The following is a 72,089-nucleotide window of genomic DNA, read 5'->3' as shown; positions in this document are numbered from 1 at the left end:
TCCTGGCATAGTGGTAGGTTGTCCTTCTATTGACGGTCATTGTAACACCTTGATTCATGTCTTCTTAGTTTAAAAGAATTCGAATGAGAGACACACAAGAAAGGAGATGCAACATAATTTATTGCAAAAGAGAAAGAATACTTTGAAAGTTAAGTGCAGAATAGATAGCGCACCCTTAGAAAGAGGATTCAGGGTGGGCTTAAGTACGAGACAGCCAAGACTGGCACTAGGGAGACTCCCTTTATGGGAGTCTTAAATAATTATTCATTAGGGGGCGGGAAGAGGCATTCCTCGTAAGCATGTTCTGGGTGGTCTTCTGGGTGCACCTGCACAGTAACTGCACATGCTTGTTCATATGTCATATGTCTCATTTGCATCTTAAATCTCCACCTGTGACAGACTTGTACAATTACTACTTGAGACCCTCACTATGACAGTTACTACTGTTACTACTTGAGACCATCATCATGAGACTGAAAGAAGGGATGAATGCAGAAATGAAAACTTAAGACAAAAGAAACTCTTTTAAAGGAAGGGGAACCGGGGAAGAAGAGAGCTCCCTGCTTCTAGTGAGCAAAGGCAGCCACTGAGCTTCCACAGCCCTTCCTATTTATTGGGTAACAACAGCAGGGGGGAGGAGGTAATGACTGGTCAGCTGCTTAATTAATCACAGGTTCATATTATTACTAACAGGCTTCAGATTTACCTGATCACAAGCAACACTGAACTTGGGGCATGAATGCCCTCAGCATTCCTTCTGGGTGGCAGATGCAGTTTGTCTGTCTGCCAACATTCTGCTTTTATGAGAACAGTTTGCTGTTTGCTCATATAGCCTCCAGTGGTATACTGACTTGATCATGACTCTCACTCTTTCGGCCTGTAACATCCACCCAGGAGCGTGTTTTTTACTATTAAAATGAGCAAAGGGTCAGTTTGAGGACAGGTGAAAGGAAAGTGTGCATGCTGTTTATGGGGGAAATTCCCTACTGAAGATAGCTTTGTTTGAATGAACTTAACAACACTGCAAATGCTGAGGCTTATTGAGTTGATTGTATGGTCAGCACTGTTGCTGTGTCCCAAGGATGTCGTCGCTTCCTTGACAACCTATGCTGCCTCACTTCTATACTTCTTACTTTTTGAGACTCAGTATCCTCAATGGTGTAATGAGGATATTATACCTCAGAGATAGCTAGTTATGAGGACCAAACCTACACAAGCAATGAAAGGTATTTAGCAAATTTTCAAGAATTTTTATCACCAGAAAAAAACATTAGCTTTACCACAATCCAAATCGATCAACTCTTTACCTTGTATCAGTGTTTCTGGGCTGTTTTCGCTGATACCACTCAACTCTCCAATTCTCAAACACCAACTAGGTGTTCAATATTCAATTCAATTCTGAGACTGTCTCCCTGAAGTAACCAATTCCACAAATTAAACAGCTCCATTCCACAAGCCTGTCCCCACTTTGGACACTAGTCACAAGTCCCAGGCCACCTGTATTGCTGACCAGCCAGATATAAATCAGAAGTTTCCACAAACCCCTCTTCAGTTTCCATATTTGCTAGAGGGCTCACATAACTTAGTGTAACACTTTACTTACAAGTACTGGTTTATGATAAAGGATACAACTCAGCAGTAGCCAAATGAAAGGGATGCATGGGGTGAGCTATGGGTGTGAGGGGCTGCACAATTTCCATGCCATCCCTGGGTGCACCACCCTCCCAGTACTCTATGTGTTCACCAACCTGAATGCTCTCCAAACATCTTTGGTCAGGGGTTTATACAACCCTATCTCCAGACCCATTCTGCTCCCAGAAGTAAGGGTGCAGGGCTAAAACTTCCTACCTTCTAATCATATCCTTAGTCTTTTAAGTGCCCAGCCCCCATCCTGAGACTATTTAGGTGCCCCACCCTAAGTCACCTCATTAGCATAATCCCAGGAGTGATTAAAAAGAGGCTCTTTATGAATAACAACAATACACTCCTATCAGGAAATTCCAAGGATTTTAACCTCTCAGTGCCAGGACCTGAGAAGAAAGACCAAATATAGTTCTTATGATACCACAGTGTTTACTCTATTATAGGGCTTCAAGAATGGAACATGTGGCAGATAAATTCTGAAGCTGGTAAAAGATGTGGAAATGCAGTTTTGATGCAAGGAAAATGATGTAAGCTTTCTACCAAAAGTTTTTTTTTTTTTTTTTTTAATTATCTTTATGGAGCAGTCTGAGTGCTACCTTTAGCACTCAGTGGGGATGTGTTGCTACCTTTAGAAGTGCAAGGGCAACTGTAGTTTCCATTTCTAGCAAATTGTTAAATTTGCAGACTATTCTGCAGAGTGAGCCATCAAAGGGTTGGGGTTCCAGGATTCTGAAACAGGCATTTTGAGCAACATGAATGCTTGAATGAGCTTCTCCTCTGGGTCTTCCGCTACCATTCTCCCACTTCCAAGTAGAGACCCTCTTGCTGGCCTAGCTAAGGTCAGGCATATACCCCAGAATCAATCAGCTAAGGCCAGGAATGCAGAAACAAATTCTTAGCAAGTTATCATTCCTATACACTAAGAGTCTAATAATTCTGGAGAATGGGACAATATTTAGGCCCAACAGGTACTATATGTGGTGGTTACTATGGCTTCTAAAAAAATTAAATAATTGAATAAATTAATTTTATTAGAATAAATTAATATTACTTGGGAAGTTGATGATAAAATAAGAATTGAAGTTGCGTATGCTTTATAAATATTCATGTGTGGGGTGTGAGTGTGTGTGCTCACATGTGTGTGTAAGTGTGTTTCAATCACTGTAAAGTGATAGTACCTATTAGAATTTTAGGTTACAGGTAAATGCACACTATGATTGACTTGATTCATGTCAGTGTAATTTCCTTGCAGATAGCTTCCATTTGTCAGAAATTAATGGGAACAGAATGTGCTATTGTGGATGATGAGTTTCCAAAGATAGCTTTTATGCCACTTGTCCAACTGGACACCCCACCTTGGCCCTGTTGGGTTTATTACTGTTCATTCAGACGTTTGAAAATCTCTTGAAAATTCTCCTTCATACCAAATGGAACCAGCACTTTCAAATGGATTTTATTTGACTTCTTATTAAACCACTATACACTAGAAAGAGTTTTCTTCCCAGAAGGGTTTCTGCATTAGAACTTATCAAGCCTCTATATAGTTCAATTCCTGATTAGCAATTTGTCCCCCTAAGAGCTTTAAAGATACACCTTTATATATCTGTAATTTCATCCCTTTCCCATTTTTCTTTTATCAGCACATTCAAATGTATTTTACTCTTATCTTAGATCTGTCACTCAGCATATGTCAACTTCGAGAGTGCTGGACTATAGCAGTAACTGTCAGTAATGTTTCAGACAAAAGAAAGAGAAAAAAAAAGTCAGAATGCATGCATCAGATCTCAAAAAGCTGTCTGCTCTGATAAATAGCATATCCTAGTATGTTCTTCTAAATTATTTCCATCAGACAATCAAATGACAATCTATATTCTTGCCTGGGAGGAGAAAAGACATTTTCTTTGACTATATGTTATCAAATACCATGTCTAATCTATCCATATCATCTATCCATATCATATTTTCCTTTTAACGTTTCTAAAGCTTTTATTTAAGGCTTTTTTCTTTCCAGTTTATGCTCCCTAAACCTCATAACCTCAGCCCCACATTTCCTCTGTGAATTCTTTCTTACAATCCCTGCTTTCTGTCTGATATAGCCACCCCTCCACCCCACTTTATTTCACTCTCTGGTCAAACCTCAATTACTGTCCTTGTCACATTTCTTTGAAGGTTCTGATCATGCAAATGCCTCCAAAAGTCAACTGCAAGCCCTCCATGGCAGACTACAACTTGTCATGTGCACTAGGGGCCTGCTGCATATAAAAATATTACTATCAGTGACTAGTCACAGATACTTGCCTGCTAAATTGATAGCTCGTGGGCAAATAGATGGGTAGATGAATGGATACATGAATAATTGGGTTGCTGTCTGTAAGCATATGGGTGCTTTGTAAAAGTTTGTTGAATTGAATTGATCTCTACAGAATAAGTTAGAGGAAAATAAAACTTTTTAGAAAGATTACCTGTTAGTGGATTTGAAAAAGTAAAATAGGGGAGCTAAAAATAATAATGTACAAATTTAGCAGCTAAAACATAAATGAGAGAGTTCAGAGATATCTACATCTGTTTTAGCAGAATAGAAATTGAATTTTTGCTCATGTAGAGTAACCAAAAGAATAAAATTTTCCTCTTTCAATGATCACTTTTAAAGGAAAGCCTGAGAAATGTGGGCTCAAATCATATTTGATATATTCATTGATAGGTTTTTTGTTTTGTTTTGTGTTTTAATTTTTGTTTTATAACTTTCTTGTAGTAGATTTGGAGTCACAAAAACCTTGGGTAGAAGTCCTGACTCAACTACTAACTAAAGGTGTGACTAAAATTGTGTTGTATACAAGCATTGGACAATCCAATGCTTATTTAGTGCCTTCCACATGGCAGAAAACAGACTAAATCATCGACTCTCACAGCCATCTGATGAAGCATGCATTTTTCCACCTTACAGATGATAAAATTAAAACAGAATAGTTAGAAAAATTGCCCAAGGTTACAAAGCTACTGTATTAGTTTTCTATTGCTGCTATAATGAATTACCATAAACTCAGTGGCTTAAAACAATGAAAATGTATTATCTTAGTTCTGGACACAAAAAGGCTGCAGTCAGTTTCCATGGGCTTAAGTCAAGATGCTGGCACGGCTGGTTCCTTCTGGAGACTCAACCAGAGAGCTAGTCTCCTTGCCTCTTCCAGCTCTGGGGGCTGCTGCAGGCCTTTGCTCCTTCTTTGCGTCTCTCCAGCCTCTTGCTTCTATCGCACATCTCCTACTTTCTCTTCTGTGTCAAATCTCCCCATTTCCTTCTTATAATGATCATATTTCAGGCCACCTTGATAATCCAGAATAAACTCCCTACCTCGAAATTTTTAATTTAATAACATCGAATTACATTTCCTTACATTTTTGTCATGTAAGGAAACATTCACATGTTCCTGTAGTTAGGATCTGGATATATTTGGAGGGCACTATTCAGCGACCCAGCTACTAAGTGCTGGAGCTGGGATTCAATTCTAGGCATTTTGGTGCATAGCTGGTCATAATTCTAGTATGCCATGCTGCCTCTCAGTAGTGGGGTATATACAGCAATAATTGCAAGAAAGAAGATGCTACTCAATCTAGCCTAATACAAGCAGGATAAAGTGAACCCCAAGGACAACGATGCAAGAGAACCTCAGGAAGGGTCTAAGCCCATTTATGGGAAAGCTTTAGGAGATATACTTCTGGGTTTCTCTGAATGTTTTAACTATCCTTTTTCTCTCTGTACTCACCTTTCTCTTATCTTTGCAGTCTACTTTGTGGGAAAGTATCACAATGCAGTTTTATGTGCTTCATTTCTAGCCACACATAAAACGCAATTTTGCCCTCTTTCCCCTGTTTTGTAAGTGACCACTTAGTCTACTCAAGTATGGCAGAGGCCTGGATGTTATAGTATAAATATGGTTTCTGGGTGAAGTAGGATGGTAGCTTAATCCAATTATCAAAAAAAAAAAATTTGTTTAAGGGTTGAGGCTTTGAAAGCTGAGCAGCATTCCAAAGTAAAAAAAAATATGTGAAAGTTCCCTGAAGGTAGGGATTGTATACTTAACTTTGTTTTGAAATTCAGGAGAAATGTGACAGTATCTATTTAATTTAGCTCTACAAGTAATAGCAGTAAAATTATGAAACAGCAGTTATCAAAAAGTAAAAGAGAGTCCCCAGGAGATTTTGGATGGTAACTCCCAAAATATGTGTGTTAGGTTCCTCCCTCCCTCCCTCCCTCCCTCCTTCTTTCTCTTTTCATTTCTTTCATTCTTTTATTTTCCTTCCTTTCTTCATTTATTCTTTATTTCTTTGTTCATTTGCTTTTTTATTTGTTCATTTGTTACCTCACTGAGGAAAAATAAAATGTCATGAAACTGCAAAAGGAGTCCTGAGGCTCTGTCCAGCAACTTTCATGATGGTTTCAGTTGCTCCGTCTGGGAGCTGTGGGGTCAGCTGAGTATACAGCTGAGGATGTGTGTCATCCAAGAAAAGGCAGCTCTGATTACATAAAAAGTTAGAATCAGGGCATGTATTCATGTCTTGAGATAGGTTAGAGAATTATCATGCGAAGCATTGGTAGAATAAGATCAAATGCTTTGGGATGGAGGGCTTGAATAAGACTCTTAACCTATGCATTCATGGTGAATGAGACTGCAAGCATTTAAAAGCATAGGATTGTGTAGGACAGTTTCTAAATGATATCTATTAAAATGTTGATAATAATAATAATAAAGCAAAGCAGAACAAAACAACTATCACTGTCATGAATGGTAGTCACTGAGTGCTACTTATTTAGTTCAAAGATATTCCTAAGAATTCTGTGTATTAAACAAACCAAGATGTTCATAGAACTCACAACATGGATGCTTCATGGCAAGAAGAATTAGAGTGCAAATTACCTAGGACTGTATTATTCAAAAAAGGGCAGTAGAGTCTGGTAAAAATGTACAAATTCTGGAGTCATACTTTGAATCTTTTTTCTCTTACTGCCTAGCTATATGGCTTTGGGAAAGATATTTTGCTTTTTTGAACATCCACTTTGAAGTCAGTAGGCACTCAACCAAAATGCCTTTATTTCTCCTTTATCCTCTGTCATAATCACTTTTTACATGGACTCCAAACTCATACCACTCTGAACAATGGCCCACGTCAACTACCTGCCCTCTATGGGCTGATCTAAAGTTGTCCTTAATACATATGGCTCAAAAAAGCAAGTTGAGTAAATATCAAATGCTTAATGCAAATCTCTGCATTATCCACATATTCTGAAAGACATTGACCCACGTATTAGTCTGTTCTTACACTGCTAATAAAGACACATCTGAGACTGGGTAATATATAAAGGAAAGAAATTTAGTTGACTCACAGTTCAGCATGGCTGGGGAGGCCTCAGGAAACTTATAATCATGGTAGAAGGTGAAGCAAGCACGTCCTTCTTCACATGGTGGCAGCAAGGAGGAGTGCCAAGAAAAAGGGGGAAAGGCACCCTATAAAACCATCAGATCTCATGAGAACTCACTCACTGTCATGAGAACAGCAGCATGGAGGTAACTGCCCCCATGATTCAATTACCTCCCACCAGGTCCCTCTCATGGCATGTAGGGATTACAGAAACTACAATTCAAGATGAGATTTAGGTGGGGACACAGCAAAACCATATCAATCCAATTATTCAAACTATCTTCAGGAAGTATGGCTCTTTAACAAATCTAAATTTTAGATAGAGTTTCTGCGTCATAGAAGAAAAGGAAAGGTAACTCATTGGCTGAGACTTAATACAAGCCTTCACAGGCAGCTCAGGCCATGACCATAAAGAAATTACGGTACTTGGAGTTACCCAGGAGGTGACTTGGAGGTACCCCAAAATGAGACAGAAGAATTATTAGAGGGAATCTGTTTTCAATGAGTTTATTGGTTAGGAACAAGGGAGTTTGAAATCACAGGAGACTCAGTGTGGACACAAGCAGGTGTGAGTAGAAGGAATAGCCACTGGCATGGATGAAACAAAGGAAATATATAAATAATGTCTTTCAACAACCCCTGCAGGATTGCAGAAACACAGACACTTAGCAGGTTTCGATTGTATTATAAAAAGCATAGAGTATTTTCCATAGTTAATGAGCTGGGTTCAAATTTTTAATAAGATTGCTGGGATATCTAAAACCAGTATATAGTAAATAATATTTTATTGGGTAAATGTATTTACATAATAATAATGCATTCCATTTACCTATTATATATTATTTACCCTTGTTACTTTATAAAGATAAATTTGTATACATTAGAAAATAAAAAAAGATAGGCAGAGAAAATATATTAAAAAACAGAGAGACAATAGCATTGACAAGTAAATCTCGAATATAAAATTGACAAGAGAAGCAAGGAAATCATTAAAAATTCCAGAAGCTCTAGTTAACCTGATACATATAAAGGGAGAAAATGCAAACATACACCATTTGAAATGGAAAGGGCAGGGAGAGTGGGTATCGAAGATACTGGGGAAATAAAAGTATTATTTTTTAAAAGAACTTCACAGGACTAACATATTTGAACATCTAGATGAATGAATACTTTTCTAAGAAAATAGTATTCTAATGAATACTAAAATAGACACCATAGGAGATAGAAAACCTAAGCAATTGACAAAATTGAGAGGTTGTCAAAGATCTATAACCATCTGTGTGCTAGATCTGGTTGGCGTTGGTTTGTTAAGCAGATCGTGCACATCTCTTTCCACCTCTAAGTTCCATGGCATCCTCTTAGTAAGCCTGGTATCAGCCAAGGTGGAAATCTTTACACTGTAGAAGTCAGTACATGCAACAAATCAGGGATTCCCCACTCCTGCTGACAGCCAGTTATTAAACATTTACCGGCCTATCACTAATTGTAGCTCTGAAAAATGCCAGAGACAGATGAATTCATTCAAATTTTTAAAGACAAGTCATTCTGTAATTTGAAAAATGTTCCATAGGGGAGAAAAATAGTTTCAGAAGCACTGCCCTGTTAACAAAACAAATCAAATGCAGAAAGCTTTAGACCGATCTTTCTCTTGCATATTTATGCAAAAGAAAAAAAAAAACACAAGTAAAATAAAAGCAAAGGCAGTTCCCCAGTTTAGTATACACTGATGCTACAGCCTCCTAGAAGGCAAGGGTGGTTCTGTAGTAGGAACTCCATTAATTCAATATATAATATTAAAAGGTCAGTTGAGGAAATATGAGCTCTGTCCTCAGGTAGCTTAAGTGAACAGATAATCAATTAAAAAGTAGCATAATTAAAGAGAAAAAAATATATGCTAACCGATTAGGATAAACATGAAAGATATTCTGAACTCCACTTGCTATTGATTCAGCTGCATATATATATTATATATATATAATATATATATGAATATACATGAATAATAAGCATAGCATATATAACAAACATAAACGTAAGTGTAGAAGCCTCCCTTTGTTTCAGTGTGAGGCAATATTTAATCCATATCTTAGAATATTTTCATTAACTTAAGCTTTAAGCAATTATAATGAAGGAAGAACAAAAAGACAAAGAAATAGCAGGAAAGTGGAGATGAAGAACAAGTAGGAAAAATAAAAAAGGAAGGAGGGAGAAAAAACAAAGGTAGAGAGAGAAAGTGGAAAAGAAAAAGAGAAGGAAGGAAAAACAAGACAGGTGGAAGGAAGGAAAGGAGGAAGGAAGGAAGAAAAGGAGGAAGAGAGAGAGGAAGAAAGGGAGGAGGGAAGGAAGGAAAGGCAGGAGGGAGGGAGGAAGAAAGGGAGAGAATGGGAGGGAAGGAGGGAGGGAGAACAGTGTTGAGGCTTTTTTTTTTCCTACTTCCTAGTTAAAAAGCTCCTTAAGGAACAGAATCAGTTTTGATTCCTTGGAAAGCATCATCTCCTTCCAATCCAGATAGATCCATTAAAACACAAAAATTCTGACTCAGCCCAGGTTCCACCAGTAAGGAGACAGTTAATGAAAAAGGAGAATGGAGGCAGCAGCAGCACTGAGGTTTGTGGTGGAGGCTGCTGGTGGGGCGGCTAACTCCTTGCCAAGTCAATCAAGGCCACCAGGGTCACAAGTGCCTGAGCTCACTAGCCAGTGGAATGTGCCCCTGTTCTTCTGAATGCAGCTAGTAATTGTCCTGGAGAGGTCTGGAGAAGGAAAAGGGGCAGGGCTCTTGAAAATAGCTTAGCATCTCTGGACTGGACAAAGCCTCCCACGGGCCTAGAAACCAAAGTATAATAAATAACCTTTTTCTTAAGCCAAAGAAGTCCAAACCAAAAGAGGAATAAGAAAAGAGAGGGAGATAATTGTCTCCAGATTTTTGTTTATTTCACTCATTTTACAGGAAATGCACTAGCAATTTTGGCTACCATATCCAGATAATACTAGATGTTTTACATGTATGAGTCTGACATCTCTAGGATATATTATCATTATAGGAGGAGAGAGGGGAGAAGGAGAAGCAGAAGCGGGGGTGGTAGTAATAGTTATAGTAGTGGCAGTATAGCAATAGTACTGGTGATGGTAATAGGTCAAATTATGGTTGCGGTTATTAGAAATCGTTCATTCAAACCTATTTAGAGTAAATATCCCCAGGCACTAGGTAATAAAAACAAGTGTGATAAATCTGTAGTTTGTGTATAAGGCAGAGAAGAAAGACTAAAAAGTTACTTGGGAAGATCTTAAATGATCAAAAGATTCTGAGAGGAAGAAACTCCTGGAAAATTGGCGAGAGAAGAAAAACAGAGAAGCAACAAGAAAGAAAAGTATATGACCTTTTAAATTGTGGACGTTGTCTAGGTGTTTGTTATGCACGGAATTGTGTCCTTCCAGAATTCATATGTTGAAGCTGTAACCCCTAGTATGTTAGAACCTGACTGTATTTGGGAAGATGATTAAGTTAAAATGAGGCTTCAAGGTGAGCCCTAATCCAGTAAAACTAGTATCCTTATAAAAAGAGGAGATTAGGGCATCCAAAGATGCCAGGGATGCATGCTCAAAGAAAGAAAGACCGTGTGAGGATGCAGCGTGACAGCAGCCATCCGCCCACTCTTTCTCTAAAACAGAGAGGTCTCAAAAGCAACCAAACCTGCCAGCACCTCCATCTTGAACTTCTAGCCTTCAAAACTGTAAGAAAATAAGTTTCTGCTATTTAAGCCATTCAGTCAGTGGTATTTTGTTATAGCAGCCCTAAACTAATATAGTGCTCAAAATTAAATTTTTTAGATAAAGAGGGAAAGAGCCAGGGAGAGATGGAAGGAAAGAAAATGAAAAGGAAGGAAAAAACAAGGAAAAAAAAAGTGGAGGGAGAAAATCTGGTGTAACCTTACCTTATTAAGATAGCAAATTATAATTTACTTTCAGCTACGTTATATCATTTCAAAAGCAGATATTTCAGAATGTGGCCATGGCCAAGTTTTAAAATTTGGAGAGGAAGAAGCACATTCTTTCTAGTAAGTGCTTATTTTAGAGGTTAAAGCAATTTTTCATTCTTACATTCCTGTCTTCTTACATAAAGGATTATTTAAACACTGCAGAACTTATAAGAAGTCAAGGCCTACCTTGTTGATGCACATGTATTCACTTCCTTCTACATTTATCTAAATGTTCATACACAGTCTCACGCACAGAGGATGTTGCTAAATACATGAATAATCCTCGGGATTAGGATGCTGACTGCTTAATAAAACCTGAATGATTTAGCAACTTTCCCATTTACCTTCCTATCTATTTCAGCTCAGTTTTCAGAGGGGGAAAATACTTACGATTGTAATATTAGTTGTTAGTTTAAAAAGTTACCACTTGCAAAATCTTTAAAGAGTTTTAAAAATCATTAAAGCATGAACGCATTGGTTACTCATTTGCTGAGCATTTGGAGGGCAGATCAGGAAACATAAAGATGCCACGATGATGAAGGTTGAATAATAGTTTGCTAAGTGCAAAGCATCATCCAAACCATGTCTTTAAGGGTCCTTCACTCCCCAGCTCATTGCTCTGGAGAACTATGCAATAAGAATGGAGTCAAAGAGACAGAAATAGAGGCAGGAAAAGTAAATAGGTGCTACATCAAAATGGAGTTGCAAGGGGACATTTCTGCCTGCCAGAACCCAACCCATCTTTCAAGATCCAAATAAAGGGAAGAAGCACGGCTCTACCAATTACCAGTCTTGTCAGCTTTTCTTGGACCCTCTGCCTCTGGGGCAAGTTTCTTTTCTGCTGTTGCCAATGGGAATTCAGGCCATGCTGATTTCAAACTTTTTTTTTTTCCTCTGCTGCTTTCTGAAACACTTTCTTCTTCAGGTATTCGTGACATCCTCAGTTCCCAGACCACAACAGTGAATGGTTTTGGAATCAGTGACTCCCATTATCTCTATCCCAAAGCAGAGAAATGAAACCCTGGATCCTCATGCCAAGGCAGTTTTATATATCGGAGCCACTGTGACTTCTCAGTGTTCATGGCCCTCTATATTGCCAATATTCAAAGGAAACCAGAAAAGAGGGAAGCCAGAGCCCCGAGTCTATGCTTGGGCCTTGCTCTGGATGTTGAGGAAAGGAGTTAGGCACAGACGACCAGTCCAGGATGGACCCTTGGGAACACACGTTTTTGTGATGAAATGAAACTTGTATGGTATGACTTCAATTTAGGGATCAAAATATAGGAGAGAGAGAGCAACAGGGACAAACTGCTTCTGATGCTAGAGGAGGGACAGAGATCTTCCTGCTGTGATTAGGGACCTCTTGGAAGAGAGGAGTCATTGAAGCTGATCCTTGATCTCATTTAGACTTAAGTGAGGGCTGGTGAAGAATGATTTATCAGTTGGGATGAAAATCTTGGACACCAACAGTAGGTCATACCTATACTGGAATTAAAGGAACTAGAGGCCATATTACTAAACTTTTTTTTTAAACCATCATCAGTCATTTTAAGCATTTACTGTGTATTTACTCTAGTCCTCACAATAACCCTAGGAAATAGACAGTATTATCTCAATATTTTTAAAATTTATATAAATTTAAGGGAGTACAAGTGCAATTTCGCTACATGGATGTATGGAGTACTGGTGATGTCTGGGCTTTTAGTGTAACCGTCTTCCAAATAGTGTACATTGTATCTGTTGAGTAACTTTTCATACCTCATTCCCCTCCCACCCTTCTAAGTTTCCAGGGTCTATTATTCCACACTTTATGTCCATGCATACAAACTATTTATCTTCTGCTTATAAGTGTGAACATGCAGTATTTGACTTTCTGTTTCTGAATTGTTTTACTTAAGTATTATCTAATTTAAGAGACAAATGAAGGTTACACAGCTATTCGGTCTCTATTTCTGCCCTTTGAACTAATACGTGCGTGTACTGAGATACAGCACAATTAATGTCATGATGAAGTGATATATAAGATTCTGAGGGAACACAGAGGAAGTCCTCCCTATCTCTACATAAGAGAGCAGTCACAAAGGAGACAGGCCTTCACCAAAAAGTAATAATGAAGCACTGAGGGAAGAAGGCATATTCTAATCAGGGAGACATGCCAATGTTGGCATGAACACAGAATGTAAGGTGAAGAGCAGGAATGTGAGGACAGCAACTGTGAGCATAAGCAGTGCATGGCAAGATATTAGACCAAACTGTGGAGACATACAAGGTCCGTCACAAAGGGATTTCTATGCCAGGTTACAATTTGTCCTTAATTCTGAAGGCAATAGGAGTCAACAAGTTAACAGAGAATGGCCCTGGTTATGTTTTTCCTTCCTAAAAATCACTTTGACTACAGTGTACAAACTGGATGAGAGGAGTTGAGACAAGCAGCAGGAGATACTTAGGAAGCTCTTACAGGACTTCATGCAAGGGGTGCACAAGGTCAATGGGATGGAGATAACGGGAGAGACTTCAGAGACATTTAAGAAGTTAAAGGGGCTAAGCACAGTGGCTCACTCCTATAATCTCAGAGCTTTGAAGGGGCTGAGGTGGTAGCATCACTTGAGTCCGGGAATTTGAGATCAGCCTGGGCAACATAGTGAGACTCCATCTCTACAAAAGATAATAAAATTAGCCAGGTGTGGCAGTGCACACACCTGTGGTCCCAACTACTCAGGAGGTTGAGGTGGGAGGATAGCTTGATCCTGGGATGTTGAGGCTGCAGTGAACTATGGTCACGCCACAGTATTCCAACTTCGGTGAGTGAGAGTCTGTCTCAAAATAAGAAAAAAAAGAAGTTAAATGGTCAGGACTCAATAAATACCTAGATGGTTGGAGTAGAAAAAGGGATTAAGTTTATGATGACTCATGACACTAAGGCATCTAGCTGTGAAGACCAGTTAGATAAAAGAGTCATCAACCATATTAGGAAATTCCACTGATAATGGTGATAATTATAGACTCTTAATGAGTCTCATTGTCTGTAGTCTTTTTCTGCTTCAGTTCATTCTTCATAATATTTAATTTAGCACATTATTTTTGGTAACGCTACAATCGTCAAAACAATCAGAGTCTACTCTTTTCTTTAAAACTTGGCATAGAGAGAGGGAGAAAGGATAAAATGAAGTAATGAGGGAAGGAAAGGAAGGGAGGGAGGAAAGGAAGGAAGGAAAGAGGGAGGGAAGGAAGGAAAGAAGGAATAAAGGAAGAGAGGGAGGGAGAGAGAAGAGAAAAAAGAAATGTTCAACTCCAATTTAAAGCAAGAGATTGAGGCTTCTTCCTTCAGTCTAGGTTTTACTGATACTTGAGGTTTAATAGTAAAAATAATATCAATCTCTAGTTATTGGGTCCTTACTGTGAACCAAGAATAATATTTGGCATTTTTTAATTAGTATTTAATAATATTAATAAATTAATAATAGTCCTCTTAAGAATCAGTTTATTATGTAATCATCCCATTTTTCAGATGAGGAATCATTTTTCGGATGAGGAAACTAAGAGTAAAAGGGGTTAAGTGATTTGGTTAAGAATATATATTGAGTAAGTGGCAATTCTAGAATTTGCATGCGGTGCTCTTGCTCCAAGGCCATCCTACTTCCGCTGTATTATGACAAATGTATTTACAGTCACGTTCAAAGGAGAAAAAGTTTATGTATATATCTTAGTCCATTTTGTGTTGCTATAACCAAATATCATAGACTGGGTAACTTATAGAGAAAACGAATTTATTTTTTACAGTTCTGGAGACTGAGAAATCCAGGGTTAAGGGTCCCACATCTGCTGAAAGCCCTCTTGCTGAGTCATTGCATGCTGGAAGGTGGAAGGGCAAGAAAGGGTGAGCCCAAGAGGGGAAGGAAGCTGAACTCATCCTTTTACCGGGAACACACTCTGGCGCTCAGTAACCCAGTGCAGTGAACAGGGTATTAATCCACTTATAAGGCCAGAGCCTTCATGACCTAAGCACCTCTTAAAAGTCCTGCCTCAACACTGCTGCATTGGGGATTAAGGATCCAACACATCAGCTTTGCATGACACATTCAAACCACAGCAATGTCTAAGTGTGGAACTGATTTACAGAGGAACTCGGGAGAAAATGTGTCCCAGTATTCCCTTCATAACTCATAGCCCAACTCTGACAAGGTACAAAGACTGATTGATTTTTCACATGTTAACTGCATGCTCACTACCTGTATAAATACAATTTCTGGAACCCTAAGAGTGGCCCAAAACAGGTTCCATTTTTCATTTTGTAAAACAAGAACTTGGTGACTGCTAAATAGTACATGTTGACAGCTGGGCAGCAGAGTCTTGGAGCAGCAGCACAGGAAAGCATAACTGGTATGCTCAAAATGTCACTGAACTAGAGAGAATCCATCAAGACTGAGCTGACTGCATCTGGACAGTGGGATCATTTGGGGGATGGTTTCCAAAATGTCTACTCTTATTACTTTGTCCTTTCTCTTCAAACACCAATGCAAAAATCCCTGTTTTCAAATTGGTCTTGATAGTGTCTCTTCTCCACCTACTTTGTGGCAGCTTCCGGCAACAGCCCTGAACATACCCTCCTCTTGGATTTTTGACAGAGTCCAATATTCAGTTGCTTTTTTTCTGGCACTGACTTCTGAAGTATGCTTCTCGTTCAATCTTGCACTACCCCAGGGCAGCAGAATACATTTTTTTTGTTGCAGGTATACGGAGGGAGAAAATGTGATGGAACAAACCTTCACTGAATTTGCATACAAAGCTACAAATGACTGCTTTAAATTTTTTTTTCCAACAGCAACTCTTACATGAACCAACTGACATTCAAGGTAACTTACTTGGTAACCATCTCTTGTTCATCAAGACTCAGGATGGAGGGAGGGCAAGATGGCCAACTAGATGTAGCCAGGTGGAACAGTTCTCACTGAGGGAGTGAGATAACTGGCATGCTCCTAAAAGATCTTGAGAGGAAAGGCACCGAGAGTGGATGAAGGAGAGGCACAGAAGCTGGGCTGAAGAGGAAATCAGGGAACCCTGCATGGGGCTACTGCACACTCGGACTCATACCCAGCACCCCATGGCTTTGGGGGAATGGGTGAGTTGAACTGGCAAGTAGCAGTCAGCTCTAGCTACAGACCTCTGGAACTCTGGCAGAAGGAGACACCTTAACCATCATGAGCAATGGAGTTGAGAAGGAGAGCTACTCAGAGAAGTGGTAGGGGGCAGCGAGCCCGCTGATGTGGAGCCCACAGGGTTTGGTTCAGGACCATCTATAGTGGGGCACAGCCAGGGACAGCCATACCCCTAGGCTTGACTTGTTCCCATAGGATATTTTAGCCCTAGAGAACTGTCAGTCCTGAACCCTGCAGGGCAGTCTTGCCTATCATATGAGGCCAGTCCCACCTGAGTACCCCTTAGTTTGCAGGCCTCTCCTGTGGCCCCAGTCTGGCCATACCAGCTTACAGGGCAGTCTTGGGTGCCCTGGGGGCCTGCACCATAGCTTCTGTACTGGCAGAGCATGCCTGACCAGTGGAAAACTCCAGCAGGGCAGCCCCCGTGGCCACGCACCAGGCTGCCCACTCCCTCCCCATACTGCAGCTTCCCCCAGTCCCACAGCAACTCTCCACATCACTTTGCTGGTACATGTCTATGTAGGCAGGTTTTGCTTTCCTTACCCCACCAGCATGTGAGAGTGCGGTCCGCACCCCTCCCCTGCTGACAACCATTGCAGATAGAGCCTTGGTGGGTACAGAGCCAGCCAGTGCTGCCTCCACTAGCACCCTGCCCTTGCACTAACACTGCAAAGAGAACAGCAGATTATCCTCCATCCTGAAAAATCACTCCTGCTTGCAGGGCACAGAGAAGGCACCTAGACCTGGTCCCACCAGTACTTCGCCCAAGAACAAACACTACTTCCAGCATGACCAGGCACACAGTTCCCAGCAGGTGCCTACTGCACCCCCAGCTGTGTTGTCTCTGCCACTGTGGTGAACGTCCAAAGAGAGGTAGGCTACCCAGCACCCACTAACATTCTGCCACAACTGCCACTATGAGGACAAATTCCACTGTCACTGCACTGTGAAGCACTTTGGCTGTCACCACCCATAGAAGTGTAGTGACCAGTGGTCCAGGAGCACCTTGAACCCTACAGTGCAGTAGAAGATTCCTAACCTCAAGGAGCCAGAGAACAAAGTTGGGGCCCAATACAAGTCCCCAGAGTTACAGCTTGTAGTCCAGGAGTTGAGAGCAGAGCACTGGCCCCTTAAAATCTTCCAGAAATGAAGCCAGTTGAATGAATTCACCTTATACCACAATCAAACCCTCAAGGTCATCAAGTAAGATGAAAGAAAAAAAAAATCCAAAGGTCAGCAGCCTCACAGATTGAAGGTAGATAATCCCACAAAAATGACAAAGAATCAGTGCAAGAACCCTGACAACTCAAAACACCAGAGTGCCTTTTTTTCCCCCAAACGACTGCATCACCTCCCCAGCAAGAGTTCTGAACCAGGCTGAGATGACTTAACTGACAGATATAGAATTCAGAATATGGATAGGAATGAAGATCATTGAGCTACAAGAGTGTGTTGAAACCCAATCCAAGAAAGTTAAAAATCATGATAAAACAATGCAGGAGCTGACATAACATGCAGCATAAAAAAGAACATAACCAACCTGGTAGAGCTGAAAAACACACTACAAGAATTTTATAATGCAACTACAAGTGTTAATAGCAGAATAGACCGAGCAGAGGAAAGATTCTCAGAGCCTGAAGACTGGCTATTTGAAATAAGAGAGTTAGACAAGAATAGAGAAAAAAATGAAAAAGAAAAAAAAAAAAACTCAGAGAAATATAGGATTTTGTAAAGAAACCAAATCTATGCCTCATTAGTGTCCCTGAAAGAGATAGAGAGAATGGAACCAACTTGGATTACATATTTCAGAATAGCAACAATGAAAACTTCCCCAACCTAGCTAGAGAGGCCAAGATTCAAATTCAGGAAATGCAGAGAATCCTAGTAAGATACTTCACAAGAAGATTATCCCCAGTACATATAATCAATAGATTCTCCAAGGTCTAAATGAAAGAAAAAAAAATGTGAAAGGCAGCTAGAGAGAAAGGTTAGGTCATCTACAAAGGGAGGCCCATCAGACTAAGAGCAGACCTGTCTGCAAAAGCCCTACAAGCCAGAAGAGATTGTGGGACAATATTCAACATTATTGAAGAAAAGGAGTTCCAATGTGGAATTTAATATTCTGGCAAACTAAGATTCCAAGCAAAAGAGAAATTAGATCTTTTTCAGACAAGCAAATGCTGAGGGATTTTGTTACCACTAGACCTGCCTAACAAGACCTCCTGAAGGAAGCACTAAATATGGAAGGAAAAGACTGTTACCAGCCACCACAAAAACACACTGAAGCACACAGACCAGTGACACTATAAAGCAACCACATAAACAAGTTGGCAAAATAACCAGCTAACATCATGAAGACAGGATGAAATCCATGCAACCTTGCATGTAAATGGGCTAAATGCCCCAATTAAAAGAAACAGAGTGGCAAGCAGGAGAAAAAACTAGCACCCATTGGTATGCTGTCTTCCAGAGACCTGTTTCACATGTAATGACACCTATAGGCTCAAAATAAAGAGGTGGAGAAAAATCTACCCAGAAAATGGGAGACAGAAAAAATGAGGGGTTGAAATCCTAGTTTCTGAAGCAAAACAGACTTTAAACAACAAAGATCAAAATAGACAAAGAAGGGCTTTACGTAGTGGTAAAGGGTTCAACTCAACAAGATCTACCTCTCCTAAATACATATGCATCCAAGACAGGAGCACTCAGATTCAAAAAGCACATTGTTTGGGACCTGCAAAGAGACTTGGATTCCCACAAAATAGTAGTGAGAGGCTTTAACACTCCACTGATGATATAAGACATATTATTGAGATAAATACTTAACAAAGATATTCAGAATCTAAACTCAGCACTGGATCAAATGGACCTGATAGACATCTGTAGTACTCTCCACCCCGAAACAACGGAGACAACATTCTTCTCATTGCCACATGGCACATACTCTAAAATCAATCACATAATGAGAAGTAAAACACTTCTCTGCAAATACAAAAGAATTGAAATCATAACCATCTTTTGGACCACAGCACAATCAAATTAGAAATGAAGACTAAGAAATTCACTCAACCCCACACAGTTAAATGAAAGTTGAATAACCTGCTTGTGAATGACTTTTGGGTAAATAATGAAATTAAGGCAGAAATCAAGAAATTATTTGAAAGTAATGAGAACAAAGATACAACATACCAGGATCTCTGGAACACAGCTAAGGCAGTGTTAAGAGGGAAATTTGTAGCACTAAATGGCTATGTCAGAAAGTTAGAAAGATGCTGGGCATGGTGGCTCATGTCTGTAATCCCAGGACTTGGGAGGCCAAGGCAGGGGGATCACCTGAGGTCAGGAGTTTGAGACCAGCCTGGCCAGTATGGTGAACCTCTGTCTCTTCTAAAAATACAAAAGTTAGCCAGGTGTGGTGGTGCACGTCTGTAGTCCCAGCTACTTGGGAGGCTGAGGCATGAGAATCGCTTGAACCCGGGAGGCAGAGGTTGCAGTGAGCAAAGATTGCACCACTGCACTCTAGCCTGGACAACAGAGCGAGACTCTGTCTCAAAAAAAAAAAAAAAAAAAAAAAAAAAAGAGTTAGAAACATCTCAAGGTAACAACCTAAAATCACAACTAAAAGAACTAGAGAACCCAGAAAAAAAAAACAACCAGAAAGCTAGCAGAAGACAAGAAATAACCAAAATTAGAGCTGAACTGAAGGAGAGAGACATGAAAAACCACTCAAAAGATAGACAAATTCAGGAGTTGGTATTTTGAAAAAGTTAATGAAATTGATAGACTGCTAGCTAGACTAATAAGAAAGAAAAGAGAGAAGATTTAAATGAACACAATCAGAAACAAAGAGAATGATATTACCACTGACCCTATGGAAATACAAACAATCATCAGAGAATATTATGAATACCTCTATACATATAAACAAAAAAACGTAGAAGAAATTCATAAATTCTTGGACACATACACCTTCTGATATGGTTTGGCTGTGTCCCTACCCAAATCTCATTTTGAATTGTAGTTCTCATAATTCCCACATGTCCTGGGAGGGACCCAGTGGAAGGTAATTGAATCATGGGGGTGGTTACCCTCATGCTGTTCACATGATAGTAAGTGAGTTCTCACAAGATCTGATGGTTTTATAAGGGGCTTTCCCCCGTTTGCACAGCACTTCTCTCCCTGCTGCCATGTGAAGAAGAATGTGTTTGCTTCCCCTTCTGCCATTATTGTAAATTTCAAGAGGCCTCTCCAGCCATGCGGAACTGTGAGTCAATTAAACCTCTTTTATTGATAAATTACCCAGTCTCAGGTATTTCTTTATAGCAGTGTGAGAACAGACTAATACACCTTCCCAGTACTGAACCAGGAAGAAATTGGATCCCTAAACAGACCAATAATGACTCTGAAATTGAGTTAGTAATAAATAGCCTACCAGCAATAAAAAAGAAGCCCAGGACCAGACAGATTCACAGCTGAATTCTACCAGCTGTACAAAGAAGAGCTGGTACCATTTCTGCTGAAAGTATTTCAAAGAAGTTGAGCAGGAGGAACTCCTCCGTAACTCATTCTAGGAGGCCAGCATCACCCTAACAGCAAAACCTGGCAGAGACACAACAAAAAAAGAAAACTTCAGACCAATATCCTTGATAAACTTTGATGCAAAAATTGTCAACAAAATACTGGCAAACTAAATCCAGCAGCGCATCAAAAAGCTTATCCACCACAATCAAGTAGGCTTTATCCCTGGGATGTAAGGTTGGTTCAACATAGACAAATCAATAAATGTGATTCATCATGTAAACAGAACTAAACACAAAAAAACCACATGATCATCTCAGTAGATGAAGAAAAGGCTTTTGATAAAATCCAGCAACCCATTCATGTTAAAAACTCTCAATAAACTGGGTATTGAAGGAACATACCTCAAAATAATACGAGCTAACTCTGACAAACCCACCACCAACATCGTACTGAATGGACAAATGCTGAAAGCATTCCCCTTGAAAACCAGCACAAGACAAAGATGCCCTCTCTCACCACTCCTATTCGACATAGTATCGGAAGTCCTGGCCAGAGGAATCAGGCAAGAGAAAGAAATATAGGGCATCCATATAGGAAAAGAAGGAGTCAAACTATCCTTGTTTGCAGATGACATGATCCTATATCTCGAAAACCCCATAGTCTCATCCCAAAAGCTCCTTAAGCTGATAAACAACTTCAGTAAAGTCTCAGGATACAAAATCAACATTCAAAAATCAGTAACAGTCCTGTACACCAATAACAGTCAAGCCAAGAGCCAAATCAGGAACACAATTCCATTCACAACTGCCACCAAAAGAATTAAATACCTAGCAAAACAGCCAACCAGGGAGCTGAATATCTCTACAAGGAGAGCTACAAAACATTGATCGTAGAAATCAGAGATGACACAAACAAATGGAAAAACATTCTATGCTTGTCGATAGGAAAAATCAATATTGCTAAAGTGGTCATAGTGCCCAAAGTAATTTGTAGGTTAAATGCTATTCCTATCAAACTACCATTGAGATTCCTCACAGAACTAGAAAAAACTATTTTAAAATTTATATGGAACATAAAAGGCTGAATAGCCAAGGCAGTCCTAAGTAAAAAGAACACAGCTGAAAGCGTCATACTCTCTGACCTCAAACCACATCACAGGGCTAAAGTAACCAAAACAGTATGGTACTTGTACAAAAACAGACACATAGACCAAGGGAGTAGAATAGAGTGCCCAGAAATAAGACCATACACCTACAATTCTCTGATCTTTGACAAACCTGACAAAAACAAGCAATGAGAGCAGGATTCCCTATTTAATAAATGGTGCTGGGACAACTGTCTAGCCATATGCAAAAGACTGAAAATGAGCCCCTTACTTACACCATATATAAAAATTAACGCAAGATGGATAAAAGACTTAAATGTAAAACCCAAAACTATAAAAACTTTGGAAGACAACCTAGGTAATACCCTTCTGGACACAGGAATGGGCAAAGATTGCATGATGAAGACAACAACAGTAAAAATTAACAAATGGAATATAACTAAACTAAGGAGCTTCTGCACAGTGAAAGAAACTATCAACACAGTGAACAGACAACCTACAGAATGGGAGAAAAATTTTGCAAACTATGCATCTGACAAAGATCTAATATCCAGCATCTGTAAGGAACTTAAACAAATGTACAAGAAAAAAAACCCATTAAGAAGTAGGCAAAGGATATGAACACTTTTCAAAACAAGACGTACATGTGGCCTACAATCATATAAAAAACAGCTCAACTCATTGATTATTAGAGAAATGCAAATCAAAACACAATGAAATACCATCTCACATCAGTCAGAGTGGCTATTATTAAGAAGTCAAAAAATAACAGATGCTGGCGAAGCTGAAAAAAAAAGAAACACATATACACTGCTGGTGGGGGTGTAAACTAGTTTAACCACTGTGGAAAACAGTATGACGATTCCTCAAAGGCCTAAAAACATAACTACCATTTGACCCAACAATCCCGTTACTGGGTATATTCCCAAACGAATATAAATCATTCTATCATAAAAACACATGTGCCTGTATGTTCACTGCAGCACTATTTATGATAGCAAAGACATGAAATCAACCTAAATGCCCATCAATGGTAGAATAAAGAAAATATGGAACATATACACCATGGACTACTGTGCAGTCATAAAAATGAGAGTATGCCCTTTGCAGGAACACGGATGGAGCTGGAGGCCATTATCCTTAGCAAACTAATGCAGGAACAGAAAACCAAATACTACATGTTCTCACTTATAAGCAGGAGATAAATGATGAGAACACATGAACACATAGAGAGGAACGACACACAGTGAAGTCTTCAGAGGGTAGAGGGTGGGAAGACTACTCAGGCTAATTATGGGAGTCCAGATATAATACTGAGGCACCCGTGCCTCAGTTTTCTCATTTACAGAGTTTAGATCTCAGTGATACCTACCTGAGATAATGTGGGGAAAGCAATTAGAGTAGTATCCAGCAGATGATAGGTATTCACAAATGTATGTTGTTGTATCACAGATGCATGCTGATATACTGATTTAAATGATAATTACTTTCGTTATTATTATTTACCAGCACTCACTGGATTTAGGCATAATTTTCTAATGTGTACAGGCTTTGTGCTTTGAATTTTTATCTCCTTTATTCTCTTGCTGTTTTTTTCTTTTCTTCTCTGTTTCTTTCTTTTCTCCTTCCTTCCTCTTTCTGCCTCTCTCTCTCCTTTCTTCACTTTTTCTTTCTTTTCTTTTCTTTTACTTTTTCTTGCTTCCACAAATATGCCATGATCATAAATGATGTACACAGCTGTATTCTAGATATGTGAGATACAAAAGACAAGCCAGACAGATCCCATCCTTAAGGAAAATGCAGTCTTAACAGAAAATAAGAAGGAAGAAGAAATATATTATCAACAAGGGAGAAAATGCTAAGTATCAGAGGAAAAGTCCAGCTAAATTTCTTTAGAATGCCATAGTTGAAACAGCTCACTTTAAAAGATGAAAGACTATTTCCAGGGGAAGGTAGAATTTAAGTAATTGATAATAATAATGACTCACCTTTTGCAGGCTGTAATGTACCAGGCAAGTTACATACATTATCTCATTTAATCCTCCAGCCTTCCTTGGTGATTTAACAGAAAAACCTAATCTCTTACCTGCCAGTATCCCACATATATATATGCGTGCATAGGCTCTATTCTGGGTTCTGTAAATTCTTCTAATTTAGTAAACTTGATTCACATTTTGGGTCCAGGAGTTAGCTAGAACTACTTTTTAATTTCAGCTCTTCCACTCCCTGCTTGAAGGACTCCTAGCAGCTATTCAGCCTCTCTAAACCTTAATTTCCTCATCTACGCGAAGTGCACAATTATGTCTTCTTCCAGGATTACTTTGAAAGCTGAGATGAAGTATGAGACATGCTTGTCAGAGGGCTTGGCATGTAGCAGAAACCCAACAAATGTAAAATGTCAAAAATGCTACCTGCTCTAAGGTTTGTTGTGAAGCTTATATATCACCTAGGATTGTGGCTGACAGATGTTGGGACTCACTAAATGTAGATTCCCTTTCTCCCCTGGGAAGACAATGTCAAGGAGGGAGGCAGGGGCTCTCAGAGCAGCTGTGCCATGTATGAGACTCCCTGAGGCAGCAGGTGCCTCCAAAAGTACCCAGGTGTTGCCCCAGGTGCTGTCATGCCTGAAGACTGCAAGAGTGGAAGAGGCTCCTGGCACTTGCTGCTCCTGCTCGCTCTCTTTTAGATTCAATTCACCTAGCACAGCCTAAGCTGGGAAGGAAGACTGGCTCATGTTATGCAAAGTTTAGTGTAAACCTCTTTCTTCTGAGTGTAAACATTATGTGCTCACTCTATGTGCATACTTGGTGGAATTCTTTTTATTCTTTATTTATTTTAATTAGCTTAATATATTCAAGCCTGGAACTGAGCAAAGCTGGGAATGTCTTTTTGTTCCTAGCTATGCCTTGAAATAAGAACAAGGTAAAAATGAATTTCTGCACTCTAAGTTTGTGTGTGCTTCACTCATTCTATATATTTTTAGCTAAGACCATTGCTTATTATATCTCATAATAAAAAAGGAAAAAAATGTGGATTTTAGAGTTCTCACATGTACTAGGCTCTGCGCTAGGTTTTTTCATAGTTTATTTAATTCTCACAACAGTTCTCTGGATGGAGAGTATAGGGTTAAGTAGTTTCTCTTAAGTCATATATCCAGGGGTAGCTTGAGCCAGAATTTAAAAATTGGGCATATCTAGCTCCAGCATTCACATTACAATCATTTCATAAATGAGGAAAGTAAGTCCAAGGAAATGTTATACCTAAGGCCATACCCAGTAGTTAGTGAAAAAAACTAGCATTCAAACACTGAACTTTTGACCCCTAGTCCAAAATAATTTCTTTTCATATATGCCTACCTTCTTTTCATTAAAAAAAATTTATAGCTATGTGCAGTGGCTCACACCTATAATCCTAGCACTTTGAGAGGCTGAGGTGGGAGGATTGCATGAGCTCTGGACTTTGAGGCCAGCTTGGGTAACATAGCAAGACACTGTCTCTACAAAATTTTGAAAATTAGCAGGGCATGGTGGTATGTGCCTGTCATTCCAGCTATTCAAGAGGCTGAAGCAGGAGGATGGCTTGAGCTTGGGAGTTTGGCACTGCAGGGAGTCATAATGGTGCCACTGCACTCCAGCCTGGGTGATAGAGCAACATTCCAACTCAAAAGACCAAAAATTATACATATGACTTTGTCTCTACTATGTACAAGGTACTGTTTAAGGTGCAGGGGAAGATATAATAATGAAAAGTCTAACAGAATCCATAGCTTTAGTGAAGATAAAGTGGGGGAAGAAAATATAAGTACATCAATCACATAAATGTGAAAAAGAAAAGATATCAAAGTACTAAGAGCCCAGAGAAAGGTGCAAAGGGGTGTTAGGGGAGAAATCAGTGAAAGCATAACAGGGTGACTCTTAAGAAAGTGGCCGGGCATGGTGGCTCAGGCCTGTAATCCCAGCACTTTGGGAGGCCGAGGTGGGTGGATCACGAGGTCAGGAGATCAAGACCATCCTGGCGAACACTGTGAAACCCCTTCTCTACTAAAAATACAAAAAAATTATCCCGGCATGGTGGCGGGCACCTGTAGTCCCAGCTACTCGGGAGGCTGAGGCAGGAGAATGGCGTGAACCCGGGAGGTGGAGCTTGCAGTGAGCCGAGATTGCACCACTGCACTCCAGCCTGGGCAACACAGTGAGACTCTGTCTCAAAAAAAAAAAAGAAAAAAAAAAAGAAAGTGACTGGGGACTATATTATATTTGATGATCAAGGAGGGCCTCCTTGAGGAGGTGATATTTAAACTGGGTCGTGAATGCCAGGGCAGAAAGTTGATGCAATAGTTCCAAAGCAGAATGGGAAGAAGGTAATAGTGTTGAGCCACATTCCTCCATCTCACCTGTTATGAACTGAATGTTTGCTGAGTGAATGATGCCTGAGCCCAGGGAGCAATGGAGAAACCTGGGGCAGTGAAGTCAGGCATGTGGGTCAGGGTGAAGTCTTAGATTTTGTTGCAAGCACAGTGGAGAGTCCCTGGGACCATACATGCAGGGTTTTCACAAGCTCACTCTACTGTTGTGCAGAGAACAGATTGTAAAGGAACAAGTGTGGAAGTAAGGGGAAGAGTAAGGAGGCCACTGTAGTTTTTCCAATGAGAGAGGGTGCTGGCTTAGAGTAGAGGTGGAGAATAGTGAACAGATGTGAAATGCATTTTCAAGATAGAGTCAAAGGACAAGTATGTGAGTTCCATGAGGGTAAGAATTTTTATTTGTTTTATTAATATCTGTATCATTAATGCCTAGGACAATAGCACATAGTAGGTGCTCAATATTTACTAGGTGATGGAATGGATTAATTGGAAGTGGAGTAAAGAAAAACTGTATGATCAAGAACAACTTGGGTTTTGGTTTTATCAGCAAGAGGGATGATTATGGCATTTACTAAGAATTTGGGAAACACTGGGGGCATGGGCAAGAGTTGTTAGTGATAATGTAATGTCTGAGATGCATCTTAGACATTCCAGGGGAGATATCAAGTAGGTCTCCAGTGTGAGAGTCTTTGCCTCTTTATTCTCATTCAAGGGTTAAGTAATGAAAGTGAAGGAGAAGAAGTGGATTTGAAGAGATGCAAAAATGTAAAATATTCATCTGGTGAGTTGAAAGACAAATGTATTAAGGAAGGATTGTAGGATCACCAGGAATTCTGGAATACCTCCTAGGATTTTTGGTCATACTTCTAAAGTGAGACCAGTCAGCAAAGCTGTGTGTATCTCCTAGAATGTTTAGTTGTCACGTGAAGAAACAGAGTTGGTAGGATAATTATATTTAAATAGATTTACATAGGTTTAGAGCTCTCCCAGGAAAGAAGGGTGAAGGGAATATAATTAACTATGTTTGCAAAGGAGTGGTTATAGTGTTGAGCCACATGGTCTCAGCTGAATAAGGAGGTAAGTAAGAAAAAGAAGAAATGGAATAGATGGAAAACAAAAGGAGAAGTATAAATGATTTTAATTAAGATTAAGGAGGCCAGTATGGGGGTGTAAAAGTAAGTGACCTGGACATGGAGGAAGTGGTAAAATAATTGTGGATGGTGGGGATGTAATAGCTCAGGCTGCCATAACAAAGCACTATAAACTGGCTGCTTAAAAACGAAAATATATTTTGTCACAGTACCAGAGACTGGAACTTCAAGATCAGAGCACCAGCATGATTGGATGCTGGTGAGAGCTCTCTTCCTGACCTATGGTGGTGGCTGTCTTCTTACATGGACTTTCCTCACTGTGAACATGGAGAGAGATCTGGAGACAGAGAGAGACAGAAAGAGAGAAAGAGAATGTTTTTTTCTTTTATAAGGTCACTAATCCCATCATGAGGGCCCCACCCTCAGGACCTAACTAACCCGAGTTACCTTCCAAGGACCACATCTCCAAATACCACTATACTGGGAGTTAGACTTCCAAAATATAAGTTTTTTGTTGTTGTTTTTGGGGGTGGGGAGCAAATATTGAGTTCATAACAGGTGAGATGGAGGAAAAATCAATGGAGCTGAATGTAAAGAACAGAGTGAAAAAAAGTATTGAATGGATCATCCAAATGAATCTTAAAAATTGCTAAGAATTTTGGAATGAATAGAGATGAAGAAGAAATAGCAAACCAGGTGCTAAAATCATCAGTGAATGAGGAGATTGAAGAGGAGGCAGGTAGTTGACAGCAATCAGAAAGATGATTGTGTGATAAAGTCTAATGTTGTCTATTTCAAATAAATTATGTTTTTGAAGAAGGAGGAAGATGAAAATGTTTGAAAGAAGGGAGAAAGAAACAGCCACCTCACACCCAGTCTCTGATGTGGGAATAAAAACAAAACTAGCCACACTAAAGATAGTTACAGGGAAATAAGGTGTAATTGTTGGCCAGGTAAGACAAGAGATAGAAGACAAGAACTTTGAGACAGCAGTTGAAAAGTTAGAGGAGTGTGCTGATAGGTGACTGAGTTCTAGGATGCACAATGCAAGACCAGGATGATGGTAGAAGACTGGGGGGAAACTGGCACTAGCAAATGTAGGGTGAGTAGCTGCTGTCCTTGGTCTTGGTAGTCTCCTGGAAGAAGATGGATAATTGTTTAATATAGATGGTATTGTGCAAATCTTCCCTCCAGCAGCTCTTGGAGGTGTGATGGCCCAGAGCATGACAGAAGGCGTCTCGGTGATACTACTTCCTTAGAAAGCTGGGAGAACTAGCCATCTGGGGGCTTTCCTTTCTTCTGGCCATGAAAAGGGTGTGCTAGTTCTACAGGAGATATGGTAGGACCTTGGGGTGGGGTGAAGGTAGTGTACTAAACGGGGTATTGACATAGCATGTTCTTTCCTGAAGGAAGTGGCAGTATGAGAGGAGAAGGCATGCCCATTTTTGTCAGGCTATGAATTCAGTTGCGTACTGAGTATTTGGTAACTTTAATATTTTGTTCTGTGTGCATGGTATAGATCCTGAATACAGACTGGCAAACATACTTCCAGTTATATTTAGTCTTAATCTTTCTATAGGCATGTGATGCGGTATACTGTAGTAGAATGATCATAGGCTTTAGAGTCGGGTGACTCTGGGTTTGAATTCCTCTTTTGATCTTTATTAATTATGTGGCTATAGCAGATATGGTTGATCCCTGCTTTCCTTATATCTATTAGTCCCTACCTCTTCAGTGAGTAACAAATAACTCCACTTACCTGTATCTGCATTTCTTTGAATGAGCACTTTCTCTGAAACAGGGAAAGGACCACTCTGCCTGGAAGACTGGATGGGGCAGGGAACTAACATCCTTGCGACAGTCATTAAGCAATGGCTGACAAAAGTTTGTGAATGACACTTCAGTTTCATTTTCTCTCACTTGGGACAATCCAGTGAAACTCAGGTCTTACCATAGACTGTGCTCCAGTGGGTCCCAGTTTGGTGACTGCTGGCTTGATAAAGCACTTCTCGTCACAGACCTTCCCTTACTTATCTCACTGCCTGACTTCTACAGGTGTGTTCTTCCAAATAATCTACTTGTAATCAACTCCTTCTCTCAGTACCTGCCTCTGGGGAACCCAAACCAAGACAATAGATTTGTAAATTGCATAAATTATTTGAGCCTCAGTTTTCTCATCTGAAAACTAGGGCTAGTTATACTTTTTTTTTTTCCCCACAGGGTCATTCCAGATTTAAATTAAAGACTATGAATAAAGCACCTAGTATATTTCTTGGAACAGGTAGGCACCAGGTCAGTGAAAAATATTCTTCCCCTTTCCTCACCCTTCTAATTCTGCAGATGCCTCAGAGCAGAGACAGGCAATGACTGAGCAGGAGAGACCACCTAATAAGCAAGGACTGATTCTGCTGAAGATAACTTCACCTGTCTTGAAGGTGCCCCAAGCTGGTCTGTATTTTAGTAATGAGGAACTTGGCAGTAATGGGGGCCTTTGGCAGGAATACACTTAGGGACCGGGCAGACTTGTGGCAATTAAAAGTTGGTTTCTAATAATAAACAGTTTAATGTAATAAACTGAAATTAATAATACTTTAAGATTATTAGATGATAATAATAATGATGATAAGGTCATAATTGTGGTGTTCAATGCTGTACCAGGCAAATAGGAAAAAAAATAATAATAATGTTTGCCTGTAGCAACCACAGGGGCAATGTGAGAAAAGAGGATTCTTACTTATGGATAGTAGCTACTGGAGCTCTTTATTGAAAAAAGTCTTAGGTGCTAGGCTGAGGAGTTTCGTTTCCTGAAGGCAGAATTTTTTAAAACATAGAAGTGTTGCTCAAGGCCCATCCTGTCAATCAAAATATCAGAAATGAAACAAACATAGGAAAGGAGTTGAGTTACTGTTTTTTTGGGGCCTGTAACTATTGTGTAATGAGCCAGTTTTTTCTAAGTCGCTTCTAAATGTGGAGCTGGACATTTTCAAAGGCCAGTGTCACCTCTCAGGAATGCAGGAATAAGTCTCTGTTCTCCACATTTCTTTGTCACCGGGGCAATTTGCATGAAAATGGGATTTCTATTACTTCTTCTCTGCTTCTTGGGCTTATTTCTTTCTTCACAGCTGAAAGTAATACCATGGCCAGCCAGCTTCAGGCATTCATAATTAAAAATAAGCGGGAACTTAAAAGAACTCACTGCAATTAAAAGAGTAACCTCTTGCATTCTGGGAGCTGAGGAGTCAAACTGATCTGTAATTATGTTATATAAAGTGTGACCATGAGCTCAAAGGCAAAGGCAGCAAGGCAAGAGAGCACCAGAGGAAGAAAGGAAGGGCCACTGAGATGGATCATTAAATTGTGGAGTTAGGACACACACACTGATAGATAAGCAATCTTAGCTCAATAGCTGGGCAGGGGGAAAGACTGAGAATGCAGGAGTCACAGAGTTCCTGGGTGAGGATGCTCTTGGAATAGTCTCTTTTTTTAATGAGTTCCATTATAGGTGTTAAGGATTCTCCCTCCCTCTTTTTCTCCCTCTCACTCCTTCAGCTTGTCTAGCATTGACTCTCCCTTTCTTACCCAGTGCTGTGGATCTTAAAGGTAAGGACTTCCAGCCATTCCTCAATGGCCCACTGTAGCCAATAATCGCTGAGTACCTAGTAAATACCATGCACTATAAACACAGAGATGAATAAACAATATTGTCCATGAGGAGCTCATAATTGAGGGAGAGACAGCAAAGTAATGCAAAATAACTATAAAAGAGTGGGATGAATACAGTAATAGACACATCAGCTACAGTACTCTGTAGATGTCATTGAGACCCTGCTTTGCATCAAGGGCTTTCTGAGTACTGTCTCTCTTTCTTATAATATCCCCATGAAATGAAATGTATTTATTCTGACTACATGTATTTAATGGCCAGTAGGTATCATGTATATGGCATTACGAATAAGTATCATTGCCCAGAGATTTTAAGTGCCTTTAGTGATACAACTAAAATGTGGCGAGTCCAAGATATATCTGGTTTTAAGCTCATGCCAAGAACAGGAGTCATATAGAAGAAGGAGTGTTTGTTTCTTTTAGGAGAGGGCATGGGTTGGATAGGAACTGAAGAAAGGAAAATCACATAAGAGAAGACCTCACAGTGGAGGTGCTGACTGAGCCAAGTTTGAAAGTTTTGCCAGAAAGTCCTGAATTGAATATAGTAATGTAAGAATCCTCTCACCTCTATGATTCTGTATTATTCTTTCCATTATACTTTAAAATGCTTCTTCTGATTTGTTTCCTTGATTATAGTAGAAATATCTCACTTACCCTATTACTTGTGTGAGCCCTGCATACTCCAGATGAAACGTTAATCATCAGTATACCCAGAAATAGTTAATTTAGATACATTATTTAGGACTGAACATACTTTATATTCATTACAGAAGATGAAGGTTATGTATTCCAAAATGGGAATACTGTTTTTTATTATTCAGTCATTTATTCATCACACACTCAGTGAATGCTAATGCTCACTTTGATCCCAGGCATTGAGCTTCCTAGAGTTCAAAATTATAATCTCCAACTGCCCACTGAACAGCTCCAATTGAGTTTCAAGAGTCATCAACACCATGTATCCAAATCTGGCTTCATCACAATCATTCCAAAGCTGTTTCTCTTTTCATGTTTCTAGCCTTTGTTGGACATATCACCATCCATAGTGCTATCTAAGCTAGCATCTAAAGAATAAGGTATACATCCTATTTTTCCTCAGACTCTCATCCCAGGAATCACTCTCAGACCCAGATCTCCTTTTCCAGTGTAACTGTCTTTGCTCAGACCATCTCATCTCTTACCCCAACTTTCACAAAAGCCTGCTCACTGGTCTCCCTGACTCCAGGCTTTCCCCACTCCAACATTCCATTTCTATCACGTGATCTCTGGAGTTTACATGCATGACTGTTTCAACCAGTAGACTCTGAGTCATTTGAGGACCCAGATGATGTCTTCCTAGCCATCACATATCCCAGGGCATGGGTGCTGGTATGCAGTAAGTGCTCAGTGAATGTTTATTGCTTGTTGGACCCTAGGGTGGGGCAGATGGAGAAGAAAGAAGAAAGTGCCAAAAGATAAGGATATCAGTGCCAAACTACACATCTTCTTGTGAAATTATCTATAAAGAGGGATAAGTCAGGGTCTCTGAAAAGGGTATCAATATACCTTCTTACCTCCAGGGGAGTGAATAGTTTTCTGTGTATATAACTGCTGTTTATCACAGGAATTTTCTGCGTGAGACAAGTGAGGGGTGTGGATTGAGAAATAAATCAAAAGTAAACACTGTTTGAGCTCGTTATATAATATGTGTCAAGCTTAGAAGCAAATATATATCTATATCTATCTAGCTATATATACACATCTCCTGTTTTTAACCTTTTAATAAGTCATAGAGCTAGAATGTGGTATAGCCAGGATTAAACCGCAGGTCCACATGGTTGTGAAGCCCTAGCTCTTATCAATGAGGGAAGACTTGTTTGATATGAGGCTGGTCCAACTGAACAGTTGAAATGATAAGAAAAGCCTGAGAGTGCCTATTTTTCCTGAGTTGGTTCTTTTATGTGAGAGCATCATTCAGGGGCCTGGTTTGGGAGAGAAAGGAAGACTGGCTTTTGCTATGTGCTTGTATTTGACATCTCCATCCAAAATACCTGTTATGCTCTGAAAGTCATAGAAAAACTATTTGTAGTTGGAGAAATTTGACAGAAATGGCACATCTCAAGATTAGAAGATGAAATAGGAAAGTGAGTGCTCAGAGAATGAAAGCAGAAGTGATAGAAAAGACAAGCCAGGGTACAGGCCAAAGGAAATAGCTATGTGGATCCCAGTCAGACAACAAGGTTTCAGTCCGAAAGTGTGCAGTGCCCACTAAGATAAAATGTGCTCATATCAAATGAATTACAAATGTGAATGTTCACATCAGTTCTGCAACTTTACCTTAAAATACATAATATTTTTCTTAACACAGAACTACTCAATAAACTATCAACCTCTACATGTCAGGCACAGGGCTATCCACCAGAAATACAGGGTGAATATGGCATATATAGTCCCATCTAGTGGAGGATGTAGACAAATATAATAAGGTTGACTGGAAAGATACTGCACTCTGGAGCAATGGCTAACTCTTCCCAAGAGAAAGGAAAGAAGAAACATGAAAGACAGCTAAAGCAGCTGTGTAGAATGGAGAAGGCAGTGCAGCTGTGAAGGACTGGAGATCTCTTTCTCTGAGCAGTGAAGGTGGACAGTGATGAGAACTGAATCCATTTAAGTAATTTACATTTCACAAATGTAGAAATAGGAGAACATAATAGGATGGGCTGATTATTGGTTTTTTGTTTAAAAGCCGTGCAGGGGGTCCTGAAATCAGTGCTCTGACACATTTCCCATGATAGTTTTACAGAAGAAGCTGTTTCTTTCTTTGTAGTTAAGATGAAAAACCTTTAAATTGCAGAAGGTAGAGCAATCATTTCTGAAAAGACAATGAAACACAAGCAAGTACATAGCCCATTGATACTTTTGATGTAGACTCTCATTTTTAGTATCTATCAGATGTTTTAGACTTAAGTCCTAGCCCCGGTGTTGTAATGAGCAAGTCATTGAAGGCCATTGATTAATTTCCTCATCAATCAAATATGTTAATCAAACACACACACACAATTAATGTTAAGGTTAGGGAAGAAGATGACTGGAGTGGCAGTCTTCCCCAGTGCCCACATCACTCCTTTACATTAGAATAGTCTCTCTTCATGTCTTTCTTTTTGACTGCATTCATCTTCTTGAGGGAAAGCATTTTGTCTAGTCAATCTTCATAATCCCATGGCCCTAGCACAGGGCCTAGAGTTAGCGCTTGGTCATTTGGTTATAAAGTCTATTGAACTTTAAGTTCCCCAAGGAATCCTATGAAAACTCAGGCCAGAAGTGAAGAGGAGGTGAAAGCCTAGTCCAACCAAACCCCCTCCTTTTGGATCTCCTCAACAATGTTTCCTTCAAAAGTTCTCCCAGTATCTCCCTAAGTTTTTCCAGGACAGAGAGCTCACTAGCCAACAATGTACCCAGAATCATTTCTGGGCATCTTTGACAAACAGAAAGCTGTTATCTCTACTTTTCAATACTAGACAGAACTGGCATTGAAGCAACCAAGACTGCAGAGGTTAGCACTTTATCTCTGACTGAGACACTGAGTGACCCGCTAGAACAGCCAGGCATATTTCAGGTCATTAATCACACAGGAAAGCTGGTCATCTCTTTGTTTTCAACATGTCACAGACAACCTGGAATTACTCCAGATGGACCCATTGACTTTGGAGAATTTTATAGTGCTGATTCCTTTTTCACAGAAGAGTAGTTTGAGTGATTATTATATCCTCTCAAAAACAGGTACATCTCCTGTCCTGAATTTAGCTTAGTGAAATAACTCCTGCCCTTCTCAGGAAAGAATCTTCTGTAGCCACCTTTAATCTTGCCTTCCAGAGAGGATGAAATGTTCCAAGCGATGGGAAATTTGTGTTCCTCTGCATTTTCACTTTGTGTTTCCCTTTTCACTTCTCTAGTGCACATTTCCATAGTGAAGAAGCTGGTAATGGATGGGGCAAGGAGGCAGGAATCCCATACGTCACTTGACTCAGAGATTCCTAGTACAGGGCGTGTGCCAAGTAAACCACACTCAGCATTCTTTGGGGCCCACTGCCCTGGAGATATGGAGCCTGGTGAGACCAGAGAGAGACAGCAGGTTTAAAAGGGTGAGCCTATCTATGTCACATAGAATTCAGAGACATACTGTTCTCCAGGTGACTTTTTATTTTATTTTTAGAGTGTTTTTTGTACATACATATCTGGGACTGGAGGTCGGCTGGGAGCATGCAAGAAATGCAGGCTCTCAGGAATCAAAGGGAGAGATCAGTTTCCTCCATTTATTTTCTGTAAGCTAAACATTTCTTTTGTGGTATGGTTTTGGTTCCCTTCAAGGCCCAGTTCACCCCCTCTCAGTGTACTGCTGCTGGCCCTGAAGGTTAGACTTCCCACCATCATGAAGTGTTCTGACATCCCACTGCCATTACTTGTCTCACTAGAAGCCAGTAATAATCTGTCAGAATTGCTGTGGCTTAAATGTGCCAATCACGTATAGCATTTATTTTTCCCATTGAGCTGTTAGTTTGTTTCTTTGGCTTGCCTTTAGCCACAGGCTGCGGGTCATATGATGAAGATGGTTTTATTGTTTATAATTATAATAAGAGCTGTTGCAGGATTTTGCTCACCCTTTAACTGTTACTATTACACAATACCACGATGGCTGGCCAGAACAAAGCCAGGCTGGAAGTACGGCTAGAATATTAGGAGTGGGGTGAGAAGGATGAACACTCACAAATTCAGTATGTCAGGTGGGTTAGGCAGAGGCCATGGGAGTCATCCACATTTTAAAGGACAGAAAGACTTTGTTTCTCCTTTTTCTTATTTGTTTTTGTTTTTGAATAGTGAGAGCACTAACGACACGAGTCTAGGTTCCACCAATCGAACTGAGGCAAATAGATCCTAGAGAGACAAAAAAATAAGCTGTCAATTTCAGGAAGGATATCAGTCAGGCTAGGTGTTCAAATGGGATAAAGGTCAAGACATGTAAACTGTAAAGTGCTAGACAAATCTAAGCTGATTTTACTATCGTGAGAATGAAGCCCAGGAAAAGTATCTGAGAAACCAAAATGCCTGGAATTACTAATGGCCATTATCACAACATGCTATTTGCTGTTTCCAATATGGCATATTTCCTGGTACATTAAAGCTATTTGATGAGCAATTTCTATCTTTTAAAGAACTCCTAGTGTTTTTTCTTAATTTGGAGACATGAATATGCCCAGGATGAGTCAAAGAATAACTGTAAGGTGAAATTTCTTAGGATTGAAAAAATTAATATATTCTCTCTCAATCACTCTATCACGCTAAGACTACTTTGGTGTAATAAAAAATACATATTTTGGTCTTTGTCCCTGGTTCCTGGCAGAGAGTTCCTAAAACTTACACTTTTCTGAGTGGTAAGAGAGTCTTTGGTTATTCGTAATGAGCCCCTTTGGAACAAGCCTATGTCTATACTAATATGGTGACTGAGGTTGGGCCACTAGATAGCCTCAAGATGGGAGCTGGTCACCAGAAAACCAACACATGATTTAAAAAGTGGAAATTCTCAGCCTCTTCTTCCTCCTCACCACAGGGAGGGAGGAGGGGCTGCAGATTGAGTTATGTAAAGTCTTGAATAAGGAGGTTCAGAGAACCTCTGGGCTGGTGAATACCTAGAGGTCCTGGGAGGGTGGTATGGAAGCTTGCCATACACCCCCAACACTGCCCTTCATATCACTCACATTTGACTCTTCCTGCATCCTTTTATAATAAACCAGTAAATGTAAGTAAGTTTATATAGTGTTTTCAGGAGTTCTGTGAGCCCTTCTGGCAAATTATTGAAACTGAGAGAGGATCAAGGGAACCCTGTAATTTGCAGCCAAGTTGGAGAGAAATATAGGTAGCCTGGGGACCTGGGATTTGCTGCTGAGATCTGAAGTAAGGGCAGTCTTGTGAGACTGAATCCTTAAATCTGCTGACTTAAATGATGCTGACTCCAGGTAGCTAGTGTCAGAATGAGAGGGAACTGTTGTACACCCAGTTGGTGCTGGAGAATCAGAGAGCTGCAATGAAGCATAGGAGACAGATGAACTTCTTAGGAGTGAAAATCTTGGGTGCTTCCTCTAGCTTTGCCACTAACCTTAGTTGTGACACTTGTCACTGAAGAAATGATACTTCAATATAAGCTAAAACATGATAATGATGAGTATGTATTAGGGAGATAATGTGCTTACTATGAAACTGTATTTCTTTTTCTGGGAAATACAGACCTTATTCAACATTTCACCACCAGAGTTACATAACTTTCATCATTTTACTCACTTGCTCATAAATGTTTTGTGACTCCCTTCAGAATTAATAAAAGCCACTCAATTTGGCCTTCAGATTGCCCTGTCATTTTAGCTTTTATGTGTGTTTTTAGCCTCATACTTTGCTCTATCACATGTCTAGGATTTTGAAGTTGTAGGACCTCCTGATTTGATAGAAAATATAATGGCTTCATATCCTGGTTTGCTCAAGTAAAAGCGGTGGCCTACATACAATTAATACTGCATGTGTGTCCCTCATAGATATATTCTGAGTCTCAGTTTTCATGGCTGTATATGGGATCTCATATGGGATGAATTGTGTTCCCCCAAATTCACATATTGAAACCTTAACCCCACTACCACAGAATGTGAACTTCATTGAAAATAGGTTCTTTGCATATAAAACTGTTCATGTTAAGGTATGGTCATAATGTAGTAGGATGAGCCCCTATTCCAACATGTCCGGTGTTCTTGTAAAAGGGGGAGATTTAGATAAAGACATGGAAGGGAGAACACCATGTGATGGTAAAGGCAGAGGAGGGGGTGATGCTTTTACAAGCCAAGGAACACCAAAGATTGCCAGCAAACCACCAGAAGCTAAGGGAGAGGCAAGGAGCAGATGCTTCCAACCCTCAGAAGGAAGCGACCCTGCAGATACCTTCATCCAGGACTTTGAACCTTCAGAACTGTGAGCCAATAGATTTCTGTTGGTTAAGCCACTCAGTTTATGGTGCTTTTCTACAGCAGTCCTAGGAAACTAATATAGATACTAGTATCAAGTTCATTGGCCTGATTTTTTATTGTTTTGTAAGATTTGAAAGAGATAACCATGAAAATAAAGCACTTAATATAACGTCTGGCACAAAGTAAGTGTTCAGTATAAACATCTTGAATAAGTACATAAGCAAATGAATAAATATTCATTTGTACAAATAAACATCATTAAGTACATAAATGTATGTCTATTCATTTGTTTATGTACTTAATACATAAAATTTTATTTATGTATTTAATATATTTGATGTTTCCATTGTGTTTGCACAATTATTGGAGAAATGGAGATGTTGACCTGAAGGAGAAACATGCCAATTATTATAAAGGCCAGAGTCTATCCCTAGTGGCTAAGAAAGTTTGATATCTGCTTTTCTGTGCTGTTTTGAACTGTCCGTACTCCAATATCAATGTTTGTGATATTATTTTTTGTTGTCTTTGTATTTTAAGGATATCCTACATGGAAAGGCAGCTTTGATTTAGGAATACAGAGAGACTGAATTCTATTATCTAATGCAGTTATATTTATCATTTCCATCCAACTTGTCTGTTCCACCTGAAAAATCCTAGATAAGACTTTCATAGTTGGCAGGTTAAATAAAGCATTTATGAAGAACTCTAGATCTTTGCAAATCTGGCCCTTTTAAATACTTCTACCCTGAGAGTCTATACTGATCGCCTTATAAATATCAAAGTGTTCCAAGAAAACAGTGAATGTTGGTACCTAAAAGTAATCAAAAGCCACATCTTGCACATAAAATTGGCAATTCTTAAAGAAAAAGAATACCTAATGATGAGGATGTGGGAACATGGGCTGGTGGGTGCTTAGAGTAGATTGAATTTTCAGGGGAGCAAATAGGGAATGTGTATCAAAGACACAACAATGTGTACATTCTATAAGACTCAGCAATTCCATTTTTAAGAGTTGATCCTAAAGAAATAACATTAGATGTAAACAAACAGTCATGCAAGGATGTTTATTACAATGTTGTTTATAAAAAGAAAAATTTAAATCAATTTAAATGGTTAGGAGTAAATATTACATTAATTACATTAATTGTTAGATTATTAAAACCCACATAATTGATGTCTACACAAATATTGGAAATGTTGTCACTGAAATATGATCAGTTTAAAAGTACATCATTTATTTTAGCTGTATCTATCTATCTGTATTCATCTTGGAAGAAATGATATTTTGTTCTACCACATTTAACAGCAGGGCATGTTATACTTCTGTATATCTCTAAATAAAATTAATTCTGCTCCAACATCCGCCTACATGACTATTGCTAATTTCATTCTCAGACATTAGTGGGTGGTATCCACGGGATCCTACAGAAACCCCAGGTTTATGTGTTGCCATAATCTGGGGGAGTTATTTGGCTTCTTGTACCATTTTAGAGAGGCTCACCATCCAAGCCAATATTTTCCATTCTAATGCCAGTAGCTTCATTCACCAAACATGAGGATATTTTGCTGCAGCTTCAAAAACCATGACCCTTAGTGTGAACTCCCTCTTGCACTGCTGTACCGCTCTCTCAGGGGCCTTGCCACAGCTCCCAGTAGCTCCATGGAAACAGGACACAATTCTCTGGCACTAAGGGCCCAAAGTCTCCTTCTTGTCCTCAGGGCATCTCACTTGGTTCTCCCAGGTTGGGACCTCTTGCACATCTCAATTCCAAGCACCAGCCTCCGCAACCTTCAAGTTTAAGCCTGCTTAGTAGAGCCTTCTTCATTGAGTCAAAAATACCAGTGCTACAAAAGAAAATCCCTATTTGTTGGGAGTTGTGGGATGAGATAAAGTAGAAAAGGTGGGAGAAAGAAGTTCATACCTGAAAGGACCCACTGCCGCCGTTCTTTTTTGGATTGGGAAAATAGATGCTGAAATCAGTTCTTTTGCTAATAAACCCATTTAATCAGCTTATTCTACACTGGATCTCAGTAATGAAATGACCTTTAGATCTTGCTCAGGCTTTTCCTTTCAGCAGGACCTAGAGCCACATGCTTCCATCTTTCTCCTTCAGTTTCATCATCTATAAAATGGGAATTTAAAATATGGCCTAATCATATGTAATAATACTTCTCAAATAGCTGTCAGACAAAGGTGAGTGTTTGCAAGCTTTATTGAAAGGGGCCTTTAGGGCCAATGCCTGTGGAGGAAAGAAAGCAGCTGCATTGAGCAGAGGGAGAAGTTGGGCTGCAAAGCAGTTACAACATAACCACTCCCATAAGAAGCTCTGAAACTGGGATTGCCTTTCAGTGGGGTCCCAAGTTGTGGGTGGGTAGGCAGCCCTTTATTCTCTCATATGAGTGAGTTATCTTATACAGACTGGCCCTGGAAGGAGGCAAGAATTTGAGAGGCAGTTCTTTATGGCTGAGGCAATTATTGGTGAGGGCTAACAACGGAGCACTCTCTGCAAGATAACATTCCTAACCTTACTAGCAGTTGGGAAATATGTGCTTCAGTCCTAAAGGGGAGCCCTGGAAGGAGCACATCCAAGACAGTAGCTAAATAATATGACATTGACAAAGAGAAACTGTGCCTAGCACCTGGCACATATTAAGAGCTCCATTAACATTAGAATGTGTGTGCTTCGGGTTCATTAATATGCTTGAAATGTCAAAGACTAAAACGTCAACAGTGTTTAACTTGGGGGTGGGACCATGGCTACTTGCTGTTTTCTCTGTTTTTCTATGCTTTAAATGTCACAATTGTCTATGTCTGAGGCTACTTTCCAACTACCTGGTACAGTTATCAGTGGATGTTATATTCACTAGGTGGCCAAGCGGTGTCCTATGAAGTTTGAAGGAAAAACATACCACCTTAATCAGGTTTCTGACTTACACCACTTTGTTACACTTGACCATGTGTTCAAACATATTCTCCCAACACTTTGTAGAATTCTGTGCTTCAGAGGTACCTCATAAATGTCTATTGAATAAATGAATCAAGGAAAATAAAAATGCAGTATCATCTCATACCCTGCTTGCATACATTTCTTCCCCCATTCATTCGGTAATTTATAGTTTTATTCATTCATGTATACTTGCATTTATTAAATAATCATCTATTAAACTCACACCCTGAACCAAATATTAATCTAAGGGTACAGCCACTACTAAAGGATTAATGTGATGAGAACTCCAGGCATCACTTGAGTTGATCAATTAAGCTTCAGTTATCTGCAGTATAAAGAAGAAAGTTAGTGTAGTTAAGATGGTAGAAGAATCAGCAGCATCACTCAAGACAGGCAGAGGTGTGAGTTTTGGGACTTATAAATCCTCACTTGGGGGATGCCTAGTTGCAAATGATACTATTTGTGTGAGTGAAGATCAGATCAAAGCTATAGAAAATTCAATTCTGCCCCACTCATATTCCAAGTTCAGTCTTATGTATATAAGAATAGAGCAGGGGTCTAGTCAGTGCTGGGTTTGCCTCCTACCAGGCAAGTGTATTTTATCAAATTTTGAGTTGTGCAATATGCAACATGACTACAGAGTAAAGCACAGAACTACAACCCTCAGCATTGAAAATAATTCTCACTTATTACCCTCAGACTTCCCAGTCTGGCCACACTGGTCTAAATGCATTCCTAATCTTTGAGCTGCCGAACTAGAACAAGGATCAGCTACATAGGAGTCTCTGGACATCATGATAATAGGCCTTAGGCCAGTTAGATGATATCTTTTAGAGAGTAACCATAACTTGAGATACCAAGGCTTAAGATACCCAGTCTATTTGATGAAATAGAGGATATAGAACATATGCAAAAGTTACACCAACAAGACCAAAAAAGATAAGTATTCTAAGACAGGTAACAACAAGGTATAGTAAGACCTGGGTAAAAATAAAACTAGCACTTCATGGTGATAAGCTGAAGGGGGTGGTAAATAAACACTTAAGGGAGAAAGTGGCACTTTAGTTGGCTTTACTGTAAACATGAATAGGAGAGAGTATTCTAAATAAAGCTAATGACATGAACTAACCAAGAAAAATAGGCACTACCTGTAAATGCGAATAGGAAAGCCATGAAATAATGTATGTGAAATAGTTTTGTATCCTTTAAAATGTGAAGCACCACATTAGTTATTTATTATTATTGTTGTTATCCACGGTCTTCATCTTGTTTTGTGGAACAATATTTCAGTGTCCTATTTCTTAGGAAACATATGGGAAAAAATGTCATTTTTCTTTGATACATGCCCACACAGGTCAGCCACTTTCTGATAATATCATGTCTATGGGTCCTTCCTAATCACATTTGACCTCTTCAGGTTACATTGTTGGCTTTCTTAAGCATTAAATAACTGGAAGAGAACCACTGGTTGAGGTCAGATTATTTATTAGGATCAATAGCTTTGAATGATTTGGGGTAGATGTGGTGCACTTTCCATTTGAAAGGTCAAAAATCTGTCAACTAGCAGTAAATGCTCTTAGCTCAGATAAGGCATGGTAGAATAGCATAAAATGTTGATTACACTATCCAGGGGCCATCTTGAAACAACCTCATTCCTTTGGTGTCTAAAAGAACCGCTAGATGGCACTGCTATTTCAAAATGGATTATCTTGGGAAAAAAATGGACGCACCATCACCACCATCCCCACCATCCCCACCCTCCATCGTGTTAATGTATACATTATGCGTGCAGAGTGAACTCAGGTATCTGTTCATTTCACATCCAGTAGATTTTCTTATATAAGAAATGGAGATAGTGATAGCACTTAGTTAATGTTCTTGTGAGGATCATGTTCAATAATGGATAGTAAGGTATCCTGTAGATTCTAAGAATAAATATTAATTTGTCTAATTATTACCAATAAATGTAAGTCTTATGAGTATAAAGTTAATAAGAATAGAGAAGTAGCTGATAATGATTCCAGCAGCTAAGCTTTATAAGTTAGTCATAAAATGAAAACCCAGTGACAAAGAATGAAGATATTAGAAAACTCCCTAAATTATTTATCTCAAAAGCCCAACTGAGAACAAAAATTCTCTCTCTCTCTCTCTCTCTCTCTCTCTCTCTCTATATATATATATATATATATATATATATGCATTTTATCTAGGATTTTATCTAAATATTGTGTTATGTGTTTATATCTCTACATAGTCTCAATTATACCTCTGGTCTTTACCGAACATCAGAAGAAAAACCCATGAGAAGATCACTTATGTATTTGTTGTAAAAAGTATTGAAAACATTATTCATTGTTTTACCTAGTGATCCCTTATGTAACATCACCAGAGATAAGTTTGCATTGGAATTTATATAAGAAAAATGATAAAGAATCAGTCTACTACATTTTATCAGATCAAAACAGATAATGAAACATATCATGTATCTCCTTGGCTATCAAGAGACTCAGAACCAAGTTTAATGTTCATCCCAATATTAACTCTTATGGCTAACATATCCTGATGTTTCTTCTTTTTACAACTTGAGTCTATTTCTTTCCAGAAACTGTAATGTGTGTTTGCCTTTGTGGTGCTCTACTGCAAATCCTTTTGAAGTGAATTGGAATATTAATAAATACAATCTGATAAAATATTTAAAATGTATAAAAATACCTTTGTCGATTCAAAGTCGCTATAGATTCATTTAACAATTTTTTTTTTTTGCACAATACCCTACTGGGGTTTGTAAACAAAAGATACACATAGCCTTCAATTAGAAACACGTTTTCAGCCAGGTGCGGTGGCTCACGCCTGTAATCCCAGCACTTTGGGAGGCCGAGGCAGGTGGATGACCTGAGGATGGGAGTTAGAGACCAGCCTGACCAACATGGAGAAACCCTGTCTCTACTAAAAATACAAAATTAGCCGGGCGTGGTGGTGCATGCCTGTAATCCCAGCTACTCGGGAGGCTGAGGTAGGAGAATCACTTGAACCCAGGAGGCAGAGGTATCGGTGAGCAGAGATCTTGCCATTGCACTCCAGCCTGGGCAACAAGAGTGAAACTCCATCTCAAAAAAAAAAAAAAAAAAGAAAAAAAAGAAAAGAAAAAGAAACTAACGTTTTCAGAAGGGTAAAATAGATCATACATTGGTAAATCACCTTGCATGATATTATCTAATTTAGTGCTAAGATGAGTTTATCACAATTTACAGCTACGGTAAGGATATCATAAAAGACATAAGAAAAGAAAAGAAAATATTTGGGCTGCAGAGATCTAGAGTGCCTTCCGGGGAAGATGGCTTAAGTAGGATCTAAGGCTCATGAGGATTTAGATAAGCAATCAGGCAAAGGAATGGTAAGAAGAGGAGTGAGAACCTACCTGGTACCTAGGGAACAGCCTGCTAATCTAACCAAAGTGTTTGTTGTGTAGTGTGAACATTAAAAGTCAAAATATGAAGGCTTGAGCACAAGACTAAGGAATTACTACTCCTTATATAAATGTAACTTTTGTGTAAGATTCAGGTTAAATTGAATAGCTCCTCATAAATGATGGCCCTCTAGGCACAGCACTTACCTACTGAACTAATTGCTGATTCCTAAATACCCTGGGGCTGCTCCTTGGGCTCTGCAAATAATTGAAAGCCCAGGTAATCAAATATGATCAGTGTGTAGAAGACATCCACAGCAAAACTCTGGGCAGCTGTTTTGAATTTACGTTTTGATGAGATACAATTCAGCTGAATCTCAACCGTTCAAAAATATGCCTGTTTTTATGAGATGTCAATTTGTGTTGTGCCCAGGTTGGTATCCCTCAAAGTCAAGGTAAAATTTATGTTCCCAGTTGTCAGAAGCCTTTTTCCTTTGTATTATTCCATATACTTGGTCTAAAAAATAATTGTTTGTTTATGAAATTGTTTTTTTCTATTCAGTATTTTTGGAGGATGGTAGGAAGGTATTAGGTATTGGTGAGCAAATTAAATTAACCAGGGTAGTTGATCGTTTTATTTACTCAACACATAGAGTTCTTCAGATATTTAAAATAATTATGCATATTTCCATAGCCCATTTTCCCCAGTTTTCATTCATCAACTATTTCTTAAAAGACATAGCTTTGAGCTGAAACCCTCAGAGCCATCCTTAGATGCTTATTACTCTCCTCTGAACACATTTCTTTTGGTATATTTAGCATATTGGTAGATTTTTACTGTATAAAATACAGATCTGGTCTAAAAATTTCAGATGCAGATGGCCACAGAAGAGAACAGGGCCATCTCCTTTATTATTCCAGTTACTATTAGTATTAATTCATACACATTCAATTATTCAACACATGTTTGTTCAGTATCTACTATGCAGCAGGCACTTCAAGCAGGCAATGGGCTCTGCTCCCATGGAGCTTAGAAGCTGAAGGAAAGCAAGTTGCTAAGCAAATGGAAGTGCTATGCAGTAAAAATTTTGTGAAGGCTACTTTGAAAGGATGAAATAGTTGAGATGTGGTGGTCAGGTAAGTCTTCCTTAAAGAAGTCACCTTAAGTTGAGACTCAAAGAATGAATAAAAGTTGAAAAGATGAAGAGAAAATGGAAAAAAATAAGTCCAGCTGTTTAGGAGGGGGCACACTATTAAACTCTCTGCACTTTAGTTTCCACATCTATAAAAAGGGAGCAATAATAAAGGCTATCATATAGAGTTATGGAAAATAAATGAGGAAGAAAAGTTAGAATAAGACCAGGTATGACAATGACTACACCAACTGTGTTTCTAGGAAGAGGGAATAACAGTCAAGAAAGTCCTCAAGGAGACATATGCTAGGCTTGGTCAAGAAGCTGAGCGAAGAGCAAGGTGGCAGAACACGGAGAGCAAGGGGTTGCATGATGCGAGAATGGAAGGAGAGATCATTCGGCCCCACCACGTAAGAGAGCAGGGGCTTTTTGGAAGCTGCCTAGCAAAACAAAATGACCACCTAGGAGCCAGCAGCTCCCATTTCTCCCACCTGATCTTTAGCTGCTCTTGCTGTTGGTTATATGACTAGGTTGTTGTGTGAATACTTTGTAAAGTATCTGGCTACTGATTTTGCTTCTCTTTTCCTATTAATTTTTATTTAATTTGAGTAATGACTAGACCATCAGAAATAATTCTTGTCCTCCTACCCTACGGAATTAACCTTCGATCTTCTTGGGCTTGAATACTTGTTGGTGTTTCACCTCCCTTTCTGCCTTTACCAAGCTCAGCTATACACAGTTAACTCCTTTAATCTTTTCTCACCCAGTTAGTCCCATTTTCTTAATCATTTTTGTTCCTCCCTTCACTATTCCCTTGAAAATTCCTTTATCTCATGGTCAATTTATCACATAGCCATTTAATTTTTACCAGGCACATAAACCCCTGAGTGGAAACAGCCTTGAGAAGCACATTTGCACTCGCTGCAGCTTCTGCTTTTCTGAATATTTTGCTCTCTCTTGCCTTATAGATTGGTTTATATTCATATTTCAAAATGTTGAGTGCAATTAGCAGGATGTCTCTATGTTAATGATATTGCCATCTCAACTATCCAATCTGGAGGGAGTGGGGGACTGATTCAGAGAGTATAGTTGTAAAAAGAAAAGAAAAGAAAAGAAGAAAATACTGGACTGTATCATCAGACCCACCCCCACCTAACATGTGACGGGCCCAGCCCCTTGGATCTACAGTGTTTCTGTGTGTGGGAGTAGCTAAGCAAGTAGCTCGAGAGTCAGACTGACGGGGTATAAATCTTCACACTGTCGTCTTCCAGGACTGTGACCTTGACTAAGTGATTTAGCTGCTCGATGCCTTGGTTTCTTTACATGTGAAATGAAAATAATAACCCTACCTCTGTGATAGAGTTGCCGTAAAGACAGACTGCAAAGTGCTTAAAAGAGAGCCTTGCAGGAGGTAAGGACTCAGCAAATGTGATTTTCTGTAAAATGGGTACAATAAAACATATCTCACAAGGTCATTGTGGTTACACACATACATGCAGACACACATATCTATGACATGTAAATCCACTAACAACTAGCTAATGTAAAATTTCTTAGTTCACTAAATGTAGTTTATCCCTGTTTCACTATATCTGCTTTTATGAAGACACTGTGTAGAGTTAAACTTTTCAAAAAAAATTTAAAAATAAAATCATCAGATGACTAGTGAAAAATACAATTGAGTGCTTACTGATTTCTTGGAGGAATGATGGCCTTCTAAGGTTTGAAGCAACAAAAGAAATCACAAGGAAAAAGATTGACATATTCAATTACATACAATTTTCAAATGTGGGCACAATGAAAAGATAATCATAAGTAAAATAAAAAGGAAAACAACAGATTGAGAAAAATATTTGCCCCAAATATGCCAAAATTATTGTGAAGATTAAATGAGGATAAATAATGTATGTGAAAATGCATAGTTGCCTGTCAAATGTAAGAAAGAAAGTTTATGTTAAATATGCTCCAATTTATTGGGCAACTAATTCTCATACACCAGGTACTGTTCTGGGTTTTACATAGATATACACCTGATGCTAACTGGGCCTCCCTGTACCTTGAGATCTCCTTAATCTATGGCTTTGGGATAATCAAAGCCTTATTGGGGAAAATCCTATCAACCTTTGGTCATGTGTCTCTACATATCCCTTTACTAAGCTCTGGGTCCCTGAATTTCCCTGGGGGCTCTCTTTGTACTGTCCCACATCAAACTCAGTCCCTGAAATAAATTCACTCTACATATATTGTGGAAATAGGAACTACATGGAAAATTTTGGAGTGTCCCAGGGTAATACAGGATGTCACTACAAAGCCCTGGCTATCTTTTGGCCTCCCCACTTCTATCACTCTCCTCTCCTCTCTTCTTCTCAGTAACAAATTGCTTCTCTTTCTCATGAAAAGTGGTTTCCCTTTCTTCTCTAAAGCCTTGAAGCCCACCTCAAGATGGCTAAGGTGGCAATTTCTGAAAAAAAGAAAGCCCTCTTCCTAAGATAATTCTTATATTAGCCTTTAAGAAGATTAAATTGGCTGGGCACGGTGGCTCACGCCTGTAATCCCAGCACTTTGGGAGGCCGAGGAGGGCTGATCACGAGGTCAGGAGATCGAGACCATGGTGAAACCCCGTCTCTACTAAAAAATACAAAAAATTAGCCGGGCGCAGTGGCGGGTGCCTGTAGTCCCAGCTACTTGGGAGGCTGAGGCAGGAGAATGGCACGAACCCAGTAGGCGGAGCTTGCAGTGAGCCGAGATGGCGCCACTGCACTCCAGCCTGGGCGACAGAGCCAGACTCTGTCTCAAAAAAAAGAAAACAGAAAAGATTAAATTATCTCCATTTAATTATGCATATTATTTCAAATCCTCACAAACATCTTGAAGGGTATGTCCATTCTCATGTTTAGAGGATGAAGAAATGGAGACAAGGGACCTAAGGAATTTCCTCAAAATTATCCATCAGTTGTGGCTATGTGGTCCTAATAATCAAAGCAGTAGATACATAAATAACTTAGAGAAAATATTTATGTCCCAAATGATTTGAACTATCAATTCTCACAATAGGAAACAGAAATTGTAATCCTTTGTTTCTATCAAATTAATGTCAATACTTGTCCTACTGATAATAACAACAATAAAAAATAACATCTGACATAAATTGAGTGATTTTTGTGTACCAGACACCATTTTAGGTGCTTTCTGTCTATTAACACACTTAATCCTCACAACAATCCAGCCAGATAAACACTTGATTATTGCCATTCTATAGCTAGGAAACAGAAAGACAAATTGATTAAATAACTTGCGTGAGTGCACAAGCAAACTGAACCTCATAACCAAATAAGTACTTATAAGCTCAACATTCACATCAAATAAAAGACTTATTAGCACTTGCCATTGAAAACCTTTAAAAAAAACTACAGAATAGCAAGTCTCAATTTGCACCTTTAAAGTTAGAAGATGTCTTCTTTAAAAATAATAATATAAAGTACTAGTGGCATTGTGATAAAACTGCATATACGTATGAGGTGAGTGGTCATAGAAATTTGGCCTTTTTTAGAGACAAGAAATGATTTATAATTTTTGACTGAATAATCTATCTCCAAGGAATTTATTGTGAAGAAATAGTTTTTAATATAAAAAGAATGTATAAACCATATTACTCATTACAGCTTAAATGTCTGACAACTGGGTAAGTAAATATGGCACACCAACTCAATGGAATATAATGCAGTCATTAAAATTTCAATTATGGACTGTGTATTTACATGAGAAAATATGTACCTATAATGTTAAGTAATAAAAATCAATGAAGAGAGTATGTATGTATTACTGTTACTATTAAAATGATATATGCTTATGGATGAAGACTCAGCAGTCAATATAAAATATATAAAATTAACTTATAAATGAGTGAAAGATGGATGATTTTTAATGCTCTAACTTTTAAATTACTGTCATGTTATAATATTATTTGCATATAACCCCAAAATTGGTAAACAATCTGGGGAATCCAAAAGAGGATGTCACATGGATGAGTTGTAACAACCTTGCTCTTGGAGAGGGATCTAGTCTTGGAGAGGGATCTAGTCTTGCAGAAGGACCTGATACTACTTTTTAGGTAGCAAAGATGCTCTAAGCTTCTACAAACCAAGTAGCCTTTCCAGCCAAGCTTTTACTCATTGTCTCTCAACAATTTTCTCTCAGAGTGACTTTCTGTGCTAGGAGTCATCAAAGGGAAACTGACACCCCATCCTCCAATTTCCTTGAGAATTGCTAGCCTTCTGTGCCACCATTATAATGAAATTTGTCCTGTCATTCAGGTGTTCAGAGGCTGGGATAAAATTGAAAACCCCTGTAGAAAGAACTAAATCCTCCTGTTCTGAAAAATTCTTGTCCAAATCTGCATCTTCTCTCTAAATTCCTACATTGCCTTGCTTTGAATCTCGAATTGTCTTATACATATATGCATTGTCTTCTCACATTGCTTGCGACCTCCGAGAAAGCAGACAGCACCCTGATCTATTTATTCCGCTGTCATCAAGTCACAGTGACTTGCTTAACTTCTCTCCAAGCTCCAGTGCTTTTTCCTCTCCTCCAATCCTAAGGAAATCCTACTCAACCATCCACCTTCATGTGTCCTGTCACCTCTCTATGGAGTTTCCCAAAACTGGTCAGCCAGTGAGAAGAGCTCCTGCCTCTCACTGGCAGTAACACTCTGCCCACCCTTTGTTTTTGACAGTGGATGTTTAATTCTACAATGGCAATATCCTTGTAGTTATTGCCAATTGCAAATCAGTATATCCACCTGGTAAAAATATTGGATACAACCAGATAAAAGAGAAAGTGAAAGCCCTTTTATTTATCCCCTCCCCCAAGACAAATACCATGGATATCAACATACTTTACATGTGCTAGTTTTATCAGTTAAATAAACATTCATTACATGAACAGTCTTACCAAACATATTATTTACTAATGTTTTTTTCACACATAAAATATCCTGTGAATAATTACCCATGTCAATTCATATAGCTATAGTTTATCCTTCTAAATAGATCTACGGTAGTTCACAGTCTGAGTGCACAGATAATTTAGTCAATTTTCTTCCAGTGGATATTGAATTCAGTTATTCAATTGTTTCAATTATTTCACTGTTCTTAAATAATACTACAATGAACATCCAATGAATATCTATCTATCTATCTATCTATCTATCTATCTATCTATCTATCTACCTAGCTACCTACCTACCTACCTATGTCACATATTCCCTATTTATTTTTTTCTAGGATAAATGTATAGAAACAAAATTTATATGTCAATCAGTACACATATTTTGCATTTTGACATAAAACCACATTACCCAGCTGAAAAGTTGTGCCAGCTGAAATTCCTATAAGATTGTATCAAAGTCCTTAATTTCTTGTACTCTTGCCAGTACTGATTACTTCATATTATGTTTTAGTGCTTGTTTATTTCTCTGCCTTCCTACTAGACTGCTATTATAAAGGACAAGGATGTATATTTATTATATTTTGATATTCAATTAGGTTTTTAAAATATATATGAATACTTAGCTAATGTTTCTGAAATAAAAGTGAATATTTTAAAATGCTGGAATGTGAATTCAATTAAATATGGTCTTTTATGTATTTGAGGGAGATATTGAGGGACATTGGACCCAGAAGTATGGCAGCTTGAATTCTGGCTCTGTCTCCTGCTTACTATATCCAGAGGCTGGGCTCATAACCTCTCTGAGCCTCAGTTCCTTCTTCATTAAAATGGGCATAATAGTTCCTGTAAAATTCTTATAACAGCATTAATGTAGAGGAAGAATAGCCTGTAAAATGTTGCTACTCTAAGCTTAAAAGAAAAACCAGCATTAGTAACACCTGGCTAAAAATGCAGACTCTCAGGCTATCCCCAGAACTACTGAATCAGAATCAGCATTTTAACAAGATCTCCAGGTGATTCTTATCCACTTTAAAGTTTGAGAAGCACAGATATAAAATATGAAACATAGCATCAGATGCATAACAGGCAGACACTAAAGTAATAATGATGACAATGACAATGATGATGTGATGTATGTAAAGCCCTTCGTATATAATAAATCATAGTTGTTATAACTTTTATCAGCTGTTCACATTTGGCTTTAAAATAAAAACTTGGGTTTACGTAAAATACTACATGTCTTTAATGCATACACAAGTTTTTGGGGTGTTACGTGATGTGCTATGCGGTGTAATGGATGTGATTTACACTCGGTGACTCATTTGGGAGGCAGTGGAGCATGGGACATGGGATCCAGAAACGGCTGGATTAGAATCCTAGCTTTGCTACTCATTAGCTGACAGGTGCTGAGGAGATGACTAATACCCTTGAGGTCTGCTCTCTTCAGTGGGTTGTTCTGAGGTTTTTAACATTTTACCTGTACAATACCAGGAACAATACTTGGCATATTTCAGCGTTCAGGAATAATATCTACTGGACAGTTGCTGTGTGTTAACAAGTGCTTGGCAGTGTTCTAAATGGCCTTAAGTAATTTCATTGACTCCTCACAAAATCCTATAAGCTATTTGTTATCATCTCCATTTTATGGAAGAGTAGACTCAGAAAGATTAAGTAACTCATCTAAGGCCTCACAGCCTGTAAATGACATAGCCAAGGATATAAAACCAGGCAGTCTCATGTTATAGCTTCATTATCACTTTCACCTCCTCTTTTTTCTCTTTTCTCTTCCTTCCTTCCTTTCCTTTCTCTCTCCCTTCCCCTCCTTCCCTCCCTTCCTCCCTTCCTCCCTTCCCTCCTTCCCTCCTTCCATCCTTTCTTTTTTTTCCTTTCTTTTTTAACATAATATTTCCTTTAGAAAGTGATATCCAGCCGGGTTTAGGAAACAAAATAATCTGCCAGGTGCAAATTTTTACTAAATATTTTTCAGGTAACTTTTTCTTTTTTCTCTAGCATTATCTGTCTTCCTGTTTTTCTCATCTTTGCTGTATCTGAAATTTCTTCCTTGATCACCTGTTGATAGCTAGGAGCTCTGTGTGGCTTCATCAGTGATGCTGCCATATATCAGAAATTACTAATCTGAGGGGTTTTTTTTTCCTCACCATCTCGTGTTTGACAGGGCTTTTAATACCTTTAAATTTCTTTCATATATGGACAATAAGAATTAACACACCTGTTTCGAAGAAGTATCAGGCATTGTTCTAAGCAATTTACTTGCAATCATATGACTGAATTTGCAATGCAAAATAATGTAAGTTGGTTTCTGTTAATGATTTTACTATTCAGTAGCCCTGCTGTCTTTCTTAACAGTCTAACTCTTCCCTTCTCATCTGTCCACTGAGGCTGTGTTGAAAAGTAACTCTCTGATGAATCAACCAGTCGCTGTGGTATGCTGAGACTGTTAATGTATTATTTCTGTTTTGTCATTATCAGTCTGTATTTAACTGTATTTACTCAGTTATTTTCTATAACCACTCAATAAGAAAGATACTGTAATTATTCTCAATTTAGAGAGGAAAAAACTGAGGCCAGAGAAATTATGTCACCTATTGAAGGTCACACAGTTAGTAAAGCTCATACTCAAACCCAGGCAGTCCTGCAACAAAATCTATGCTTTTAATCATTAAACCTCCTGCTTTCATTTTCACTCTTTTTAGTCTTTTTCCTTCCCAGCAAGTCCATTCTGTTACAATCAGTTGGATCCTGCATCTGGAATCCTGTGACTATGAATTTGCAATGTAAAACAGTGTAATTTTGTTTTTGTTTGTATTCTTCCTCTTCAGTAGCTCTGCTGCCTTTCTTAACAGTCTGACCTTTCCCCTTCACATCTGTCTGTGTTAAAGCCACTGAGGCTGTGCTAAAAGAAAAAACAGCCCTCTAATGAATCTGTCCATGTCCCTATTCTCTGTGGTGTGCTAAGACTGTTAATGTATCATTTCTGTTTTCTAATTATTCAGTCAATTGTTTCTTCCTGTCTTTTCAAAAATCGACTCTCTTCCCATTTTCCAGATCATATAGCTTGTAAATGCTTTCCATTTATCTTTGCTTCTGGGCTCTAATTTGTTCCCAAAGTGCCAGCTGTAAGCATTTTGAGGCTCAATGTTTGATTTAAAATATTATATCCTGCCTTTCTTTTCTAATGAAAAAATAAGTGAATGTTCACTTAGAATTAAGAGAGAAAAGTTATTTTTAAAAATATACAAGTTATTTTTTCCATTTAGTCTCTGATTTTATTTTTAGTGTAAAGTAAGCAGAGAAGATATTATCCTTCTTCATTTTTTTTAATAGATGAGGAATCTGAAGTTTAGAGGGATAATATCAGAAAGATTAAATGAATTATCAAAACAAGGACACTGGCATCCTGCTAGGTCCTCTTCTTTCTTTTTCTGCATGATATAGTGATAGAAAATAAGCTAAATGCCTGGCGTGGAATCCTCACTGTCCTTCTTAGCTTCTGTGTAGGCCCAGGTATACCATATACCTTTTTTAGGTAGGTATACTTACAAGTTAGGATAGAGAGGAGTAAAAGTTATATCACCCACACTTCAAAACAAGTTTGATATTAGGGTAAGGCAAGTATCTACACATTTGTCTTCTGATTTGGTCACATGTGCAGATCATGCTCCTTTTGGTGGAAAAATGAAACATGGGGTTTCCCTGTGGCATTTGGTCTGGTAAATCTAAGACTGAGAAGGGAGTGAGGAGAGTTGTAGGCTCCATGGTATCTCTGTTCTGCAAATGATGTGCTGCCTTCTCTTGAATGACCAAATTTATTCGTTCATCCAAAGAGATATCACTGCGCTTTTCAGTGTGTTTCCTTTAAATTAGTCCATTAAATTGCATTGTCCCAATAAGCCCCAAAGGTACCTTTGTGATCTAAAGGGAAATGATTTAAAGCAGTTATCATAATGCCTAGCATCCCCTACACGCTTAGCAAGAATTACCAAGAAAAGAGTGAATTCGGCAAGATAGGAACCGTTGATCACAGCAGACATATTGACTGGAGAGAGTAGTTGTGCTGAGCCTGGAGGTTTCCAAGAAAGTACTCTAGTAGGGTGGGAGGCAGAAGTCAGGAGATTCCAACTAACTGACTCTCTCTTCTGTAGATCTTAGATTTCTTATGTCAAAGTTGAGGTGTTGGACTAGAGCATCCCTGGGACTTTGGTAATCCGGTACTGGAGTACTAGTAACTGATGCACAGAATATATAGCAGGTATATTGAGGACCTCCATGGAATGCGACAACTTCTATATTTCCTTTTTTAATGCAAATGAGACAGAGTGTAATGACTCTGTGAAAAAAAGGGTTTTCTTTCCCTCTGGAGGGAAAATGAAATATTAAGAGGCTTTACTATTGCAAAGAAGTAGATAACAAGACAATTAGTGCCATTAAAAATGACAAGGCACCAAGCCCTGATGGATTACATGGCTTGGTTCAGAGGGTTTTTACAAGGGAATGGGAAAGTCCATAAGCAGAACCTTCCAGAAGACAGGAGCCCAGAATCCAAGCTCATGCTGGAGATCAAGAGGCCTTCCCCCTACACAGACACCAAATGCTCTCTAGAGTCCGAAAGCCAGAACAAGGCCCATGCATGAAGGCACTGTGATGTTGAGGATGCCTCGGGTGATGTATCTACAGCTGGGTCTTCTCTGTGCTCCTGTAAGACCTTCTCTATCCCTTCATTATGCCACAAGTCACACAGTTTCTTATCTGTCTTTGTTCCCCATAGGAATGTGACTGCTCTAGAGCAAAACTTTATTCATGTCAGGCATAGTGATTGGCACAGAGCAGAAGAATGTTTGTGGAATGAATGCATGAATGAATAAATGAAATAGAAGATGTGAGCCTTGGCCCTAGTTCCATATAAGCTCTCTCACAGAGATGCATGTTTTAGGGGAAAATATTTGGAACACCATTTTGAAATTAAGCATCCTGAAGAATATTCGCTTCTGTAAAAACATGGCCAACTTTGAAGGGATCTTAAGAATAAGATAACACTTGCAAAAGCAATTCAGGGAGAAAAAGCCAATGGCCAAAAAAGCTGGGCCATTCTTAACAGTCATCACTTTCAAATGCATTCAAAATGTGATAGTCAATGTTGAGACTGGTTTTCCTGTACTTCTTAATTTATAGAAGAGGTAAAATTTAGAGAGGTTAAGTAGTTCAACCTTAACCTCAGGGCACAGCAGACAGGTTAGGGTTTTATCCAAAGTGTGTCTAAGTTCAGAGCCCCTTTTCTCTCTATTATGCCCAAAGTCTCTAACTTTATGAGATACTGGTCTTTTTATGCTGTTGGTACAGGAAGTAAGCTAGAGTCATGTCAAACAAGGATCCTGAGCACATCCAGCTTCATTTGTTGTTAATATTAGATGATAGTGGATATGAACGTGCTGTCCTTTGGCCATGGCTTGCCAGTTCTGAATTGGATCCTTATTCTGGACCTTTGACCACTGTGTCTCAGACCAGGCCCATTCCTCAGTGGAGGAGCCTCGATGGAACTCAGAGTACAGAAGGGAGATGTATTACCACTCCCGTTGAATAGTGGGGAAACAGACTCAGAAGACAGGTTTTACTCCAAGGTCCCAGTGGCCTAAAAACAGAAAAGCCTGGAGTTGCCCCAGACTGCTGTCATTTTGTCCAATATCATTTCCACTAGTCCTCAGCTCAAAGCATCCCTGAGACATTGCAGATCATGAGGAGAGTGGGGGAGTACCAGCTATGGAGACCGATTCTCTTGGATCTAAATCCCGACTCTGACATTTATCAGTTATGTGACCTTGGACAAATTGCTTAATATCTCTAAGGCTCAGTTTCCTCTTCCATGTAATGAGGGAACTAATACCTACCTCACTGAGTTGCTGTGAGAATTAAATGAATCTGTGAATTAATTAATTTATTCTCTGCCTTGTTCCAGAAAGGATTCAAGGTGGCTTACAAGGACACAATAATATAATTTAAGAATAGAGGAGAAAGGAAATAAGAACAAGACAGGCAGAAAGAGGAGTCAGTCCAATGCGATGGCTAAGAATAAGTGACTTGTTTTGCTCAAAGCTGTCCAATACCCAACCCCAGTAGGGAAACTTTGGCAGATACATTGGTTGTCATATTTATTAGGTTATAACAAAGCCATGACTAAAAGGGGAGCATGGCTATGTTTAAGATATAGAGTCCATTTCATGTTTCCATATCCAAGATATAGGTTCCAAGTTCCAGTTACTTCACTAGGCAATGGAGATCCGTGTAGAAAAAGGCAGGCCTAACCCCTCCCCTCATGGAGGTAACAGTCTTCATAAAGAGAACACTAATAAGATGTATCACTTCCATGATTTCATCATTACCAAGAAATGCAAAAAATACCTATGAGCTATATGAAAGTCCACGTGTTAAGCTCTGAGTGCAGTGTCTGGCACACAGAATGTGTTTAATATTCATTTGCCCACTTATTTAGCAAATATTTATCAATCTATCTATGTCTATGCATTTTCTAGATATGCCAATTATGCAATGGACAAAGAAGTAAAAATCTCCTACCTACATTTTAGTTGAGGAGAGAGACGATGTATAGGACCATTGAATGAAATATATGAGATATTAGATATTGATAAGGGAAGGTGGTAAAGGGCTCTGAGGGTGGTTTAGAGGAAATCCCAGGGGAGACCTCACTGAGAAGTCGATATTTGAGTTCAAACCTGAAAGAAATGAGAGAGGTAGCATGAAGTTTCTGAGGAACATTTTAAGCAGAAAGAACAGCAAGTACAAAAGCCAAAGACTGGCATGGACCTGACAGTATTTGCTTGGTATTAGGCGAGTCTTTCAGTTGAAAGTAACAGGAACTCAACTCAAAACAGGTTAGGTAAAAACAATTTACAGGAAGAAGACTCAGGTGGTTCATAGAATTTGACGATGAGATTCAGGAAGATAACCATCTCAGGAGCTCCGCAGTAACATTTATTATAGCCAAAGGAGGGTGATAAGTATGCTTTTCCTTGCCTCCTTTTTCATGGAAAATACCTAGGTTCAAAGGTCATTATGGCTGTAGAATGGCACATGATATGATTGGCTCAGCCTGGATCATGGTCCTAGCTCTGTGATTTGGTTAGTAAAATCTATCATCCAAATGAGGTAGAAAAGGAGCTGAGATAACAAAAACCACAGCCACCAAAAGTCTCGTGCAAAGTAAATGACTTGCCCTAAAAAAAGCAGTTCTGTAAATGGCAAAAGTGGAGTCTGCATCCGTCTACGCCATCAGAAATCTTTCATATCCTAGTTAATTTGATGATTCTCCTTTATGACTGATTCCCAAAAGATGTTTTGTGGTTTTCCTCCTCTTTACAGAGGGCATGCTGTTCATTGTCATGTGCATATAATGATCCCATAATTTAAAAAGCTTCATGTTCATGATGTTGAGTGGTAAGCTATAATTACCTCCCCTTTCTTGTCATTAGGAAATGCTATGAGATTTCAAACAACTGAAGAGTAGGCCACAAGTATACACAAAGTATCCAATAATGCACAAGTTAATCTAAGTCATGATTATTATTTGTAATAACAATATTTACAATTGAAAAGTAATTTAAGAGGAAAACACAAAAATGCATGATATAGTGAGGGGATTGTTGTGAGGTGTTTTGGAGAAAATAGGCATAGTCTTATAATGAGATAAGAAATAGGGGCCTGTTCATTCAGTTTGGTTATTTCACTTAGCATGTGACCATCTATCCCTAAGGATGGGCTGCATCAGTGTGCACATGTCCTCTGGCTTCAGCCAAAACAAAGCACTGGCAGGAGATTGGGTGAGGAAAGAGAATGAGATTTGAGTATTTATTTACCATCTGGGTTCCTACAGGGGCACCTCAGATTTTCTGCATGTCTCTTTGAAGTGCTCTCTCATTTCGTTTTCTCTCTCGGGGTTGGGAAAATAATTGTCCCCTCATGCCCCTTTAGTCCCAGGGGTGGTGATGATGACTCCCAGGTGTTACGAGCCCCTGAATGCTGGTCCTATCTCCTGTCCAAGTGTGTCTGTAATTTATTCCTTCCGGTGGGTTCTTGGTCTCGCTGACTTCAAGAATGAAGCCACGGACCCTCGCGGTGAGTGTTACAGTTCTTAAAGATGGTGTGTCCGGAGTTTGTTCCTTCAGATGTTCTGACGTGTCTGGAGTTTCCTCCTTCTGGTGGGTCCGTGGTCTCACTGACTTCAGGAGTGAAGCCGCAGACCTTCACAGTGAGTGTTACAACTCTTAAAGGTGGTGCGTCCGGGTTGTTTGTTCCTCCCAGTGGGTTCGTGGTCTCGCTGACTTCAGGAATGAAGCTGCAGACCCTCGCAGTGAGTGTTATAGCTCATAAAGGTAGTGTGGACCCAAAGAATGAGCAGCAGCAAGATTTATTGTGAAGAGGGAAAGAACAAAGTTTCCACAGCCTGGAAGGGGACCCCAGCGGGTTGCCGCTGCTGGCTCGGGTGGCCAGCTTTTATTATTTGGCCCTGCCCACATCCTGCTGATTGGTCCAATTTACAGAGTGCTGATTGGTGCATTTACAATCCTTTAGCTAGACACAGAGCACTGATTGGTGCATTTACAATGCTTTAGCTAGACAGAAAAGTTCTCCAAGTCCCCACCCCACCCAGAAGCCCAGCTGGCTTCCCCTCTCATGAGTCTTCATAAATGGTGGCTTTATTAAACTCTCCTCAGTCCCAGATTTGAAAGACCATCTATTTCCTGCCAGTACACTGACACACACCCTCAATCAATTTCATGCTATCTTGCAATACCTAATCATGGTATTTATTCTGCTTATCTCAAGTCAGGCGTGTCTGTGGAGAGATCTGTCCTCTTGTTTCCTTGCTACCTATGCGTCTTTGCTAATGTTCACTCCTGGAATGTACTCTGAGCCTCTATCTCTGTCTAAATTCCTCACTATTCAAAACCCTTCCATATCCTACAGGAAACTTTGTCTTCAATGCCATCTCCTATAGGAAACTTTGCCAAATCTACCAGCCAGAAGCAATCTTGCCTTTCTCTAGACTCCCACAGCTCTTTACTCAACCTTTGTAATGATGCTTATTTCTACTTTGTATGACTTTTTGTTCGGCACACATATTATCTTCCTTAATTAACTAGATTCGTGCCTTCATTAATTGGAAGGCTAGATGCATGCCTTTCAAGACTTGCATCCCAACAAGAGGCTAAAAGAATGCCTCATACATCTTGGCATTCAGAAAGTATTGTTTAATTGAAAGAGTGAACAAATTGCTAAATTCCAGTGATATCACTTACAGAGCTAATCTCAGGCAGTTGTGTTCACATTTTAATATATATTCATTGATCCTACAAATTCATTAAATATTTTTTATTTGAATTTTTAATATCACCTGTGCAGAAATACGTAAGGTCCTTAGAAAAAATCTTGAATAGCCCCTCCACACTGGTTTCCAGAGGCACTGAAGTTAATTCTTTATTCTTAATAGTACTGGTAGTAACCTCAAATACAATTTGCACCCATATAGAGCTGTGAAGCTCAAACTTTGCTGGCTGTAACAAAATCATATAGGGAGCTTTGAAATGTAGATAAATTATTGTCATCTTAGTCTTCACTTCTACCCCAGACCCGCTGGATGGGCATTTGGGTGAGAGGGCTGGCTGATTTGAATTTTATCACCTTCCCTTTTGCTACTTTCGCTCAGTTTTGGCTCTGCTAACTAAACATTCGTCCAAGAACTGGTATTCAGGAGCTGCTGTTTTAAAGTACAGTTTGGTAATAAAAACTTCTCATAAGGAAAATAAAAGGTTTACCTACATTTAATAAATGAGAAAATGGAGGTTCCAAAATGCTAAATCAGTTTGAAAAAAATAAACATTTTGCAGAAGTAGGAATATTAAGGCTGAATAAACATATTAAAAGATGCTCAATCCTGGGTGTCAGTAAGATGAGGAATAGGAAGCCCCAGAACCTCCTTCCCCCATGGAGACACTGAATCAATGACAACACAGGAACCAGTTTCCTTTGTGATAAACCCAGAAAACAAGAGATTCTTGTACCTCATGTGAGCATGAAACCAGATGCATCAAAGCTTGTAGGAAAACTTGTGGCACTCATTCATCATAGTCCCTCCACTTGGTTCATCATGGCACAACTGAGAGAAAACTCTCAGCTCCCAGCTTCTCAGTGAGGAAAAGAGAATACTGAAACATACATTTAATGTGCAGACTTTTGGGGGATCTGGACCAAGGGACTGGTTTTGTCTGTCTCAGTCTAAACACTGACAAAAAGGGGCACCAGGTTGAGGGTTGCTAAGAACAAAGGCAGAGGTTTGGGCAAGCACACACTCACTTGCTATAGCTCCTCTCCCCATCTAAGCGTGGAACAAGTGGAAGAAAACTCCAACTCTGACTTGACTCCAAGGAGGGAAAGTGTTGAAGTAGTGTGCATCCAACATTTGGGCTTTGGGGGGTTTGCCTGAGAAGCTGGTTTATGTCTTATCTGTTCCAGTGCACTGAGGGCACCCAGCATACTTTAGATGCCTAGGAGTCATTGAGAATGAAAGAAAGCTGGGTGGCGCACTGCCGTAACAGATGATTCATGGTACAGTAGATGGAGGCCAACACAGTTCAACAGCTTCCCCTTTGGTGGGGGTGGTTGGGGGAGATAAGAATGGTATGTGTGTTCCACATTCTGACTTTTCAAGGGGTTGCCTAAGGAACAAATTTCTCTCTGGGCCAATATACTTTAAAAGCCTGAGAGCCTCTGAGAACAAGAGAACCGGAGTACCACAGCAGACATCAGAAGGAGGAAAAAATTATAAATGCTTGTAAAAGGAAATTAGCAATTCTGTATAATTGGGAACTTATACACACACGTCCAGGAAGGATTTGCATCTATAGGAAAGGTTTGAGAGGCCCCAAGAATTTCTAGCCTGCTTGACTAGTGAAGGTCTATCTCTGTCCTAAGCCATTCCATAGACTGGAACTGTTGACATTTTCCAAATATGTGGATTCCAGCACAACGTTACAATGCACATTAAGAAACAGGAAAACATGGCTGAATGAAAGAAACAAAATAAATCTCTAGAAACTTGTCCTAAATAAATTGAGGTATATAAATTGGTTGACAAAGAATTCAAAATAATCATCATAAATGTGGTCAATGAAGTCAGGAAAATTATGCATGAACAAAATAAGAACATCAACAAAGAAACAGAAAACATAAACCAAACAGAAATTTGGGAGCTTGAGAGTACAACAACTGACATGAAATATTAATTAGAGGGGTTCGGCCACAGACTTCATCAAGCAGGATAAAGAACCTACTAACTAAAAAGCAGGTCATTTGAAACTATCCAGAGGAGAAAAATAACAATAGTAGAGAGTGAAGAAAGCCTATGAAACTCCTGGGAGACCATCAGGCAAACCAATACACACGTTTTGGGAACATCAGAAGAAGCCAGAGAGAAAGTGTCAGAAAGCTTAGTTGAAAAAATAATGGCCAAAAACTTCCCAAATCTGAAAAAGGAAGTAAACATCCAGATACAAGAGGCCCAAAGGATTCTGACTAGGGTGAACCGAAAGACAAATAACAGATTTCTTAGAAGAAAACTTTCAGACCATAATGGAGTGGGAAAATATATTCAAAGTGCTCAAAAAGAATGCCAGTCAAGAATATTGTGTCTGGCAAAATTGTCTTTTAAAAATGAAAATGAAATAAAGACTTTTCCAGATAAACAAAAGTTGGGGGGTTTTTACCACTATGCCTGCCTTGTAAGAATTACTAAAGAATATCCGTTAAGTTAAAACAAAAGCACGCTAGCATACTACACAACAACACAAAAGCATATGAAAGTATGAAGCTTGCTAATAAAGGTAAATTTATAGAAGGCTATAAAATAGTGTAATACCATAATGGTGGTGTACAAATCAATTTTAATGTTGGTATAGAAGATAAAAGGCAAAAGTATAAAAATATTTATAATTATAAAATATGTTAGTGATTGTACAATATGAAAATACATAATTTATTGTATCAATAGCATAAAGTGTTGGGGTGAAGAGGTAAAAAAGCAGAGTTTTTGTATGAGATTGAGATAAAGTTCTTATCAGCTTAAAATAGATTGTTATAACTACAAAATGTTTTATGCAAGCCCCATAGCAACCACAAAAACTACTCAAATAAGACAAAGAAGATACACAAAAGAAAATGAGAAAGGAATCAAAACATGGCACTACAAAGAAATTAAAACAAAAAACAAAACACAAAGGAATATAGCAAGAGAATCAAAGGACAGAATAGCTGTAAGACAGACAAAATAATTTTTAAAATGGCAATAATAAGCCCTTCTGTATTCTGTATTCGTAATTACTTTAAATGTAAATAGATTAAACTCCCCAATCAAAAGATATAGAGTGGCTGCATGAATTTAAAATATATATATCCAACTATATGCTGTCTACAAGAGAGTCACTTTGAAGGACACACAGGCTAAAAGTGAAAAAAATGGAAAAATATATCCTTAAAAATATTAAGCAAAAGATAATGGGGTGGCTACGTTTATATAAGACAAAATACAGTTTAGGTCAAAAATGATCACAAGAGACAAGAAAAGACATTACCTAATGACAAAAGTCTCAATTCACCATGAAGATGACAATATAAATATATAAATATGTGTGTGTGTGTGTATATATATATATATATATATATATATATATACACTCAATATCAGATCACCCAAATACATAAAGCAAACATTGACAGCAATAAGAGAAAAATAGATAGCAACACAATAATAATAGCAGATTTCACTTTCAATAATGTATAGAACATTCACACAGAAGATCAATAAACAAATAGAGGACTTTATAATAAAGACCAAATGGGGCTAACAGACATATACAGAACATTTCACTCAACAGCAGTAGAATACATATTCATCTTAAGCATGTACAGAACATTCTCTAGAATAGATCACATGTTAGGTCACAAGAAAAGTTTTTAACAAAGACTTTCAGAAGATTAAACTCCTACCAAGTATCTTTTCTGACCACAGTGAATTAAACCGTAAACTAATAACAGAAGGAAAATTGGAAAATTCACAAATATATGAAAATTAAGCAACACACTGTTGAACAACCCGGGAATCAATGAAGAAAGAAAAAGGAATAAAAAAATCTTTAGACAAATGAAATGAAAATACACTATATCAAAATTTATGGGATGCTGCAAAAGCAAGACTAAGGGGGACATTTGTAGCAGTAAATGCCTACATTAAAAAGGAAAAATGGTTACAAATAAACAATCTAGTTTTATTCGAGTAACAAAAAAGAATAAACTAATACACTATAATAATAAAAATGAGAGCAGAAAAATAACATAATAAAGCCCATATATGAAAAGTCCACAGGTAGCATTATACTCAATGATTAAAAAACTGGAAAGTTTTCCTGTAAGATCAGGAACACAGCAAAAATACCTACCTTCACCATTTCTATAAAAGATAATGCTGGAATTCCTACCCAGAGCAAGGAAAAAAAATGAAAGGCCAAATCAGAAAGGAAGTAAAATTATCTTTGTTTGCAAATGACATAAACTTATATGTAGAAAACCCTAAAGGTTCCACAAAAATTAGTTAAAACTATTTTAAAAAACTGATGAAGTTGCAGGATAAAAAATCAAAAACCAAAATCAGTTTCATTTATATACATTAAAATAAACAATCCAAAAAAGAAATTAGGAAAATGATTCCATTTCCAGTAGAATACAAACAAAACAAAATACTTAGGAGTAAATGCAACTAGAAGGTGAAAGACATACACTGAAAACTCTAAGACATTGATGAAAGAAATTTAAGAGGATACATATAAATGGAAAGATACTTCATGTTCATGGATTAGAAGATTTAATATTACTAAAATGTCCATGTATTCAAAATGATCTACAAATTCAATGCGATCCCTACCAAAATTTCAATGACATTTATTGCAGATATAGAAAAAAAAAAAAAAACTCTTAAAATTTGTATGAAACCACAAAGCACCCTGAATAGCCAAAACAATCTTGAAAAAGGAAGAACAAAGCTGGACGGCTTATACTTCCTGACTTTAAAACATATTACAAAAAGCTACAGAAATCAAAACAGTATGATACTGGCATAAAGACAGACACGTAGATACGTAAACCTTTGCATATATAATAAAATGATCTTTAACAAGGGTGCCAAAATGACATATTGTGGAAAGAAGAGTCTCTTCAACAAATAATGGTGGGAAAACTGGATATCCAGTCAACAGGGTAAAAAGACAACTTATAGAATATGAGAAAATGTTTGCAAACTATATATCTGATAAAAGGTTAATTTTAAAAATGCATGTTACTGATACTATTCAATTAAAAAATGATTAACATGCTTTAAAAATAGGCTAAAGAATTGAAGAGAAGAGACATTTCTTCAAAGAAGACATACAAATGGTTCCCAGGTATATGAAAATATGCTCAATGTCACCAGTTATCAGGGAAATGCAAATCAAAGCCACAGTGAGACAATGCGATATCACTGCACACTTCTTAAGATGTCTACTATCTAAAAAATGGAAGACAAGTATTGACAAGGATGTGGTGAAATTAGAACACTCCTACACTGTTGGTGGGACTGCAAAATGGTGTAATTACTATGGAAAAACCATGTAAAGTTTCCTCAAAATATTAAAAATAGAACTACCATTTGGTCCAACAATTCTGCTTCTGGTATTTACTCAGAGAATCAAAATCAGAATCTTGAAAAAGATATTAGCTTTAATGTTAATCACAACATTATTTATAATAGCAAAGATGTGGAAACAACCTAAAAGTCCATCAACAGATGAGTTGTTTAAAAAATATGTAAATACATATAATGGAATATTATTTATTCTTAAAAAAGAAAAAATTCTGGCCAGGCACGGTTGCTCAAGCCTGTAATCCCAGCACTTTGGGAGGCCAAGGTGGGCAGATCACCTGAGGTCGGGAGTTCGAGAACAACCTGGCCAACACGGCAAAACCCCATCTCTACTAAAAATACAAAAGTTACCCGGGCATGGTGGCCTGTGCCTCTAATCCCAGCTACTTGGGAGGCTGAGATAGGAGAATTGCTTGAATCTGGGAGGTGGAGGTTGCAGTGAGCCAAGATTGTGCCACTGCACTCCAGCCTGGGCAACAGAGATTCTGTCTCAAAGAAAAAAAAAAGAAAAAAAAGAAAAAAAAGAAAAAATTCTGCACACCGTATGATAACATGGATAAACCTTGAAGTGATTAAGTGAAATTAACCAGTCACAGAAGGACAAATACTGTGTGATTCAATTTATATGATGAATCTACAATAGTCCAACTTATAGAAGTAGATACCAGCATGAGGGTTGCCAGGGCCTTGAGGGTGGGAGAAATAAGGAGTTGCTGTTCATGGCTATAGAGTTTCAGGCATGTTAAATGAAAAAAATTCTAGAAATCTGCTGAACAACAACATACATGTAGTTAACAATATTGTACTACATATTTAAAAATTTGTAAGAGGGCAGAACCTATGTCACATGTTATTTGCCACAAAAAAAGATGCTCATTCTGATTAGTAATTAGAAAAATACAAATTAATACCTCAGTGAGATATTAATTTATACTTACCAAACTGGCAAAAATTGGGAAATCTGATATACCAAGGTTTGGAGTAGATGGGATTCAAAGGGGGCTCATATGTTGCTGTAGAAGTGTACATTGGTTCAAACATTTGGAAAGCAACTTGGCATCATTGTGTACAGAACATCTGCATTCTCTATAATTCAGTAATTATAATTCTAGACATATATTCTTGCCCATATGCACCAGGAGACATATACAAATAAAAAAGATTATAGCAGCACTGTTGATAATAACAACATAGAAACAACCTAAGTGTCTATCAACTAGAGAATGAGTTATATAATAAATTGTACTATAGTCACACAATGGAATGATATTCAGCAGAAGAAATGAGAGAGATTTACAGCTGCAAAATGGATATTCCTTAGAAGCATGCTGAAGATAAAAAGCAAATTATTGAAGATTACTTACTATATCATTTTCATAAAGCTTAAAATTGAGCAAACAATAGAGATATATATATGTTCATTATATCATTATAGCTTTTCATTATATGTATATATAACTTTTTTAAGCAATGGGATTATTTTTAGAAATTAGAAAAATGTTTACCTCTAAGCAGTAATATGGGGGTCAGCAATTTAGATGGGAGGAAAATATAGATAGAGCAAAAGTTCCACTTCTTAAATAGGTTTAAATAGCGTGTTGGGTTCATTGGTTTTTATTTTATTACTTTATGACTTACATACTTGTCATATTTTCACTTTTGTATTTATAAATTATTAAGCTTTCAAAAAGTTAGTAAAAATAATGTGTTTTTTGTTTGTTTTGTTTTGTTTTGTTTTTGAGATGGTGTCTTGCTCTGTCACCCAGACTGGGGTGCATTGGTGGAATCTTGGCTCACTGCAACCTCCATCTCTTGGGTTTCAGCGATTCTGTCTCAGCCTCCCAAGTAGCTGGGATTACAGGCATGTACCAACATGACTGGCTAAATTTTTCATTTTTTTTTTTTTGTATTTTTAGTAGAGTTGGGGTTTCACCATGTTGGCCAGGCTGTTCTTGAACTCTTGACCTCAGGTGATCCGCCCGTCTCGGCCTCCCAAAGTGCTGGTATACAGGCGTGAGCCACCGCACCTGGCCAGCTTGTCCATTTTCTATTGGATGGTTGAATGGATGGATGGATGGATGGATGGATGGATGGATGGATGGATAGATGAAAGCATGGGTGAATGAGAAGGTCCAGGAAAGAATTAGCGAAGTGTTCCCAAGGGATTTGAAGGTGGAGGCAGAAATATGAAAAAAAAAAATCAAAGGACATACTAACAATGGGAAAGGATTTTGCAATTCAGTGACTAGGTGAAATAACATTAGAAGGCTGTTTTTGCCATCGGATACAGTTTAGATCAGAAAAGAAGTTAGGGAGGTAATGTATGTAACCCTGATATGAGGTGCAGTGTTGCATCCCTTCATTTTGGGAATTACCTTATGGTCACTTCATTTCTATGGCAGCACTCATAAGCTTCTCCATTGGAGCCCATATCTTTTGGAGCCAAATGCATTTCGTTAACAATCAAGACTTGAGTGAGGAGAGTATGACTTGAGTTGTTCCTTTCGGCAGCTTGTAGATTAAGAGGAAAGACATGTGATCTTTATAAACAGCCGTAACCCAAGATAAAAAGAGAAGAAATGCACTGAAATTGGGCTATGATTATTTGCAAAAGGGGCAAGTTGAGAGAGTCGCAGACTGGAGTTAGCTTTTGAATCAAGGCAGCTGAGTGAGTGCATAGAATTAGGGTATAGTCAGGGAAAGAATAGCTTGGGCAAAGTGGAAGAACATCCCTCAGAGATGGAAGCAAATATTATCCTCAATTTAAAGATAATGAAATTGAAGTTCAGAAAAGTAGAGTAAATTGCTGAAAATCATACAGCAGATGAGTGGTGTGGTCACAGTTCAAACCTAAATTTCCTGATGCCAAAACCCAAGGTCTTAAAAATTTTGCCAGTGGCTTCTCTGAATTAAGGTGTTATCAAGGAATGGAGAGGAGGGGACAACAGTGAAGAAACTGGATAATAATAATACCAATAGCAAACACTTGTAGAGCCATACACTCTACAACCACCCTGTTTTACAAGTGAGGAAACTGAAGCTCTGATAAGTTAAATCACTTGCCCGAGGTCATGCACCTGGTAAGGATTTGAACCCAAGCAATCTGGCTCCAGCATGTGTTTTGAAAATAAAGCTAAAGAAAGGGGGAAGTGAAGATGATGAGAGTGTGATATCATCTAGAAGAGCTAAAGTCTTCCCAGAGTAACTACAGAACTCTAACCTTTCTACTGTGAGTCTGTCTTCAGGCAGCAATATGATTCTCCTTTCCTCATTTTCCTCACTCTTAAAACAGGAAAAAAAAAAGCTAAACTAAAAAACAAACTGTAATTAGGATTCTTATCTTTTGAATTCAGAACAAAAATTAAAAAGCAGCTGAAAGGACTTCTTTAAAATGGAAAGAAAACTATTTGAGATTATGAAAGTATGCTAATTAAAAATGATTGATATGTTATTTTGTTAGTGACTCATGTTACCTTGTTACAGTTTCATTCATTTCTTGTTGACTAATGAGCTCACTAAAATAAAGAGATGAATTTAGATGGAATCTTAATTTTCTTTAGGATTTCATATATGTTTACATTTCATTTTAGTTGTTAAGCCAACCTGTAAAGTTTACCACTATGTTCTATTTAATTTGAAACTAAAAAGACAATGAGAAGAAAAGAACTTGCAATCTGGCTGAGACATAGGGTCTTGTTTGTTGGTGCATGTTGACTGTTTATAATAATGAAAAAGGCCGGGTGTGGTGGCTGATGCCTGTAATCCCAGCACTTTGGGAGGCCGAGTTGGGCAGATCACAAGATCAGGAGATGGGGACCATCCTGGCTAACATTGTGAAACTCTGTCTCTACTAAAAATACAAAAAAAAAAAAAAAAATTATCCGGGCATGGTGGCGGGTGTCTGTAGTCCCAGCTACTGGGGAGGCTGAGGCAGGAGAATGGTGTGAACCCAGGGGGTGGAGCTTGCAGTAAGCCAAGATCTCGCCACTGCACTCCAGCCTGACTGACAGGGCGAGAAAAAATAAAAAATAAAATAATAATAATATTGAAAATTTTCTTCTCTTAGTATTAAACAAATTAACATCAAGGAAATGGAATCATTCTTGGCCAATTATGATTCTTGATAGATGGTGGGAAAAAGTCCTCAGAACTAAACACTTTTCTGATTTTTTTGTTTTCAATATGAAAACAGGACTAGAGTTAAAATATTGGCTCTTGTTTTGCCTCAGTTACTTCCTAGCTTTGTGAACTTGGCCATGCTCTGAGCTTCTACTAGCTTTGTTTCATGGAAACCTGCTTTGCCTTTTCCATAGGAGTTATATGAGTTATATGAGAAAAGATGACGTAGAAGGGTATGTTTTAAGACGTACAATGCCATAGAAATATGTGGCTTTACTGGTACTTTTTCTAATTTAGAAACTATTAGTCTATTGGAAAAGGGAAGTCATAAGCCGTAAAGGAAGGGACTGCCTCTAGGTCCCCATCCCTGTTAATGAGAGAGAATAGTGTAGTTGAAAGATTAGGAAGGATAAAACTGACTCACAGACTTACTTTACAGTATTTGTTCTTGACAATCTTTCTTGGGGATTATCTGTTTTTTTTTCTGTTTTTTTTTTTCTAAATGTTTGCAAAGAACTTAATTTTGGCTTAGTTAATTGATCTATTATTATTGTTTTTGTTCATTTTTACTCTATACTTTTCCTTGCTTCTGCATATTTGGGGTCTTAACTGGGTGCCAGAGGTCCTCAGCAAGATCCTTACACTCTGGATAGGACAAAACTTGAACATCCACTGTCCTATGCCTTCATTAGTACTTCTGCTTAGTGCTCAGCCTTGTGGCAGCTGCTCTCTTCCAGGCTAAGTGTACACTTTTCTTGATTATGACTAGCCTAACACTTGATAATAGCCCCATAAGAAACTGTCCCTCATACGTTTATGGTCACCCTCTGAACATTTTCATTTTCTCTAGCACTCTGTCTCTCAAATATCACCCACATCAGTAGCCCCAAATCTAGTTTTTGCCTCTTTAGCAATGCTCTGTTTCGGGGTCTACTTTGCTGTACTGCAGTCCAGAAAATGGCCGTAAGCAGAAAGCTGGTGCAAATATTTAGCTCATGATGATTTGGTGATCATCTCTCAAGGAATACTGTCCTTCATTGCCTGTTTTTCAGTGTCTAAAAACATTTTCTTCATAGATTTTAAGTTGTGTAGTTTTTGTTTTTGAGTTTCAGTGGGAAGGCAAGTTTAGTACTAATTACTTTGTCGTGTCTAAAAGCAGAACACTGTGTTTCTAAGAACCGGAAGACTTAGGGTCTAGTTGTAGATCAACTCTAATTTGTATCCTGTGCCTTTGTTTTTTTGCCCCATTGGTATTGGCATCATCATCAATTGGTATTGGCACCATCATTGGTATTGGCAAGATCATAGAATCTTGGTGAAGCCCGATTTAGATAATAGTTATGGAAGTGTTTTGCAACTTAAACATGTATTATATAAAAATTATATAACATCAAACATGAATATTACTCACTAAGCATGATACTTAAAAGGATTAGTCAATATGCCTGATGAAATGAGTACTTCCTGGCACCTCAGAAGAGGAGCTAGGAGAAGAGAAATAAAATTTATAATTGATTACTATGTGTCACGTGTTATGCTTGTGGCTTTATTAACTTGAGCTACTCTTTATGACTCATGTTAATTTCATTCCCATTTTGCAGATGAGAAAACATAGGCTCAGAGGGGTTAAATCACTTACACAGCCAACAAACAATAGATTCAAAGCCCTGGATGTTGATGCCAAAGCCCATGCTTTAAACTTGTTTTCCAAAGATGTCTTTTTCAGAATGAAGGGCTTCATATACACATCTAGATCATATTGCTGAACCTCTGAGATTTGTCAAACACCAAATTAAATCCTGCCTATTATGGTATCCTGTTTTCTTCTCGGTGCTGATTTTTTTTTTAACTTGTTAGACATTTATTGTGTAAATGGTTCTGAGGAGTGTGAAAATAATTAGTAATAACCACATTTTAAAATAGCAGTCACTCATTTGTGTACCTATGCATGTATGATTGTGTGTGTGCACATGTGTGTGTTTCTGGAGTTGCTGCTGAGTAGATCCTTTTCTTCCTTTTTGCACCAGAATTCTGGCTTGAAATACAACTATTAAATATAGTGTAAATATTACTACATTGGGATGTTAACATTTAAAAATTGTTCCTTGCCTTTTTAATATGTTTTGCTATTTTCCCTGCCTAATTATCATTATTTTCAATGTTTATGTGTTAACATGACCTTTTTCTGATTCAATGCCTTCAACTGGGCCTCAATTGCTCACACTATCGTACTTTTAAAATTAAATTATGTTCCAAAATGATGAGTGATTCATATCAGAAAAAGAAGCAGTGTGGTAGAAAGGTCATAACATCTGTTAGAACCTCTGAGCCATTGTTTTTATAAGCAAGAATCAGGAAACCTAAGAAAAAGTCAGGGTGTAGATATTGTTTGCATCATTACCATGCAGACACTGTGTTAGGGGTGCTTTCATGTCCATCACCTCATTTAACATTTGCAAGAAAAGTTAAGGAAAAAACTGCTCTCCCCCTTGACAGTAATTAACTCAGAGGGCAAGCAAGCTTACACAACTCAGTGTGGAAGTGAAGATGGGTTTCATTTCCAGACCTTCCTAATACATAAGCCCAAGTTTGTTTGTTTGTTTTCGCTACACAAATGGCCTTTAAATGTCTTCTTAAAAGTAGAATCTTTTGGATGTCAAAGTTTGAAGAAGAAATCTAATACATAAAACAGCATCTTTGGCAACAGTAGAGCAGAATTTTATGGTATATGGATGTTTTTATTTGAGCTGCTCCTTCCCTCACTCTCTCCATTCACTCCACAACCCACCCCTAAGTTATCCACCTTAATTCCCAAAATGGCCATTTTAAACTTCCAAGCTCCCTTCTAAAACATAACAAT

General features: G+C 38.5%; 1 long non-coding RNA gene across 1 annotated transcript, besides 1 other annotated feature; it reads right to left on the bottom strand.

The window, feature by feature from the left end:
- Positions 1-39,673: 39,673 nt before the first annotated feature.
- On the bottom strand, positions 39,674-60,820 carry LOC105369406 (uncharacterized). Its single transcript, XR_950350.3, has 4 exons — positions 60,736-60,820; positions 41,120-41,191; positions 40,854-40,940; positions 39,674-39,763 (listed from the first exon to the last, which is right to left on the bottom strand). It is a non-coding gene; the product is annotated as an uncharacterized LOC105369406 (long non-coding RNA).
- Positions 40,279-40,844: an enhancer, noted in NCBI's record as "OCT4-NANOG hESC enhancer chr11:79868366-79868931 (GRCh37/hg19 assembly coordinates)". NCBI's record gives its function as "activates a minimal SCP1, AML or CMV promoter by ChIP-STARR-seq in naive H9 embryonic stem cells {active_cell/tissue: H9 hESC(naive)}" and the evidence as "EXISTENCE:reporter gene assay evidence [ECO:0000049][PMID:30033119]".
- Positions 60,821-72,089: the final 11,269 nt, after the last annotated feature.

This window comes from Homo sapiens, chromosome 11 (genome assembly GCF_000001405.40).
Source record: "Homo sapiens chromosome 11, GRCh38.p14 Primary Assembly".
Classification (NCBI taxonomy): domain Eukaryota; kingdom Metazoa; phylum Chordata; class Mammalia; order Primates; family Hominidae; genus Homo; species Homo sapiens.
This window is presented reverse-complemented; position numbering and strand designations above follow the sequence as displayed.